The 60948-nt window shown below is 42.6% G+C and overlaps 3 protein-coding genes across 4 annotated transcripts; 2 read left to right on the top strand and 1 right to left on the bottom strand.

Moving 5' to 3' along the window:
• Positions 1 to 7175: 7175 nt before the first annotated feature.
• On the top strand, positions 7176 to 14915 carry LOC101841676 (granzyme A). The gene is made up of 5 exons (XM_005065473.4): positions 7176 to 7322; positions 9864 to 10008; positions 11846 to 11987; positions 12658 to 12927; positions 14683 to 14915. Exons 1-5 carry the CDS (start codon positions 7253 to 7255, stop codon positions 14842 to 14844), a joined length of 789 nt encoding a protein of 262 aa, XP_005065530.1. The 5' UTR covers positions 7176 to 7252; the 3' UTR covers positions 14845 to 14915.
• Positions 14916 to 18674: 3759 nt separating this feature from the next.
• Positions 18675 to 25539, bottom strand: Cdc20b (cell division cycle 20B). Its single transcript, XM_013125505.1, is given in 7 exon segments — positions 18675 to 18797; positions 21112 to 21183; positions 21185 to 21335; positions 23536 to 23612; positions 23615 to 23698; positions 23701 to 23768; positions 25521 to 25539. Coding segments are annotated over 7 exon segments (594 nt in total).
• A 21695-nt stretch (positions 25540 to 47234) lies between these two features.
• On the top strand, positions 47235 to 51040 carry Gpx8 (glutathione peroxidase 8 (putative)). Of its 2 annotated transcripts, XM_005065529.4 has the most exons (3): positions 47252 to 47666; positions 48128 to 48389; positions 50441 to 51040. In XM_005065529.4, the coding sequence occupies exons 1-3, from the start codon at positions 47463 to 47465 to the stop codon at positions 50602 to 50604; spliced, it is 630 nt and encodes a 209-aa protein (XP_005065586.1). In that variant the 5' UTR covers positions 47252 to 47462; the 3' UTR covers positions 50605 to 51040. The 2 variants fall into 2 exon arrangements, with proteins under 2 accessions (XP_012980902.1, XP_005065586.1); XM_013125448.3 differs by lacking the exon at positions 48128 to 48389 and having other exon boundaries at positions 47235 to 47666.
• The last annotated feature ends 9908 nt before the right edge of the window (positions 51041 to 60948 follow it).

Below are 60948 nucleotides of genomic sequence, written 5' to 3' on the forward strand. Positions count from 1 at the left end.
AAGTTTTTGTAAAGTTCATGTGACACATTCCAGAAAGATGGGTTCGATAGATTGACTGAAAACAACAAGCTTATGATAAGGATCTCAGGGAGAGTCCAGTGTGGTCTCTGGCCACACAGCACAATAGGACAAAGGTCACCAGGCTAGAATGCTTGTCTGCTCCCAGCCTTCCTGGCAGATAACAGATATATCATTCCTTCCCTTGAAGGAACAATCCTGCATGCTAACATTCCACATTCCCCTGGTGTATGTCTGTGAGCACAAGGACCTCCATGCCTTCCAGTTTCATATATTTCAAATAAGTCTTTTAATGATATAGAACCAATAAAATGTTCATAGCATTGTTGAATAAAGAAGTTAAATTGAAATGAAAATAGCTATCGATTGAAAATAGATGAAATGCAGCGGGAACATGGAAACGTATTTTGTAACTGCCTGACTCAAATTCAGTGTGGAAGGCAACATGGGACCACTTTGCTCAGCCTCTCAACAAAGGACAGATCCAGGATCTGATCTGGAAATGTTGGGCACAGTATCTCTTCACACTGAAGAGTGTCTCTTCACTGTCTGGAGGACAGAGCAATCTTTACTCATTGAAACATGCAAATTTGTACAGGCCATGCCAAAAAGATGCCAGGTAGTCAAATGGCGACTTGAGAACCTCCTCAGAAAGCCTGGTTGGTAGTTTAGTTCTATCCCTAAAAGAGGAATTCCAAAGTGTCATTTACTTCAGAAGTCTCGATTAATCTGAAAATAACCCCCTTCCTCGATAGCACTTATGTCGTCTTATTTCTCAGTCAAAAGTCAAACTGTAAATGATAGAGGAGGAAAAGCCCTGTAACCAATCCAACAATACCTCATTTGCTGAGTATGTGTGCCAGCCGTTGTGAAGGTTATGTGCACTTGCTATCTGTGTAACCCTGTAAGATACAGGTTATCCAAGACCAGTTTCCCCCTCGGGATTTTGGAAAAGATGGAGAGGTAGCAATAACAGCTCTTTTCTAGGGTTCTCTGAAGTTCTGTAAGAGATAATCCCTAGTAAATGCCACTTTCCTTCTCGGGCAAAATTCCTGCTTAAGTAAACAGAGCATAGACAGCCCTGTGAACATCTAATGAGATAATGTCAAAAGAAGGCATGTCATATGCACAACCCTTTGGCCTGAGTGCTAGTTCCTGCTAAGCAGGAAGGGTGGAGTGTGAGGTTATCTGTACTTTACCTAACAGAAACTAGCTAAAGACACACCTTGTCTCTGAGGCCTGGGATGGACGAGTGAGAAACCACAAACTTGACCCAGGAGTCCCGACTGCCTCCCTCCCTGAATCTCCTCAGAGCTCGGGAGAGGCCATCCGCATTCCCTGGGCCCATTTCCCTCAAGCTGTCAGTGAGAACATGGCCAGGAGTGTTTTCCAATCTTTATCATCCCCAAAATAGGCCAGGCAGTCACTCTTCTCACCTCACGCACACCAGGCTCCGCCCCAATGTGGGCTTTTGAACTCCCACACACATCCCCCATGCACCCATGCATTCTCGGCCCCACAGACATACACCCACCACAGGCGAGGGGCTTCTTTACCTCCTGCAGGCAATTGCTCAGCAAATCCTGCCCCAGGCACCCTTTCCCACACACACCCTCTCCTCTTGGTCTCCATTCTAGCGCTCAGCTGTTTTATGATAGTTAACTTAAAATCCTCACACATATATAAAACTTCTTCCTTACTAGGAGCTGGGATCTATAATGGCAATGCTCAGTTTATCACTTTGACTTCTTGTCCTTGACATCTGACATCCTATCTGATACATACACACATTCAGTCAATACTTGTGTGACTATTCAATCAACGTGATTTCAATCACTTTCCCCAATGGTCAATTCACTACTCTGCTACATGGGAGCAGATCTGCCCGTTCCAACTCAAACTCATGTAGAAATATGCACAGACATTTTGGAAAATATTGATCCACTGAGCTCTACATACTTTCCAAAGGTTTCCCTACATGAAATAAAAGGTCCTGTTTATTAATACCTCTACCGTTCCATCGGGGTCTTTGGGTTACAAAGATGATAAGCCCTGTATCACAGATGTGAGTTTTCCAAACAGTCTTTCACATGAGAGTTCTAGTTTTATCATTGATCACAAAATGGTCAGAACGTCTGTCTTTAAAGAGGCAGGCTACTTCACTCATGCTGTGCAATGTCCCCCTTGCATATAGTACTAAACAGGCATTCGCTGCAGAGTTATCCCGAAGCTAAAATAGCTTAGTGTTTCTACTGCTGAAGCGAGGACATTCTTGAGTGAACTTGGTTTTTTTGGTCGTTTGTGTTTCCTGGGAGTTCCTGACAATGAAGAAGGTCATAATGCTAGAGCAGTTTGGTGTAACTGCACTGGTATGTTCTAAAGCCCTGGGATACTGAACCATCAATGCTTTTGTACAATCAGTACAAATCTCAGTGTAAGAGCCAAAGGCCAGCATCTTAGCATTATTATGGAAATAGTTATGAAGATGGAGAGATGTAGTCCAAACATGAGAACCTAAGGTCCCAGAAATTCCCATAAATGCCAGGTGGGTGACACAGCCCACTTGTAAGTCCAGCTTCAAAAGACAGAGACAGGGGCTCCCTAGAACAAACTGGTTAGCAAGACTAACCGTATCAGAGACTTCTGGATTTCACTAAAAGACCCTGTCTCAATGACTAAAATAGAAGGGCAGTAAAAGATGATTCCTAGTATCGACCTCAGACCTCCACATGCTAGAGTAAGTGTTCTCTCTCTCTCTCTCTCTCTCTCTCTCTCTCTCTCTCTCTCTCTCTCTCTCTCTCACACACACACACACACACACACACACACACACACACACACACACACACTGGAAAAATAAGAAAATAGTTTGATGTCACAGACCCCTGAAAAGATCTCAAGATACCTTACAAGTTCACAAATCGCACAATGAGGTCTACTGGTTTGTGATATTGCAGTAGGCTCATTCACAGTAGAATATATCTGAACATTCATAAGACTGGAAAGAAAAGTTAAGCACAAAAGTTTTGAAATTTATATCCCATTGTTAAAACCATCTAGGAAAGGACTATTAGAACAAAGTTAATAAACTCACATTTTTCTATTTCAGATGAGATCAGTGTGTTTAGGGTGATATGGACATAGACAACACTTTTCTTTATTATTATCATTTTTTCTTTTTTATTTATTTATTTTTCAGTTTAAATTTAGATAAGAAACAAGGTTGCTTCACAAGTCAGTTCCAGGTCCCTCTCCCTTTCCCTCCCCTCCTCCCGTGCCCTCCCCCAACCCTCCCCATTATCCCCTCATTTCCCCAGGGAGGGTGAGGCCCTCCATGGGGGTGTCCATAGTCTGTCATTTCATATAGGGCAGGGCCTAGACCCTTCCCCAAGAGTTCAGGGTGAGAGTGCACCTCACATTGTTGGATGGGAGTCCAAAGTCCGTGTGTATACTCGGGATGGGTACTGATCTGCTGCCCAAGGCTCAATAGATTACCTAGGCCTCCTCACTGACACCCAGATTCAGGGGGTCTTGATCAGTCCCATGCTGGATTCCCAGGCTGATGCCTGGGATTCAAGAGTTAACCTTTGTCTGGTCAGCTGTTTCTGGGGGTTAAACCAGCCCAGTCTTAATCCCTTTGGTCATCAGTCCTCCCTCTCTGTTACTGGCTTTCTTGAGTTCAGCTCAGTACTTAACCGAGGGAGTCTGCCTCTTCTTCGATCAGCCACTAAATGAAGTTTCTGTTTCCCAGACTCTCTGGCCATTGGATTGTAGGCTGGCACTCCCCAGATCTATGTCTAAAATCCATATATGAGAGAGTACATGCCATTAGACAACACTTTTCAATTTCAAAAGTTTTTACAAAGCTATAGTAATCAAGACAAGTGGAACTCACATAAGAACAGACCTACATATACATTTTTGTAGAACTGAGAACTTAGAAATAAACCTAATCTTTATTGTCAAATATTTAACAAGAAGTAAAAACAACTCTTTCAGGGAAAAATAATCTCTTGAACAAACAAATGCTGGGATAGCCAAATACTCACATACAAAAGACGAAAATGACCCCTACCTCAATCACACAAAATGTCACTCAAACTAGGGACTGAAAAAGTGACACAGTAGTTAGCAGCACACACTGCTCTTACAGAGGACCTGAGTTCAGGGCTTAGCATCTCACAACCACTTCCAGTTCCAGAAGACCCAATGTCCTCTCTTAGATATGCAGACATACACCTATACACAAAATTACAAAGGGACTTGTCTTTGGAATATTTAAAGAATGCTTATTCTTTGTTAGTAAAAAGACAGTAATTTTAAAATAGGCAAAGGATGCAAATAGATGTTTCAGCAAAGACATATGAATGACACATGAGAAGCTCAACATCACTAGTCATTGGGGAAATGCAGATCAAAACCACAATGAGATGCTATTTCACACCCTCTAAAGAAGGGATTATCAACGTAGTGGCAATATTGGCAGTGACACACATAAATCAGAGCCCTTGTAGATTACTAAGGAAAGTCTGCTATGGTATCTCCACTTTAGAAAAACAGTTTTAAAGTCCCTAAAAAAGTTAAACACGCAGCTACTGTGCAATTACCCAACTACCCAGTAATGTACTAGTAGGTACGGACCCCCAAAATTTATGAAAACAGCAATTCACATTTAAAAAGTATACATAAATGTTCACACTCAAGAGTCAACTAATGAATGAATAAATAAAATGTGGTTTACATATATAGTGAAATGTTACTGGTAATAAAAAGAAATAAAATATTGACAGGAACTCTCCAAGGTGTTATTCTAAATGAAAATAATGAGCTGAAAAACAGAAAGGACTCCTTTTTATTTTATTATTGTACTTATCTGAAATGCCCAGGGCAGACAATTCTGTGGAGACAAAGAGTAGATTTGAGAGGCGCTGATGGGGTAACAGCTAACTGATCAAAGATTCTTGGGGAAAATCAAAAAGTCTTACAGTTAGATTATAATAGTGACTATACAACCATGGAAGCATGCCCTAAATGAGGGGAGTAACAGTACATGAGTTACACCTTGCCAAGCAATTGGAAGCCAGAATGAATGGAGAAACCATGCCTACAGTTACTTAGAAACAAAACTGACAGTCTCTGTTATCACTTGGTGCAAGTGTGACTTTGAAGGGGAAAAAAAAGTGAGAAGAGAACTATTCACCAAAACCAGAAGCGGGGTATCTCACTGCTATTACTGAAAATGATAAAGCCCTGATCACTGTGAGATCTGGGAAAAAGAACCACGGGTGTTTCAGCATTGGTCCTTTCCAAGGTCACATGGCTTCTAAAGAAGAACACGCTGGCTCTGAAGTCATGAGGGTGTTAACCATGGGGCTGTGTGGTTTAACACCAGATATCCTGGGGGAACATACAGCCATGGGCCTCACTATGAGACCACTTCCTCGGCTCAGACAGCTCAAGACTTCATTCTAGAAATCAAGCCAGCACTGTCCTCCCAAGACGGGCCATGTGTTCTGTCTGTTTTAGGGAAGCAACATATCCCAAAGCTAGGACAAAATAACCTAACTTCTGCTTTCCTTCAAAACTGAGGCAGGAATGTCTGTCCATAAATCTTCCTCTGGATCTTCTCCTGTGTCTTCCTTATCAATTCTTATAACACAAGAAAATAGTGCAAAAGAAATGTGTCTGGTGACCATATTTAGAATATTTTTTTAAAACTCCGTGTGTGTGTGTGTGTGTGTGTGTGTGTGTGCACGTGTGCACACACGTGTGTATGCATACGTATGAAGAGACCAGAGGTTGACACTGGGTACCGTCCTCAAGCACCTCCCGTTATTCTTTGAGACAGAGTCTCTCACTAAACCTGGAGCTTGCCATTACAGATACATCTCCCTATCTTGGCTTTCCAGCTCTGTGATTACAGACACACACTGTTGCACCCAGATTGTTGTGTACATTCTTGGGGTCCATACTCAGAGTTCTCCTGTTTATGTGGCAAGCACTTGGCCAACTGATACACCTCCCTGGCATCTAAAACTCTGATTATTTTTTTACATTCTGGCTGCATCCCCTCCCTCATCCTCCTCTTCCAGTCCCTCCCCCTATTTCCTTCCTCCCATCCCCAATCCCCTCCTCTTCCATCTGTATCCAGGAAAGGGCAGGTCTCCTATGAATATCAATAAAACATGTTATATATCAAGTTGCAGTAAGACTAAGCACCTCCCCATGTATTAAAGCTAGATGAAGAGACCCAGTATAAGAAGTAGGGTCCCAAAAGGCAGTAAAAGAGTCCTAGACAGGCCCTGTTCCCACTGTTAGGAGTCCCACAAGATGAACAAGCTACACAACTGTACCATATATGCAGAGTGCCTAGGTCAGTCCCATGCAGGTTCCCTGGTTGTCCGTTTAGTCTCTGTGAGCCCCTGTGATTCCAGGTTAGTTGACTGTGTGAGCTTTCCTGGGATGTCCTTGAACCCTCCTCCTCCTACACTCCTTCCTCCTCCTCCTCCTCCTTCTATACTCCCTCCTCCTCCTCCTCCTCCTACACTCCTTTCTCTTTCTCCTCCTCCTCCTTCTCCTCTTCCTCCTCTTCCACAAGATTCCTGAACTCCACCTAATGTTTGACTGTGGCTCTCTGTACCTGCCTCCATCAGTTGCTGGATAACTCTTCTCTGATGACAATCTGGTCACAGAGACGGCCAGTTCAGGCTACTTATCCACCATTGCTAGGAGTCTGAACTGGGGTCCTCCCCATAGACTCCTAGGAGATCCCTTGCACCAAGCTTCCACCTGACCTCAGAATTGCCTGGCCCCAGCAGTCCCCCTCAGCTCTCTTTCCCCACCCCCACCTGATTGATCATCTGAAGCTCTGATTAAGTTTCCAAGGAGCTTCTGCTAATGGATGCATTGTTGGTGACGAAAATATTCCAATCGAGTCGTGTCTAGTTCCTTCTTATGAAGTATATCCTGATAGAACAAGATCCCCCTCAACTATCAGATAGGAGGCCTTGGCCCTCTCCACCCTGCAGCACTAACACAGTCAAACATGTGCACACTCGGCTCCCACCCTGTGATGAGGGATCACGTCTGCTTTCCTCTTTTTTAGTTTCGTTTTCCAAGTCTACACCTAGAAATTTGAAAGCGAAGAAATGAGACCACATCCTTTGTAGGCTCATATATAGGCGGAAAGGAACAAAGACAGAGTTCCCTGCTGATTGATGTGGGGTGAGCCACAATGAAGAGCGTCTGTGCTCCATGGGTGTCTTCTCTTGCCACTGTCGTTTTTCTTCTGCTAATTCCTGAAGGTAAGACAGACTCGTGCCATTTCCATCGCAACCATAATGGAGCAGATTTTTGTGATGCTTTCACAATGATGCCTTTTTATAACTGATTGAATACCCAAAGGCTGTGAGTGTTTAGCATTCGTTTTTTTAACTGTGTTTATTTTAGAAGAAAAAATATTTATTTGTAGTTTCCAAAGATTAGCAAAACCAGTTGGTGATTTCTACCAATTTATAGATTGAATTTTGCTTTAAAAGATAATGTGAAAATGAGCAAACGAATGAGTGAAATGCTCTTGAGCTGGGGAACCAAGATCTATCTTTTGAGAAAGGAAGTCATGGTGAGGCTTCAAATACTGAGTTCTTTCTCCAAATACTGCACAAACAGCTTTGAAGAGCTCAGCTGAGTCTGAGCTAGACAGCAGATGCCATGAGGGCTGGTAGGTGCTTCTCGATATTTCTCTTGGTCAGTGATTCCCTGGCAAGTCTTCCAGACTCTGGGGAAGACCTGTCACTGACTCCTCAGGAGAGCTGTGGTATTTTCTCTTTGGCTGCTCCTTTCACGTAGTTAAGTAGTAACCAATAGTCCTGTCTGAGAAAACGCACCATGTTCCTGTGGGAACACCATCGCTTCTCTTGCCCTAACTCTGGGAGAACAACAGCTTCTGAGTGGTTCTCCATGTTCCTTGAAGACCCTCCTAGGAAGCTTGGTGTGGGGGTAAAATGGTTGATAAATATGGAGGCAGTCATGATTTCTCCTAGGACCCATATGCTTTTAGAGATAGAAGCGGTGGGCAGAAATTCCAAAAGATGTCCTAGAGTTAACCTTTATTCCCAACAGTGAAAATGAATTTTAAAACAAGGTTGAAAGATGTTTGGGCCCAAAAGTGGACACATGCCCAGCAGAGCATAGCACACAGGCACTCAGTCGTGTCAAATCCCCCCCAAACCTAGAGACTAGAGCAGATTTTCTTTTTCTTTATAGTTGAATTTTGCTTTTAAAAAAATCCAGTTGTACGTATTCTTCAAAGGAAACCACAAAAGCAGGTTTTTTTTATATTACACTTTGTTTTCTGTGTTTAGAAGGAAAGAAACAACAAGCAGTGCCTCATATTCATGACTAGTCAGAATACTGTGGAGGACTTTTTAAACATATAGCCTGAACAACACAGAGCCTCTGCCTCAGAAATTCTACTAACTTAATTATTAATTTCAGGGTGGGGGGAGAGGCTTGCAAGTTTTTAAACGCTTCCCACTTGCTCTAATCCTTACCACAAACCTTCAGAAGTCCTGCTAGTGGCAGACCTGGCCTTATGCTCGGGCTAGCCTGTGCTCAGGTACAGAGCTCTACAAAAGAGAATGTTCTCGAATTCATGATCCCTGGCATCCACAGATTCTCCTTTGTAGTCCAGCTCTGGAAGAGTCAACCCAGGGAAACTTGGGATGTGGCCAAAATTCTTTTGGTTCTATACAAGTCTATTTCCGAAGCCTAAAATTCTGTCTTCCCTATTCCCTTATGGAAGGAGACCATGTGCCCTCTTCCTGGCCTCTCACCCTCCTCAATCTGATGAGAAGTCCCTGGCCTACCACTGATACTTGTGAATGTGGCAGTTAGTTTGACTTATTTGTGGAATAAGAAGTGTTGATCCCTACTCAAGACACCATAACTCTTGGTCAACAGTGAGAAGTATTTTAGGAGACTCCAAGAATATCTTATGTAGAAGTTGAAGAACTGCAGCCCTTCCACAAGCATACGAGGTCCTCTCCACTGGTGTGCACACTCTCCTTGTGCCTGTGTGCCTCTCTATTCTCCAACAGTGTCTGTCATCCTGGTCCAGCTCATGCAAGTTTTAATAATGTGGATTATCTACTTATAGCACCTCTATTCCTTTTCTCTCTGCTCCTTAAAGCTCATTGGGAAAGGGTTTAAACCCAACCATGTTTGGCCTGAGGACTGAAGCAGAACCTCAGGCGTGACCAATGTTATTCTCTCTGCTTGTGAATGAGAGTGGTGCTCCTCACACGCAAAAATCTCGCAATGACCAAAGTCTTCATGGAGGGTCACAAATACAAGTTGCTAACATCAATTTGTATATTGTTTTTGCAAGGCCTCTAAGTGCCAGGGGAAAGCGACAGCCTTTTACAATCCATTCCTACCCTGCTTCTCTGGTTAACTAATACTTATCCAGAAGGGAGTAGGGACACTTAGAGCTGCATCAGCACCACCGTCTCCTCTAGCAACTGCTTGCTGATGGTATCAACCACTGCACAGCTCTCTACCCTTTGCAAAGCTTGAGCTCGGAAGCTAAGGTTGTGACACATCTCCAGAATAATGGTTCCTGGAACACCAATGATGGGCTTCTGTGAATGTGACAGTAGGGGTTTCTCAGGAGCCCCAAAGGGCCAAGACGTAGGGTCAGACATTGGAAGGTCTATATAGAGGAAAAGAGGAGGGTGAACACAGGTGATCCAAATTCAAAAGGCATGCCTTGTCCCAGAAATAGGGTGTTTTGAGGAGCTATTTGGAGTGGGAACTGACCAGAGTTGCCTTTTTCTATTGACCAGGTGGCTGTGTAAGAATCATTGGAGGAGATACAGTGGTTCCTCATTCAAGACCTTATATGGTCCTACTTAAACTTGGTCGGAAAAACATCTGTGCTGGCACTTTGATTGCAAAAGACTGGGTGTTGACTGCTGCCCATTGCAACCCGTAAGTTTTTGAGATTAAAGTTTTGTAGAAATATTCTAATGAGGAGAAATAATAAAAAGTCTATACCTCACTAACACATTGGAAATTCACTAATATTTTCATATGCACATAAAGTCCTTGACAAGTTACACTGATCTGAAAGGAAGTTAAGTCCAGAATTGTCACAAGGAGCCAGTCAATGAGGAATACAGTATCTGCAAGCTCTGTCTGGAGGTCCCCACAAAGAAAATAGAGGCTTGGAGGGCAGAGGGAGGTGGAGGTAGATCTGGGAGGAAATGGGGGAGAAACGGGAGTGACTATGATCAAAATACATTGTATCCAAGATTTTTTAAGAAAAGAAAGATAATAAGTGGGTTTGTTAAGGAGAAATAAAATCGCTTTTGGCTATTTTATAAAGTGAGCCGCACTCCTGAGAATTAATAAACTAATGAACTGGGACAGAGCAAAAGTACCAGTGGGCCGCTAGACTCTCCCAACCCTGTATAAGTCATTACACAGCGCCTACCTCTTCCATCTCTCTAGAGCATAATCTGTTTGTCAGGTGAAGCCCATGTGGATGGAGAAGGGATTCCTGTCCTTCTCTGCCAAATGGCGTCTTTTGTCTATCATCATAATGGCATTTTCCACAGTGCCTGTGCTCCTGCCACAATACTACATGGACAGCATAAGTTCCATCTCACTGAAGCTAACTAAAATTGCAAATTTACTCTTTTGGTCATGCACCAAAGTCCTAGTAGCTACCTGTGGCTCTTGGTTTTGGGACCATGAAATTTATAGAACATAGTATTATCAAAGCATGTTCGGGAATGTACAGCTATGATGTCTTATGTGAGACCAACCTCAGCTGGAACAATGGAGAAAAGGCAATGTGAGTATTGCTCAGTTTGGTGTATAACGTGTTGTGAATGACAAGAGCCGTAAGTATGAACACATCAGGAAACATCTGCACCCTGTGTGGCATGCGCATAGGATCCCTTGCTAAGCTTTCTGTTTCTGGAAGCTTTCCCACCTGAGTTTGATCTCTTACAAAGAGATCTTCCAGGAACTGCTTTCTAGCTACCAGCTGCCTTTGTTTCCTGCCTCTGGATCTCCTGGGAGCTTTGCTTTTCAGGGATTTGCAGCCTAGTCCTCTGCCACAGCTAATCAGGGAAAGAGTGGAAACAAACCCACGATTTGGATTTGCTGCCATCAACTTCTCTCATTTGGTTTTTCCATAAACTTCAGTTATCTTGTTATAAATACACTGTTGGAGATACGTGTGATGGCTCAAATGTCATTTGTCCTCTCAAAAATTTGTTTGCAAGAAGTTTGGTCCCTAGAGTGACAAAACTGAGAAGTAGTTGGGACCTTTAAGAGATAGATCTTTCTGTAACAGGGTCAACGTAGGCTTTGGAATTGGACAGCTACTGTGAAGGGTATCTTGTTATAAATCAAGATCAGTTTCTCGTCACTCTCTTGCTTTCTCTGTCACCCAGCTGATCCTTTTCATGAATCCTCACCCCTCCCACTTTGCTGTCATGAGCTGACATGTCACAAGTCCCCCATGAGAGGCCCAGCAGATGCTGACGCAGTGCTTTGAATTCCAAAACTGTGAGCCAAAGGAAACCTCTATTCTTTGTAATGCACCCAGCCCTGGATAGCTTGCTAAAACCACATAAATCTAAGGCGATAATGAGAACAGATTCATATACACCAGACCCTTCAAGACAGGCATATTCTTTCAAGCTACGTAATTTCTCCAAAAGCAGCATTTACATAAATGGCATAATGAAATTGTTCAGCACGTATTGGGACCAGTTCCTGATTTAACCAACAACTAGTATTGTATCTATTACAGGGAAAAGGGTTCTCAAGTCATCCTTGGAGCTCACACAATAGACGAGGATGAACCAGAAAAACAGACATTATCCATTAAGAAAGCATTTCCCTACCCATGCTTTGACCAGTATACACATGAAGGTGATCTGCAACTTTTACAGGTATGTAACTTTGATTTGTCTCTTTCAGTCACAGAATTTCTAAAGTCTCACCACTTACATGAAAGTATGTTCCTAGTACCCCATCTGGTACAGATAAGGGAGCCCCACAGGGATAGGTAAGAAGTTCAAACATTAATATTCAATGCAGTCGGCATTTTCATTGGGCCAGGAACCAGCTCCCAAATAAAGACACGGAGATTTGTTATTCATTATGAATGCTCTGTCTTAACTTGGCTCTCCCACTAGCTCTTCTAGCTTAATTTAACTTGTTTCTCTTCATCTAGGATTTGCCTCAGGGCTTTTCCCTTTCTTTCATTCTGTTTGTCCTACTTTGCTGCTTCCTCTCTGTCTGTCTGTCTGGCCCCTGGCATCTCCCTGGTGTCTCTTTTTCTTTCTTTTCCCAAGCCTAAATTCCTCCTCCTACCTACTGTCCTATCTATACCTCCTCCCTCACTATTGGCCATTCAGCTTTTTGTTAGACCACTCAGGTGCCTTGGGGCAGGCAAGGTGAAACAACAATACATCTTTATATAGCTAAACAAATGCAGCACACCTTTGTATAGCTAAACAAATATTCCACAACATAAACAAATACAGCACACCTTTATATAGTTAAACAGATTACCAAAAAATCTCATACTCTTAACTATTTATGTTTGTTTTCCTACAGTTAAACAAAAAAGCAACCATTAACAAAAATGTGGCTATCCTAAACCTACCTAAAAAGGAGCTTGATGTAAAACCAGGAACCAGATGCCATGTTGCAGGATGGGGGAAATTTCAGAATAACTCACCTGTCTCTCCTACTCTGAGAGAAGTCAACATTACTGTCATAGACAGAAAAATCTGCAATGATGAAAAACACTATAATTTTAATCCTGTAATTGGACTAAATATGATTTGTGCAGGAAACCTCCGTGGTGGAAAGGACTCATGCAAAGTAAGTGAAATGAGATGGAGTGTGTTAGCTATCAGAGCTAGGCACATGGGTGAGATGGAGTGTGTTAGCCATCAGAGCTAGGCACATGGGTGAGATGGAGTGTGTTAGCTATCAGAGCTAGGCACATGGGTGAGATGGTGTGACGTTGTGCTTGGTCTTCTAGGGGCATTGACTTCTACAGTTTCCTACTGCACTTGTTTGTTTGTCTGTTTGCCTCTTTGTTGAGAAAGGGAGTCTCAAGTATGTAGCTCTGACTGCCCCGGAACTCATTATTTAGATGAGGCTAGACTGGAACTCACAGAGACTTGCCTGCCTCTGCCTCCCTAGTGCTGAGATTAAAGGCCTGTACCACCCACACCCAGTATTCTACCGTACTTTTTGAAAATTGGTAAGATCTAGGTGAATAAAATATCACACTCAGCTCCAAAGAGTCAGTAAAAGTAAGAATCCACTGCTTGGAAAGGATTGTGGGTGACCTACTACATTCATTTTGTTTCATATATCGAAAAAGAAAACAAACAAAGAAACAAAACACTTAGAAGAAATGGTGGGGTGTTTCTCAGTTTTTGTGTTACTCTGTGTAGATCCAATCAAGCTACATAAAATTACAAAGAGTTCCTAGACAGCCTTACATCTTTTCCACTTCATCACAACCCAAAAATCTCATCTGACTTTGCTGTGGACATTTGCCAGCCATTCCCAAGTCTGGCCAGGGACCTGGGACTAGACCCCAAAGCTTCCTAACATTGAGCAGAGTAAACCATTTGAGTCATAACCCTCTCACCTGAGAATGTATAAGCCTCCCTCCCAGTGTCCCCAAAAACATGAGTAAAGGGCCTGATTAAAGACAAGAATTAAAAAGAATACTTTGCAAATTTTTAAATCCTCAGTTCCAGCTTGTTAGTTCTTGCCTTTCCCCAAGACTCCACAGAATCTCCAGAGGTTAGGGCAGTGGGTCTATCTATCATTAGGGAAGAAGTCAGAGGAACTATGCCTTGTCTCCAGGACCAATGCTGGCTAAATACCAAGAAGAAATGGCTTCTGTCCTTATCTTTCTTCTTTTTACTTGACCCTCCCCGACTCATTGCCTCCCACATCCTCCACCTAAGGCACCCAGGAACCTGACTTTCCCTCTTAGGGGATCATATGCAACACCCTGGGCCACAGCAGCATCCCGGGATGTCCCTCCCCAGCACCAGGCCCTGTACCCTTGGAGGTTCAGAGTTATTTCCATGTTCCATGTTCTTTCAGTGCCCTAGGCTGGCTGCTGAGGAATCCAGCCTATGGGCTGAATTTGCACATTCCCAAGGAGGGAATGTACCTTAGCAAGGATGGCCACAAGTTCTTGCATGATCCATTACTTCATACGGATACAAAACCAACTTTTCCCTGGAAGGGGGACTTCGATTTTCTTTCTTTGGGCATATAGTTATCTGCAAGAGAAACCAAAAAACACCACAGTTACTCTTTTCCTAAATTTATCATCTGTGTTTGCCTGTTTCACTCCATATTGAAAAGATGATCAAGAGGGATGACTTTCTAGAAAAAGGCAACCAATCTTAAAATCAGTGACTGAAATACATAATATAGCTTTCATTTTGGTTTTCATTAATCTATAAATATTAAAATATTGCTAAGCATCTTGATGTTTTAAGCAGTAATTTTCAGTGAATTCTGGGCTGATCTTCACACTAGATGCTACAGAACTTCTTCATATATTAATTTCACCTCATCCCACCCCTCTTCTTTCACCAGGGAGATTCTGGAGGCCCTCTGGTATGTGATGGTGTTTTCCGAGGCATCACAGCTTTCGGAATGAATGAGAAGTGTGGAGATCCCCGAGGGCCTGGCGTCTATACTTCTCTCTCAAAGAAGCATCTCAAGTGGATAATTGAAACCATGAAGGGCACATTTTAGATGTGTGAATTTCATTTTACCTGCTGTTGCTTCTACATCTAATCCCAAATAAAATCAATTGAATGACCACACATGCTTCTCTCTTGTAATGTTCTTGGGCCAATCTCCATGAGCAAAATGAAGAGTCAGAAGGCAATGGCATAGATAATGCAGGAGGGAGATTAGAAAACCAGGGCCACGAGTGTCCTCCATGTGTCCCAGGACAGGGGAATTTCTCCCTGAAGAACGCACTTCACCCTCAGCAGAGCTGTCTGACAGCAAGCATACTGAAGGACTCAGGCATTCTGAACTGCTCTGGAGTGTAGGAGTGAACAGGAAAAAAAAAACTAGCTCCCACTGTTACACCTCCATACCACTATTCTTATTTATATGCAAGAACTGAAGGGACAGATTTTACCAGAAATGACTCAAGGGTAGTTGCCCTAAGCAGCTGTGCATTGCCTCTTGGCCTTCAGACTAAGATGAAACATAACATCAAAGGCTGAAGTAGAACAGGAGTTTGAGGTCTAGGTGATATAAATGAAGTGCCTGACCAGCCAAGAAAAGGATGCTACAGAAAGTCAGCCCGTTCCTTGGTAGTTTTCATTTTAGCCTTGGATTGTCTAGGTGATCTTGGTTCCCCTTGTCTGTGAGTCTGGGTTGATGTCACCAACATGATGGTCACAGTGATTGTCATGCCTTCATAGGGACAGAGTAATAAATTGTGATCAAAACATTTTCTTGAAAAAAAATGCCTCGTTTGCTCAACACTTTTAATTTAGTGGACAGCCATCATCCCAATGGCCATTTTGAGATGGGATCATGGGAGCAAATTCCACCAATTTCCATTAGAAATATTTATATGTGTATATATAATTATGCATGTATGTATATAGACAAGCATAAACAATTCCTGTCCAATCCAAAAACATACACTAAGAGTCAACTCTTGAAGCCAACAAAGAAGGAAAAATCAGACTGATTAACACTAGTCACAGGCTTCAGAAACGGTTGCCCACAGGACTCACAGACCTATGTACAATCACCACTGCCCAGGACACACCTACAGAGTTAGTTAATATAGTGGAACCCAGAACATGGGATTCCTCACTTTAGTACCCTAATATGGTTGATAACACCCAAGAATCAGACTCCCTGCTCTACAAAATGAAGTTTCTATTAGAGAAATTCTGGGCTGATATTTTTGACATGTCATAGTCTTTAATATGGATTTAGGATTTTAATTAAAATAAATAGACTAATCTCTACTGAATTCCATTTTTTGAAGCCAGAACATTTATTTTATGACTGACTGAAATCCTCTAGATGAGCCGGATGCTCACAAGTTGGATGGTTATGTGCCAGAAACTGACTCTCCCACAGTTTAAGGTGAAGTGTGAAGTCTAGGAATGGGTGGGATGGCATACCCTAAGATTCTCAGCCTTGCCACTTCTGGTTCCTGACAGCTGAAGCCATTCTTCGATTTATGCCCACACCATCCAGCCTGCTTCTGTGAGCACACTGATTCCTCTGTGTCTGGTCTCTGGTTTTCTTACAAGTCACAGGACACTTGACATTGGATGTAGACCTGCTGGCATAACCCAGGCCAGCTCCCCCCAAGAACCTGAAACTCATCACATCAGGACAAACCCTTTGTCACATCCACAGCCTACAGAGATTTCACACCAGTATCTTAGAGGAAACTATGCCTCAGCCTACACCACCACGCTTGCTCCACTGTCATTAGCTTTATCTTCTGCACTCTCAGATAGCCAGGAAATGCCATTGCAGTACTCGCCCAAGGCCAACCCTTTGGGATGGGTTCCAAGAGATGGATCACATAAACTGATGCAGTTTAAGGCTAAAGGGTCCAAAAACTCTTCCATAATGCAAATACGAGACTTGTTCACCGGATTCTGGAGATTGTGGCTTCCCTTTTTTTTTTTTAGAATACAATTTGTGAAGTGTATTTATGAATAAAATAAAGGACAAATCTCATGTGGCTTCCCTTCTGCTCGTTTATACATTATTCCCAAAGAACACTCTCAGTTATAATTACTTTACACAAGGTTAATAGATATTAAAAATGAAAACAGCATTCAACGGTCACATTAGCTGGGGAACTCTGAGTTAATATTAAAGTCAACTCTTTACTTCAGAACTCATCTTATTTTAGAGTTGTTGTATGCACTGGAGCTGTTTGGAGGATGAGGCTATAGTGGGTAGCATTTCTCAAGCTTACCTGACTGCACAGTCCTTTTGACTTTGGCATGACCTGGAAAACACTTTGAAAAACCTAGCCTAACCCAATAGTGACCTTTATAATCAAAATGTTGAGCCAAAAATAAATAAAGGTAATTTGATGAAGAGGCTAGGGATAAGAGGATATGAAAGATAACAAGGCAAGATAAGAATTGAGTGGGGAGGTATTTGATGATATAACTGAAATCAAACTTGGGAGGAGGACACCTTTCACAGAAGTGAGATTTCTTTGTTCGTTTGTTTGTTTGGTTGGTTGGTTTGGGTTTTTTTGTTTTGGGGTTTTTTTCCCTCGGTTTTTCGAGACAGGGTTTCTCTGTGGCTTTGGAGGCTGTCCTAGAACTAGCACTTGTAGACCAGGCTGGTCTTGAACTCACAGAGATCTGCCTGCCTCTGCCTCCCAAGTGCTGGGATTAAAGGCCAGAAGCAAGATTTCTCACAAGTAAACTGAGACATCATCTTGTCCTATGGTACAAGATCTTCAGCAAAAAGAAGAAATCTGAACACATAATCAACTCACAATTTAATTTTAAAAGGTCACTTTAAGGTAAAGAAGCAAAGTAAAATGGCCCCTCTCTCTGGGCTAGATAGATAGATGGTTCAGCAGTTAAATCTATGCACTAGTCCTATACCGCCGAGCACTCCCTGTTGGGTAGTTTACAAACACCTGTTACTCCAGCTCCAGGAGCAACCACTGCCTCTACCCCACCCCCAGGGCGCCTTCACTCACAAGTGCACACACCCACAGACACTCAAAATTCAAGCTTTTTAAGTGATTTGCTATTTAAAAAATGAAATAAAATAGCCTCGTTCTCACACTTCTTCAAGCATTTTTGCTACTATCCTTCTTCATCTCCTGGTCAGAAAATTCTCATAAAAAGAAACATTAAATGGCTGCCGCGTTTGTTCTTACAGAAAGTTGTCACTTAAAGAACTCTCTTGTCACAAAGTTAAACACTCCCCTTGATTTCTGCCACAAAGTCCAGGCACAAGAATCTTTAAATGTGCAATTCTAACTTAAAATAATGCTTTTTTTAAATCCACACTCAGGATAACGTCTTTATCCTGTATCAATAGATACAATGAGCACTTAAAAATGTCTTTTTACCCACTATGTGTTAAAAATAAAAAGGAACGAAGAAAAAAAGAATGGAATAGCAAAGATGGAAAAACCCAGATATTTTCAAAAGCAAGGTTTGAAAGCTAGCTTGATTTAAATTGAATAGATACTTCTGGAAACATGACACTTGACACGAAAGCAACAGTGTTCTTGAAGTCCTTTCCCAACACATCAGTGCCAATTTTAACTTACTAGGTAGAGGGAAATGGCACCTTTACCTCAGAGGTTGCGGCTTCAAATTCTAAGAATACTGTTGCTGGGGGTGTTGTAAGTTTGTTTTCTTCGTGCAAGTGTCATCAATGACACTACATACTGATCTTTGCTATGAACCAAAAAAAGCCATGTCTCATCTGAAAACTAGAAAGTTTTTAATGTAACAAACTAATTTTTGAGAATGTATACAGTGTGTTTTGGTTACATTCACCCCTCCACTAACTCCTCCCAGATCCCCTCTCACCTTCCCAACTTTCTTTCATTTTTTAAATATCCCTCCCCCTCCGCGACATGAGCAGGTCCACAAGGCCATATCATTCTTGGAAGCACCTTGACCTGTTGCAATCTACTTTGTCTTAGGCACTCAGATGAGAGAACAAACCTATGAGGACCACAAAATACCGAATGCTAGCAACTTCTAATGCGTGGCAAATGAGCCTAAACTGATTCTAGACTTTGTGTTATGTTCTGTTCACTCTTCCTCCAACCACAGTGAGGATTGGGTATTTTTAAAAATTATATCCATCCCAAGTCATCCAAGGACCAAGAAAACAAATGGGCTCTAGTACAATGAACCAGGGAATTTAAGACAAAGCTTGCCTATGAGTGTGTGCACGCGGAGTCTGAACACTCTTCCCAGTATTTATAAGCAAAACACGTAGGTGTCCATCCTTCATTCCTCTTCCAAGGACAAAGACCTCAGATTGCTGGGGACACCACTCCATGACCCATAAAGTTCCTAAGGAGAACGCAGGCAGGTGAACCTGGAGAAAGCAAGCTCGCCAGGGAGATGTACAAGGAAGTCAGCAGCTGTAGCGGCCTCCTAGCTGAGGGCAGGTACAACCCTCAGAAATTATTCCCCACGGATGAGAAGCCACTGCTAAAAGAGAAAATGGCCAGTAGAAGACTTCCCTAAATTAGGCAAACAATTGTCAGTCAGTATTTTTTAACACAGAAACAAACAAAAAATAAATAAACCTGCAAAATCATATAATGGAAAAACTGCACCAACACACCCATGGGGCTGAACTCTGCGGCTGGAGAAGGCCCTGGCTCTTCTGGGTTCTGTGCTGAAATGCAGCCTCGTTTTATGACCTGAGTCCTTGTCCTCCAGATAACAGTACGTTAAAGAAAGCTGCAAGTGACTACCTGTAAATTCAGATCGCAGGTGTCTCAAATCCTAATACACTTCAGAAGATCAATATGTGCAAATAACTCTATCATCAACTGAAGATCAGAATCAATATCTCATATCTGTACTGATAACTGGAATGGCTAGTAACTTCAAAGAGTGTTTTAACAACTATTTCTGTCGCACTCATCTCCAAATCTTGTCCATCAACCTCACTTTTGCATATTATCTTCTGTGAGTCAAAACATTTTACAGAGTAACAAACATTGGGTTCATATGGATTTGTTCTCCTGTTATTATTATATAAAATCTTCTCATGTTTCAACGCACTTTACATCATCCTCATTTTTTAATGTTTTTTACTTTTATCTACGTGCGTGTGCGTGTGTATGTTTGCGCACACATGTGTGCGGGTACCTGGGGAGGCTGGGACTGAAATTGCAGGAGTTGTGGGCTGTGCTGGAGGTCCCTTGCAGTAGCAGGTGCCCTTAACTGCAGCATCTCCCCAGGCCCCTAGGTAGCGTTTTCACTAATCTCTTTATATTCCATCAGGCTTTGCTGCCCTGGTGCTGGATTTACCCCTTTTGTTTTGTCTTGGTTTGGATTGTACAGAGTTAGTTGACATTTTTAAAGAGATGTGGATTGTTTTCTTTGTTTTGTGTTTCATTTAGTGTTTGCTCTCATATGAAAAAAATGTATGTTTTGTTTCTGACAAAAAAAATTCAGATAAATTCCAAATTTCAGAACTGTGGACATAACAGCTTTCCAAACAATTATAAATTTTTGTTTTGTTTTGGTTTGGATTTTGGTCTTTCAATACAGGGTTTCTCTGTGCAGCCCTGGCTGTCCTGGAGCTCACTCTGTAGACCAGGCTGGTCTGGAACTCACAGAGATCCGCCTGCCTCTGCCTCCTGAGTGCTGAGATTAAAGGCGTGCACCACCACTGCCCGGTTCATTTCTTTATTTTTTAGAATGTATTTATTTTATGTGCATGAGTGTCATGCCTGCATGTGTAATACATGTGTCTGGTACCTGTGGGGGTCAGAGGAAAGCACTGGGTACTTGGGTACTTGGGAAGGAGACTTACAGATGATTCTGAGACACCCCATGGGTGCTGGAATCTGAACCCAGGTCCTTTGGAAGAGCAGCAAATGCTCTAAACCCCATGTGACCTCTGCAACTTTGCCTGCTCCCTCCATCATAAGGGGATCCCTCACTTTGTGTTTTGTCCGTGTCCGTGTGTGTGTGTGTGTGTGTGTGTGTGTGTGTGTGTGTGTGTGTGTGAACCTGGGGCATTGCATATATTAGACAAATATGCCGCCATGAAGCTATAGCCCTGTCCCTCTTTTTACTTTTTGTTTTGAGACAGGGTCTCACTAAGGTGCCCCTGTTGACCTTGAATCCACTCTATGGCCTGGACTTGAATTTTCAATCCTCCTGTCTCAGTCTCCCAAATGAGTGGTGTTACAGGTCTGTACCACCAGGCCTGGCTGTTTTTCTGTTTTATCTGAGATGCCCAGCGATCTCTGACAAAAGCAAACCTAGTGGCTACTGGATCTTTTACCTTAACTGCTGTAAACTGAGGTATGACTTTCAGTGCTGGGCCCTACACACTGGCCCCTGGATCGTGGAGCCAATATTGCCAGTAGTCCGTCCTTACACCCACCGGGAAGTAGTCTGCCATCGCGTGACCATTTCAGAGCACACACAGCCTCCTTTTGGTGAAGTGTTTCAACATAATGCTGGGCCATCCAAACATCATAATGGTGAACAACACCCAATCTGGACCTGCTGAATTAGAGGTGAAGAGGCAGGTTCATGTGTCAAAGGGAGGGGAAAAAGCCTCCCTATCTCAAAAGCATAAGAAAGCATAGAGGAAACTTCAGTTCGAAATAAAACTGAACCAGGCAGTGGTAGCACATGCCTTTAATCCCAGCACTCGGGAGGCAGAAGCAGGTGAATCTCTGTGAGTTCAAGGCCAGTCTGGTGAACAAAGTGAATTCCAAGATAGCCAGGAATGATACACAGAGAAACCCTATCTCAAAGTTAATTAATTAATTAATTAGCTAATTAATTAATTAGTGAAACTATGGAAAGACCCATTAGGACAGTTCCAAACACAGATAAAAATCCCTTTGGTTAGAAAGGTGGGATCTTTCCACGAGTAACCTAGGTTCAAACAGGTATGGTGGCACATACAGCTAATCCCAGCACTGGGGAGGCAGGGACAGGCTGCTTTGAAAGTTTGAGGCCAGTCAGGACTATATAGTGAGGCCCTGTCTTTAAAAGAAAAAAAAAGTAAAATGGATTTGTCTATCAAGATTTTAAATTTGAAAACAAAATAGATGCTCCTAACAGCTTTAACATTACGCTAATAGTCATGGAAAAGACAAAATTAGACAATTACAAGATTCCCCCCAGGAAACTTACATATAATATCTAGGAAATGATATTTCTCTTTTTTGAGATTTCATATTAGTTCAGCAGCATGGTTTTACTACTAACTTAATTTGCTATAACACATTAAGCAGGATTTTTATTTGCCTTTTCTGACAGGTGTGTCCCTGTGTTAAGCTTCACGTCAATTCTTAGTGTTCTCAGTGCTACTAATACATAAAAAAGGACTCAGCACTAGCTGAATAGCTCAGAAAAATGAAGTGTGTTTCAGAGCCATAGAGCAGATCCTACATCTTCCCACAGACTGTGATCTCAGGGCTGGTCTGGTGTTCTGTAAGGAGTCAGGAAATGAACTTCTTCAACTGTGGGTGCAATTTCTCAACATCTGATGTCTTACTTTTTAAGTATTCAGGCACAACCCTAAATAACACCTTAACCGACAATATGGGCTCTGGGGCCAGGCTGCCTGGGTTTAAATCATGACTCCGTCACTTGTTAATCACGTGACTTCCTTCTAGTGCCTCAGTTTGTTCATCTGAAAAGAACATTGAGATAAGAATCCACTATTATGGAAATTAAAACAAGATTTTGCCCATCAAGTATAGAGCACAGATCCTGGCACAGAGCCTGGTCAAAGCAGCCCAAAGCAGTTGCTATGAAACATGCTGGTGTTCCTGTGGATATCAAAGTCAATCCTTACTGATGCCAGCTGCAAAAACAGCATTTGCACAGAACTGACCTGACAACACCAACCAAGGGATTTGAAGTTTGGCCTGAAAAATCAAAAGTTATAAATTTTCCAATCTGCTTCCCAGCTACTTAGCTGGTCTGTAAGAAGCTTTGGAACCTTACTGATTTAAATCTACCTCAAGAAATACACAGGGATGGAGGCTAGTACTAAAACCAATACATATTGAGACCAATTATATAGCATCATAGGAAAAATTTAGGCAGCTTCTCTGGTTTAAAAAAAGCTGTTAAATCACATCTGTACTCTTGGTGCCCTGAATTGTTAGCCTCACTGGGGAAGTTTGAAGCATAAATTATATCCCCCCATGCCCTAATATGAGGAAATGCAGGAGGGGACAGAGATCTATGTTTCTGAGTCCTGCAGGGGTGTCTAGTGAACACTCAAGTCTGAGTGTGGTACCTCCCAACTCTAATGTCATAAGTCTGTAAGTTAGGAAGCCCCAAAAAGTTTAACATATTCCATATATACCAATAAGCACTGGTTTCTGAAAAAAAAAGTCCCTTTTGAAGGTAATAATGGATACAAAGAAACTTTTGGCTTGAAGGGAGTTTCTCAAATTATCTGAATAATATATTGAGCTTCATGCTGAAGGCATGGTCACCACATATGTGTGCCCTCTAGAACACATATCAGAAGATCTGAACACCTACTGGAGTAGAAGAAAATTAAGAGTTACCAAGATGACAGAAAGATTGTGAGGGAAATGAAGCCAGTTACCCTGAAGTCTTCAAGAAATGCCATTCAGAAGAAAACAGTTCTGTGTCCCCTTGCTTCCTGTAGCTCCAGGTACCTCCCTTAATCTAGTTTCTCTACATTAATACGCTCTAGAAGTTGCTGCACAGGAACATGGTGAGGAGATGTCCCAGGACTTGCGCTTCTCCATCGCTGATGCCAACAGCCAGGCACGATCCCTCCCTCTGACCCAGGGCACAGACGATGCATAAATAGAGAAGAGGCTTAAGTCTATATTTTCATTCCTGCTGTGGTTTTGACCATTCCAGATGAGATGTGTATGGAGGATCTGTGGGTGATAGCAACAAGATTTTGAGAATTCCAATCCAGGATATTGAGGTCTATAAGAAAACAAACCCAAATGAGCATGACTGTATAAAAATCTAGCATATGATTCAATTGCTGGACATCCATAAAGAGAAAACACAATCAATAAAAGAAGACCCAAGATTATCTAGATATAAGAAGTGTCAAATAAAGGAAGGATAAATGCCTAAGTATTAAAATGGATAAAATAGAAACTACAAAGCAGAAGATAGAGTTAGGGGAAGAACAGAGGAGAGCAAGAAAAGAGATATCTTAATAGAGGGAGCCATTATAGGTTTAAAGGGAAATCTGGCACTAGGGAAATGTCCAGAGATCTACAAGATTGACCTCAAGTAGCAATCTAAGCAATAGTGGAGAGGCTACCTTAAATGCCCTTCTCTGATAATGAGATTGATGACTACCTTATATGCCATCTTAGAGACTTCATCCAGTGACTGATGGAAGCAGAAGCAGACACCCACAGCTAAACACTGAGCTGAACTCTGGTGTGATAAAAAGGGATAATCACCAAGCTGGAGAAACCTACAGAAACAGCTGACCTGAACAAGGGGAGCTCATGGACCCCAAACTGATAGCTGGGAAACCAGCATAGGACCGTTCCAGACCCCCTGAACATGGGTGTCAGTTTGGAGGTCTGGTTAATCTATGGGGCCTCTGGTAGTGGATCAGTATTTATCCCTAGTACATGAATGGACTTTGGGAGCTCACTTCACATAGAGGGATACTCTGCTCCAAATGATATGACAGACTTTGAAGATCCCCCATGGAAGGCCTCACCCTCCATGGGGAACAGAAAAGGGATGGGATAGGGGATTGGTGGGGAGCAGGGGAGGAGGGGAAGAAGAGGGAATTGGGATTGACTTGTGAAACAAGCTTGTTTGCAGGACAAAGCGTTTCATCTACTAAGTCATCTTCTCAGCCCAAAATTTCATTTTATATATTTATAAAAAGTTTCCATTCGGGAGGCAGAGGAAGGTGGATCTCTGTGAGTTCGAGGCCAACCTGGTCTACAGAGTCAGTTCCAGGACAGCCTCCAAAACAATACAGAGAAATCCTGTCTCGAAAAACAAACAAAAAAAAAGTTTTAACAATGTCAGGGTTTTCAGTAGATGTCATGTGAAATATATGAGAAATACGGTAACCTGGGAACATGTAGATTACAATGTAACACCTACAGCCATAGGTGTAAACACGCAATGATGCAATAAATTATGGTAGGACAAAGATAAGCAAGAAGTGATCCCTGGGCACACCAATATTTAGAGCATAGAGCGATAGAAGAGAACCGGGGACCAGCCAAAGGGCCAGAACTAAGTGGTTATAAGGCAGGAGGCCTGAATGTCCATTTTGAACAGACACACATAGCAGGCAACCCAAAAGAGCCCAGCAGGGATGGCCACTGCCTCAGGTGGAAGAGTGGTTTTGGTGAACAGGATAATGAGGTTTAGAGTCCTACTGCAGTGGGCTCAAGACAGCCTGCAAAGAAACAGAGGCTGCCAATATAAACATCTTTTGACAAGTTTTATTATTGAGGGGAGGAAAGAAAAGAGCTATGGCTTGAAGAAAAACGTGGGCATGAAAGTTGCCTTTTGGTATGAGTGTTTTGAATTTTTAGTATTTCTTGAGACTTTGTATCCCCTAATCAGTCATGGCAATACATTCTCTGGGAGAAAGAGTTCAGAGAGAGTGATGATGGGGGAGAGCTGCTTCCCTCTGCTTACTCCTCCTGTGGATGCTCTTCTTCCCTCCCCTGCTCCCTCCCTCACCAGGAGAGTTCACCACCATCCTGGCTAATCATTCTTTTTTTCAGCCACTAACTTCACTGTCAGTGACCTGCCAAAGTGACTCCATGTCACACCACCCCCTTCAATGAAGGGTTTGAAGCAGTTTTCTCTCCCCAGACTGACTTCCCAATGGTTCTGCTCTCCTGCTTCAAGACTTGTAGTAACACTAAATTCAATCTTGATTCTTTGGTGGCTCTCTCCTCCAAATATGTGTTCCGTATTTTATGCATATAATATCACACACACACAAATGTGTGCGCGCACACACACATGCACACACGCACGCGTATGCACGCACATTGTAAACTGTCTTCATTCTTTTGATATTTGTCTTGGTCAACAAATCCCATGTTAAATTTCTACAACCTGCTCTTGAATTTCCCCATGATCTGCATCTACCTACCAGTGGCTCAGCCTCAATATTCATTCTGTCCTTTGAGATTTTTTAAAAAGAAAGTGAAGTTTGCATGTCCATCCCAGCCATACTTACCTAGCAGACTTAACCCCTACTCTTTGTTCATAAATAGTTGTTAATTTATTGATTTTAACTTTTTATATTAGTCTTATACTACTAGAACCCAGCTACTAATTTTTGGCTAATTTTACCCTTGGCTATTTGGATTCATTATTCTATCATTTTTTCTGTTCTAAGTTTTCATTAAAAGACCCCACTAAGTCCAAACCACTAACCACTATCTTTCCATCTCTAGCCCTCAACTCATGATAAAAAAATGATACATATATCAACGGAAGCAAGATAACGCAAGCGACTTGTGGTCTCTGTGACTAAATGGTTTCTGATAAAAGTCTAAAAGTTTCAGAGCCTTGTGTCAAGAAAGCCAATTGTTACTCATAAATGCTTATCTTGAGATTCACTCTGAATACTTGCAACTGTTAGAACTACAAAGTTACTGTAAACACTCAGGGATACTAATAAAAGGTCATAAAATTATTTTTTAACAAATTCAATATCCAAAGCATTACAACAGAGATAAGGATGTAGTTTTATATAGAGTGCTTGTTTAGCATGTATAATGACTTGAACTCAAGCTCCAACACCACACATACACATACACACACGCATGCACACACGTATGCACACACACACAATCAATCAACAAGAAGAACAACAAAAAATATAAGATCTTATAACTAATGAGGTTGCAGAATATAAAGTTAACATATGAAAGTCAATTGTATTCTTATATGCCATCAATACACAACTGGAATTTTAAATTCAAAACAAATAGTATTTATATTATTATCCAAAAATTTTAATGTTTAAGTATGTCTCAAAAAAAAGCATGTGAAATATTTATGTAAGAATACACTAAAACTGTTTGGTGAAAGAAAAAGACTGTGTAAGGAAGGTTTTTGCACATACAAGAGTAAGAAGACTCTTATTATACCCACATACAATTCCCCCAAGCTGATCAACAGATTCAATGCAATCACAATCAAACTCTCAGCAGGTTATTTTATAGATATTGATAAGGTAATTCTAACAGCTATATAGAGACACAAAGAGCAAAAATAGTCAACACATATTGAAGGATAAGAACAAAGTGAAAAGACTACCATTATCCAACTTCAAGACTTATAAACAAACTGCAGTTATCAGGACAGTACAGCAGTGACAGAAGAATCAGCAGGTTCAGTGGAACTGGATGGAGAGCCCAGAAATAGACCCACACTAATGCCTTTGTCTGGTTGTTGAGAAAGGAACAAAGACAGCACAATGGAGAAAGAGAACTCTTCCACTGCTTCTGCAACAGCTAGATTCCATATATGAATAACTGTATCTTCACACAGACCTACATTCTTCACAAACATTAACTCAGAATGGATCAGACCTGAACTATTTCTCTCCTAGAAAACAGCATTGGAGAAAACCTGGATGATTTGTGATTATTTTGTAAATAGAACACCAAGGACAAAACTTATGAGTGATTTGTGAACTGGACTTCGATAAAATTTAAAACTTCCATCCTGTAAGACACTACCAAAAGAACAAGAAGCAATCCATTTTCTACATGTGATAAAAGATTGTTTTCCAAAATGTACAAAGAGACTTTTAAGCGGGAACAAGATGGTTCAGAGGGTAAGGATGCTTGCTACCATCCAGAACCCATATGGTGGAAAGAGAAAATCAATTCCCATAAATTACATTTGATAAGTGTATGCATGTGTATACTTTATACCTTATAAAAATTTTATATAAGGTGGGGGTCTGGAGAGATGGCTTAGCACTTAAGAACACTGGCTGTTCTTCCGAAGGTCCTGAGTTCAATTCCCAGAAACCGCACGGTGGCTCACAACCATCCATAATAGGATCTGATGCCTTCTTCTTGGCATGCAAGCATGCATGCAGACAGAGTACTCTTACACACACACATACTAAAGGATGCTACATATGTATACAAGCTATAGTATGATTTATATATTATCTAAAGTATCAGAATAATAACGATACATTCTCCCAGTCTTCAAACGATATTTTTCATTCTATCAAATAGTGTCTTATAAGAATACAGTTACTAGCCGGGCGGTGGTGGCTCATGCCTTTAATCCCAGCACACAGAGACAGAGGCAGGTGGATCTCTGTGAGTTTCAGGACAGCCAGGACTGCACAGAGAAGACCTGTCAAGAAAAACAAAGGGAGAGGAGGAGGAGGAGGAGGAGGAGGAGGAGGAGGAGGAGGAGGAGGAGGAGGAGAAACTTCTTGTGCTCATTCTTACATATCTAACTGCATCCCCCACCTCCCATTTTACTGCCAAGAAATAAAGGCTTGAAAACTAAGTATGTACAAAGGTCTAGAAAATGAAGCTGTGCTTCTGTGTGTTTTTTATACAACACCTAAAGCTTTCATTTTTTTGTGAAAAACTGAGAACACAGAAGCAGAAAAGCTCTTGAGAATTGAGTGTCTCTCTGTGTGTGTCTCTCTCTGTCTCTGTGTGTGTGTGTGTCTCTCTCCACATTTGTATATGGAGTCCAATCCATATTTAAAAGATTTTATTACAAAAGGAGAAACACCAAGAGTGTTTCTTGACATTCACTAGTTATCTCAACCGCTTCCTCATACAGAGCTCAGGTCTGCAACCCTCGCTAACCGTGATGACACAACACATCCAAAGGAGAGTAAGAGTAGGGAGGAGAATGCCGTGGGGCTCGGAGACGGCATTTTATGTGTTCTAAATGTGGGCTACCCCGAGAAGCTTCTGGAAAATACCTCTAGTAATTACCCCACAGAGCTGCGGGGCCATCCAGAGACACTTCCAACCCCTCCCCCTCAGTCTGCGTCCAGCTGGGCACAGCTGCTACACTTAAAAGTTGTAGGAGCAGGGCTGGAAAGATGGCTCAGAGGTTAAGAGCACAGAGTGCTCTTCCAAAGGTCCTGAGTTCAATTCCCAGCAACCACATGGTGGCTCACAACCATCTGTAATGAGATCTGGTGCCCTCTTCTGTCCTATAGACATACATGCAGGCAGAGTACTGTATGCATAATAAATAAATCTTTTTTTTTTTAAAGTTGCAGGAGCTGCCTCCTGTGAAGCTTTGCCTTTAATCCCTGAACACGGAGGCAGAGGCAGGTGCATCTCTGTGAGTTTCAGGACAGCTGGGACTACACAGAGAAGACCTGTCAAGAAAAACAAAGGAAGAGAAGGAGGAGGAGGAGGAGGAGGGGGCATGAACTCAGCCCCAGGCAACAGGCCACAACATTTTTCTGGAAGGCAGATGAAGGACTAATAGCCCAAAAAGAACATAAGAGAAAGAATGCTGAAAAAAAAAAACCCTGTAAGTATTAAAGCTAGGGCATCCTTAGTGGTGAGCATGACCTGTACCCCCAGTACTCAGGCAAAGGCAGGAAGATTGTGAGTTGTAAGCCAGCCTGAGCTACATAGAGAGTTTGACACTGACCTCAACTACATAGTGAAACCTTCTCTCAAGAAAAAAATTTTTAACTGAGATAGCCAAAATTTAAATTTTAGTAACAAGGCTGGTAAGTAATTCACCAGAGGAGAAAAAGGGAAAGCAATAAGATGAAAAAATAGAACAGAGAAGACAGGAAAATCAGAAGTATCAATAATTAGCTTAAAATAGAAAAAAGTGGCAAAATCATGAAAGCCTAATTAGAGAATTCTAGTGTATGAAAAGGCCCACCAAATGGTGCTTTTTAACATCCAATGAGGTGGAGGTGGGTATTAACACCAAGGTTTATCATCCTGGAATTCTAAAACGGTGGTGGTAGGAGAGACTGTTAACAGTGGCTGGGGTTCAGGGATGGGCTTGGGGTGGGGGTTACATACAGAATACAGGATCGCAGAATACAATGAGACGTGTCAACAATGTGAGCTAGAAAAGGCTATCTGTCTCCACATTGCTGGGTGAAACTGGAATTTACAGCCAGTCAAACTATGACTCAAATTTGAGTATCATAGGCATTTCCAGAAATAGTGGATCTGGTGTCAGAGAGAGAGGAGTCCCAGGATTATAGCTCTGCGGCTGGCCAACTCAACAGTCTTCAGACTGGCTGAGGGACACCAGGGAAGAGCAAAGTGGAGTGAGCAAGTGTGTGGTCGGGTTGTCAGTCCTGAGAAACAGAACATGGATGCCAGTGGGAAACAACAGCTTCACAGAAATGTGAAATGAAAACAGAAAGTCAAGCAGGGAAACAGGCAGACTAGAGAAGGCTGCTCATAGTAAATATAGTTATAACAGGATATGGACACTGACTAATGAGTCTGCTCTGGTTTTGCAAAATACAGCATATATACCTCAAGAGACTGGAGAAACGGTAAGACAAGAGGGGACCTGAGTGTTTGTTCTTACTTTGTGCCAAAGTCCCCACGAAACCTAAAATCACAAGGAACAGCCAGCGACACAGAGAAAGGCCTAAGAGCTGAAGTGAGAACTGAGAACGATAACCTCTAGAAAATGGGACTAGGGAGTGAAGGTGGCCAGAGCAGAGAATTATGGGAGTTATGCAAATCGTATAATGATGATGGTTTACTCTGATGCATATACATACCATTTTAAAGTACAGAAGGGATGAGAGAGGCAGGGAGAAAAGAGGGCTGGAACAAGGATAATGCAAGTCTCTGCCCCATACCTGTCCGGACACAAAGATGCTTTCTCCCATTCCCTTACTGAACTTCCTTCTGGGTTGAAAACCCAGCTGGTTTAGGCATTTCTGGAAACAAATGCACACAAAGAGAGCGCTTCTCTAGGAGCACACGTGTGCATCTCAGGTGTGAGGAACACACTGCCACTGAGAGTTCACTAGAGAGGTCAAGGGTTTCACAGCATGATGACTAGTGGTGAGAATCGCACTCTCACATAGACTATTTCAGCCTCAGCAACTCCACAACTCAGTAGGGATAACCCAGCTAAAGTAAAAGCCTTTCTTCATTCTTCCAGCCCCAAAACTGACTTAGCATATAGTTCAATCACAAGTCACTGGCACCTTTACTCATGAGGAATAAGCAACATCAAAGAGCTTAAGGTAATATTCTAACTTTCCATGAACACACAAAAATAATATAATTGTATTGGGGCAGTACATTTAATGTTTTCTGACATCCTTTTGCCCAACTTTGATTAAAACCAACTAGGAAAATTAGAAATAAATACAAAAAAGCATGCATCCGAATTTTCAAAAGATAAAATGGTGACTAAGAAAAGCAGAGTGGAGAAGATTCTCTTTTGGCCTCCACAGCCCAGACGTCACTGTCTTTCTCAGAAGCATCTTAATATTTGGGCTTCCTCCTTTGTCACAACGTATTGTGATGAAAATCTCCATTACAGTCTAAGAGATGGGAACTTCTGCTGGACCTCAGTCATAGTTACTAATGCACCTTGCAGTCAGTTCAGACTTAAGGCTGCTATCCTACTGTGTGTTCAGCCTGTTTGTTCAACCTGCCTTTAAGAGAGCAATGTAACTTCTAACCTTACTTGCCTTTGGACTTCCCATGTAATCAGCTTTTACAGTATAAGCTAAGATTCCATAGCTGTGGCCTTAAGTGATGTGTTCTACCTTGCCCCTGACATAATAGGTACGCATGTATGTTATGATAATTATTTTCTGGAAACAGCAAATAGAGGCTGAAAGCAGCCTTATAAAATGAACATCCACCATAAATATTGACTGTGACATAAAGATACTGTTAGATAAACAATGAAGGTTGTAGTGCTGTTTGTCATCTGGAGCAGCTGGATTCAGTAACTCAGTCCCTTATAAAACTCTGCTAAAGACTTTTGTTCAGCATCTATCTTCATTCCTTCCCCATGTGATATTTCTGCGCTGATCAATAGGGAAAGAGGAAAGCTTGTATTAGGGACACACACTCGGATATTCACAAAGACAGACAGACACAGATACAGGGACAGGAAGAGCTTCACAAGACAGCATCCAGACAGACCGGATTCAGAGTCATACTATAAAAGACAGACAAGGAGGATGGAAGACACAGGGAGAGTGAAGTCGAGAATTCAAACCTGGGCTCACTGTTGGTTAAATAATGCCAAGAGGAAGAGTTGTAATAGCTTTCCTTAACGTGAAATGACATTACTGAAGACTAGAGCGTCAAATCCTCACACTCCTCAATTTATCAAAAGTAACCATTGCCAGCCAAAGAATCGTGACTCTTGTGTATTCAAGACAGAACATGTGACTGCCAAGAAGTCTCCCGATCTCAGTGCTATTGGCATGTCAAGGCATGTAGCGATACCTTGTTGTAGGGACTGTCCTGTGCTTCACAGTGTGTTTAGCAGCATAGCTGACCTGCACCCAGTATGGTGCCTTCCTCAGAGTCATGACAATGGAAAACACTACCATATGTGCAGTGAGGCACAAAATCGTCCTCGGCTGAGAACTTCTGATCTACAGCATCATGTCTAACATAGTCTGCTGGTCAATAGCTCAGTGCAGCATCACAGATGCATTTCTTCAAAAGCACACATAATCCCACAGAGCTGACAAAGGCATTGTCCTGTATGTGCTTCTCTTTGGGTACCCATGGGTTCCCTTTCTTATGTGAGATCTATATTATACTTTTGTAGGGGAAAGCTCACATACTCAAGATACTGTCCACGCCCCCCCCCAGTATCTTGAGTATGTGAGCTTTCCCTTACATACTTTAATTAGCAACTTGGGACTAGCCCAATTAATATGAGCTCTGGGAGTTCCAACAACTACTCAGGCTCTCATTGTGCCAACACCCTCCAGAACATCAGTGAGGACCACTAGAAGACTACAGGTTTCCTGCAAAGCTGTCTTCACTCTGAATGCTGTCTGACTTCTGTATAATCATGGCAACAGATGCTCACAGATGGACAGTAACGCCATTTTCATGACCCTATGCCCAGGTTCTTCAATGACTTTTGTTTAACAATTGCTCCAAGAGATGTCAAGTTCTTTGTGTGTCCACAGATCCAGCAACATTTCTGTGAACAGTTATTAGTCATGGTACGAGAACAGAATAGTCCCAAGGGACTGGGCAGTGACACACTAATCATCACTAGAAGGTGAGAAAACAGTAACAGTGACAAGCTTGCCCAGGCATGGGGCCCAGCAGCACCCCTAATTATTTCATAGAATTTTCATACTTTGACCATCACCCATCCCTAAGCTCATACTCAACAAGAAAATTGAATGAAAGGACTGTTCTGTGTATTTATTTTCAGTTTCATATGAGTTCAAATAATTAGAATTTACAGTCAATATATTCTTTCCTCTTGCACAATATGCATACTAAACTCAGAGACATACACTCGATGAATGGTCTTGACTAAAGTGTGATTTTGTGGCTTCTCTAGTTTAAACCCTTTGATAAAATATTGCCTCCTGGGCGGGGCGGTGGTGGCTCACGCCTTTAATCCCAGCACTTGGGAGGCAGAGGCAGGCGGATCTCTGTGAGTTCGAGGCCAGGCTGGTCTACAACAGCTAGTACCAGGATAGCTTCCAAAGCCACAGAGAAACCCTGTCTCAAAAACAAAAACAAAAAAAAAAAACCTGTGATAGATGAAGAATCAAATTGATGCTGAGATATTTTTTAGGTGGCCCCTTTAGGTCAAGCCAAGGGTGTGACCGAGAAGAAGCAGACTAGGTAAATATAGTCTTGCTGTATTAATCTTCCCTGCTTTGGTGGTTATTCCCTTCTGAGTGGTCTTCAACACTTCTCTTGTACTATGGGGAGTGTTGTCTTTAGTGCGGTGTCCTACCCACGTCCTTCACTTGCCCATCATTTTCGTGCTGGCTCCCAGGGCGCATAGGCAGTCCCTTCCTCATATTCAGAACTCAGCATTTAGCTTTGAATCTAGTTTTTAAAACACACAGTCACTCAGATTACTGGTCTGACTAGGTATGGCATGTTCTCAGGAGATGAGACTGTGAAAGTCTGAGTTCTCACTCCAAATTCTAGGGGAAAAGCAAAGAGGAATGGACAGGGCCTTCACTACATCTCTAGGCTCATACATGAGCAGTCACAAGAAACTGCCTCAGTGTCCTCTAGAGCCCAGAGGAAATGCCAGCGTTAAAGTCCTGACTCTACCTTCAGCAGCAGTAGCCGTGAAAACGCTTCATGGAAAAAACAGGTTTTCAGAATAGGTGAAAATAGTTCAGCAGCTTAAAGGATGCTGCAAGGAGCGTCTTATCAAGCTATGATCATCCTGCTCTGACATCACTGTAAGATGCTTGTGTTACCAGTCATTGGTCTTCCTTACATTATCCCTACGTATCGCTTTGTCTCTCCTCCCTCCTGTTACAGAAAGATGTTGTAAATGTAGGTTGGCAATAGCAACAGTGAAATTCTATCTAAGAAACAGAGGTCAATTTTATTCACACCAGTATTTTTCATAAGTTTTCTGTGATGGTTGACTTTAATTGTCAACTTGTCACAATCTAGAATCACCTGGGAAGAGAATTTCAATGACGGATTGTCTGTGGGTTGGTCTGTGGTGTACCCACAGAAGACTGCCTTAATTAAGTTAATTGATGTGGGAATACCCAGCCCACTATGGGTGGCACCATTTCCTAGGCAGGGGATTCTGAACTGTGTATGAGTAGAGAAATTGAGCCAAGCACAAGAAAACAAGCAAGTAGGCATGCATGTGTGCATTTATCCCTCTCTGCTTCTAGATGTGATGTGACTAGACGCCTCAAGTCCCTGCCTTGATTTACCCAAAATGACAGAGCTGTAACCCAAATAAACTCCTCTTCCCCTAAGTTGTTTTCTGTAAGAATATTTTCAAACAACATATATGAAACTAGAACATAGTCTCTTATCAAGACTTTACCAGACATTTTGCTTTAGTGGGGTACCTGTCAAACTGCTCAAATACTAGATATCTACCATGTATATCATATGTATATATACATATATATATGTCACATCACATGGGTCAAGGGATCTCCAGAAAATCTTGACCTTTTGACATGTAACAATACTTTGTGCTTTTGGACAACTATGAGCTTGATAGATTGTCACTCATATTCTTAGAGCCTGGCACCCTAGTTCCCAGGACTCAAAATGCAAGAGATGAACACTAGTTTAAGGAAGAAGAGAGGGAATAAACATTAAATGTCCCTCAAAGTTCCAGATTTGGCTCTTTGTTTTGAAACACTTAATTACTGGGCTATCTTTTAGAAGACTGTAGAGAAAGGCTAGGCCTCAGAACCTCAAATGACAGAGGAAAAGTGTGGCAGTTTGAGTGAAAACGGCTCCCATAGGCCCATAAGGAGCAGCACTGTTAGGTGCAGCCTTGTTAGAGTAGGTGGCTTTTCTGGAAGAAGCGTGTCACTAGAGTGGACTTTGAGGTCTCAGATGCTCAAGTCAGGATGAGTGTCATTCTCTCTTCCTGCTGTCTGATGATCCAGATGTAGAACTCTCTGCTCTCTCTCAGGCACCATGCCTGCCTGCATGCCACAATGCTTCCCGCTATGACGACAATGGACTAAACCTCTGAACTGCAAGCCAGTCCCAATTAAATGTTTCCCTTTATTAGGGTTGCAGTGGCCATAGCGTCTCTTCACAACAATAGAAACCCAAGACAAAAGGCCATGCTCAAAGCAAAATGGCTCTGTGGGTATAGAGAAAGCCTGACACCTGAACTCAATCTCTAGACCCAGAAAAGGTGCAATGGGAGAAGACACTCCACAAAGTTGTCCTCTGGCTTCATATGCATACCATGACATGACATGTGGTCACACAGAGAGAGAGAGAGAGAGAGAGAGAGAGAGAGAGAGAGAGAGAGAGAGAGAGAGAGAGAGAGAGAGAGAGAGACAGAGACAGAGAGAGAGAGAGAGAGAGAGAGAGAGAGAGAGAGAGAGAGAGAGAGAGAGAGAGAGAAATACTAAACAAAAAAAAACAGAGGCGGTGCTTGGAAGCTGTCAGTGTCTCAGAAAGCAGGAGATGACAATTTTTGCGCAGAGCAAATGAACTTCTCTGAAGGTAGAGCAGGTAGAAAGCTCTGCAGACAGGATGGAAGCTCCTTCCAAATTTGCTCCTCTGAAATAAAATGAAATCCCTCCAGAAAGTATCTAGAATCCAGATGCATGCTTATATCCCGGTACTAACTGAAGTAGAAAGTGGAATGGGCTCTCTTGTAAACTCCTTTTGACTGTTGCTTGGGGTTTCCAATTTTTCACACACTGCTTTATTAAGAAACAAATGGTAAGTTCATTTCAAGTTCTGAAAGAGCCAGGAAGCCCCTAATTTTAGCAAGAAATTCCCCTAAAACAATGAATATCCAAACTTCCTCAACTACAGGGAAATACAAAAGATTTCCTACACTCCTAAGTCTCCCCCTGCCCCCATCAGGTAAATTCTGCTGTTGCTACTTGTCATTATGTGGGAAACCGCTCCACTTATGAAGATTTGGGTCCCTTTGCAATCTTCAGAACCATAGTCTTTCAGGAAGATGCTGGTGCCACTGCCAACATCAGTCTTACAAGTACAGTGGCTTACGCCTGCCATCTCAGCCCTTGGAAGGCTGAGGCAAGGAAATTGTTTGAGGCTTGCCTGAACTACACAGTGAGTTCCATGCCCGCCAGAGCTACATGTAAGAAAGAAAGAGAGACAGAGGAGGGAGGGAGGGAGGGAAGGAGGAGGGAGGGAGGCAGGGAGGAAGGGAGGGAGGGAGGGAGGGAAAAAACAGGAAAGATGCTAAGTCATAATTATGACCGTGTTGCATGGGACCTTTAAAGAACAGAACAGGAACTAAACCATTAGGTGACACATTTGCTCCTGAAGAATGGAAATTATAATATATTTTTTCAAACTTTCATGTACCAGGAACCTTACCAAAGTCATTAATATTCTAGAGCAGCATTTCTCAACATGTGGGTCACAACCCCTTTGGTGTTGCATATCAGATATTTACATTATGATTTATAGTAGTACCAAACTACAGCAGTAGTAAGAAGTAGCAATAAAACAGTTTTACAGTTGGGAGTCACCACAACATGAGGAACCGTATTAGGGGTCTCAGCATTAGGAAGGTTGAGAACCACTCACTGTTATAGAGTCTTCAAAGAAAAGGCATTTTCATATAGTGCAGAAATACACACATATATGCATATATGTGCATATATATATATATATATATATTCCTTGAGCATATTTAAAGCACAATATATTTGAAGATGACAACCACTACACTATAGAAAGGGCAGCATGGTCTATTGTAGCCTTTGCACTTGGACAATTCACATAAGAAACTGCAACTTATCTGAGCTTACAAACTAACTGCAAGCCTAAAATTGGACTCATGTAGAGTTTGGGTGTCCACTGCTGGGGTTATCTTCAGCACTGATGGAGATTCAGGGATGTTGGAGGAATAGCCTTCCTTTGCAGAGGAACAGGCTTCCAGGTCCCTGGCTTGGTTTGGCTGCCATCTAGTGGTGATGGGGCTGCTGGACACTGCCATCTGGTGGTGATGGGGCTGCTGGACACTGCCATCTGGTGGTGATGGGGTTGCTGGATACTGCCATCTGGTGGTGATGAGGCTGCTAGACACTACCATCTTGTGGTAATGGGACTGCTAGACACTGCCATCTTGTGGTAATGGGACTGCTAGACACTACCATCTTGTGATGGCACTGCTGGCCGCAGGAATCTCCCCAGACAGCCTCTTCACAAAGTTGCTCTTAAAGCTGGAGTATGTGGTGACCGAGCCAAAAGCCTGGTGAACAATGAAAACTGAAAGTTCTAGTGGTCTCGAAGAGGCAAAGGTAAAAGTTCTTTCCAATGAAATTGCATGGTATTACATGCATGAGATTTAACTTTTGTGAGCCTGAAGAATTTTTTTCTATTTTTTAAACACCAGAAAATCATTTCATAATCGCAGCTTCCATCCACAGTTTTTAGATAGACCGAAACAGTTAGAGTGATCCTGTGTGACTTATCGTCACCACACATCAGTGTGAAACAGGATATGAAGTGGCGCTGTACTGAGCACCGTCAACGTCCTCTCTCTCCAATTTCCTTGCCACTAGAAGTCCAATGTGTTAGCCATTGCGCCACAGTGATACATTTCAGTTTTCTTGCTGGATCTAAAGTTTAGAACTTTGGGGACTAAGCAAGTCATGTTGGTGGGGCATATCCAGACAATGTCTGCACTCCCAACAATGCCATCTAAGACTGGCAGAGACTAAGAAAGGGAAGAGCCGCCATATTGGAAGGAAGACAGACCTCTCTTACAAAATTCCTTGGTGTTCTAGAATTTAAATATGCATGTCAAGGCAAAATGATTTTGAACTTAAAATAGGAGAGAGAAGAAATTTGATGGTATATCAGATGAAAAAATTGATCAATAAACTTCACACTGGTAATCACACTGCCTTGACATGTCTGTGTTCCTCCAACTTGGCAACTGTCACTCTGTCCATCTTAAATGATTCCTACTTGAAATCTTGTCCAGAACTCTCTTCCAAGGTAACAACTGGCTCACATTCACAGCTGGGTTCACCAACAACTCCTTCAGGGACACATCTAGGACATGGCCTCACTCTGTGCCACACTGGGTTGACAGCCTATTGAGGCCAAGTAATGATCCCCCAGGATTCCAGATCCTAATCCCTGATCAACATCATCTTCTGCAGCCAAGGGGCTTTGCACATGAGGTACCCACATACAGCACTAAGCTGTGGATTAATTTGCATAAGTCGGGGAATCTACCCTTTCATCCTATCTGAATACCATCATTTGTCCTGATAAGAAGGTAGAGGGAGACTGAACCAGACTAAGAGGAGAGGGCACTATGCCCACAAAGCAGAGAGGCAGCAGTAACACGCACAAGCCAGAAAATACCAACAGCCACCAGAACCAAGAAAGACAAGACACCTCTGCTCCAGGCGCTCTGGAGAAAGCAAAGCCTGCTGATACTTCCCTCTGTGTCAAGAGACTGGCCTCCAACCTCCAAATTTGCAAGACACGGAGGAGTTTTGGGTGATTTCTTTCAGCAACTGCAGGAAGCTGATGCACAGCTCCCAGTGGCCTTCCACAGCTCCAACAGCGTGCCAGCACCCCGAGTTACTAAGAACACTTAGAGCACACCAGCAGTCAGGTACGCGCATCTCATCACTGCCGCCTCAAGTGGGCACTAGTGGAAGCTAATGGAGTTAAGTCATTTACGCAGAGAATTAAGTGAATGCATCATTGCTCCTAAAAGCCAATCACGCTCAGGAGGCAGAGGGGCCCGAAGAAAGAGTCCAGAGGGTCGGAAGTGAGCATCCTTGTCTTGTCTGATATGAACAAGCTTCAAGTTGGATAAGATAAAACAAAGGTTTTTCGCATAAAGAGGAGCATTATGCAAATGACACAGTAAGGGTGCTAGTCTGTCAGACAAACAAGGAATACTGATGACACATCCCGACTCATCAGTGATCTTTAAACACACAAGAAAATGCTCCGCCCAGAAAACTGTTCTTCTATACTTCCCAATAACAAGAACAAGTGCCCTCCTCCAGGGTAGTAAGATGGAAGACACACACACACACACACACACACACACACACACATCACATCACATCATGAGAGTGAGGGCTAGAGCTGGAGAGAAAAGTCAAGGATAAACACAGGTGCCTGAAGTGGGGCCTAGAGATTGTCAGAGTTCAGACCCTGGCAGGCAGGGTCGCTCTAGCTGGTTGTGAGGGATGTGCCCTGTGGAGTCCAGAGTTGCCACTCATATAGACACCCAAGGGTAAGAGCATCAGTGGCGTTAAAGTGTGATGCAATCCGAAAAGCAGTACAGTCTTAGGTCCCCTTAGAGTGTCACTGCTTTAGCAGAAGACCAGCACCCTCGTTGGGAGGTTCACAACCACCTGTGACTTCAGCTCCAAAGGATCTGGTGCCCCCTTCTGGTCTTCAAGGGCACCTTCACATATGCTGTGTGTGTGTGTGTGTATGTGTGTGTATACATAAAATTTTAAGTATTTTTTAAAAGAGAAATCAAAATCGCACTGTCAGAAGTTGGCTGAAGATCTCTGTCCAGGCTCAGAACTGTGCTTTAAGAGGGAGCTGGTCAACAGGAGAATGGGTACGCTGATACATCTATAAAATGGAATACTGTAAAGTAAGCGTGAACTGCACAAGGCTTATGAAACAGCTAGAAAAGCCAGGAAACATAGTATAATTCCATTTAAGTAAAGTGCAAGGACAGGAGAAACAAAAGCATGTTTCAGGGCGTACACGGGTGCTGTACAGGACACCCTGTATCAGAAGCCCAAGGTGGGGTAGGTATATTCTAGTTCTGGGACTGGAAGGCGTACCCAACCTTTTGACACTGTGACATGACATTGCCATCTACAATATGCATCTGGCACTTGGCCAGAATGTCTTCTCCGAATTATTGTTGTCAAGCCGTCTCCATTGTATGTACTTTTCAGACTGTTTTAATATTTCAAAATAAAAAACTACAGGCTGAGAAGGAAGAGGAGAAGAGGGAAGAAGAAAGGGAGGAGGAGAAGACACAAGTGTAAGTCAGGATTCAAAAGCCAAGTCTGGGGTCCGGGAAGACAGCGCCCACGATGAGAGAAGCTAAGATGAACATCTACAGCGCCCCAGCACGTGCAGCAAGGGAAGCCAGGGTGTGACCCAAAGAAAGAAGACACAAAAAGACCTGTCTGCAATTATTTGAAGAAACGCAAGTTATGAAAAGAAAACTTATTTTATATTGTCACCATGACAAAACCTGACAACAAAAGGCAGAGACGAATTTTTATTGACTTCAATGATCTTAAGTACACTGAATATAAAGTTCACGTCTCAGTCAGCCCTTGCATTGGGAATAGAGTGAGGTGTTTCAATCTTTTAACGGTCTTAGCCTTTCCGTATCAACATAAATTTTACCCATACAAAAATTAATCCAAGGTAGGTGAATATACTTAGGTTAAACTATGAAGGCAATAGCAAAGGATCTGCAAATACAGAAAACGCAGAGGTGGCACGTAGACAACCCTGGCTCTAGGCTGCACTATCTCATCTTTGATGTTTTTAAGCTTTTGTTCTAGGATCTATCTCCTGCTAAGGAAATGCCTGTCGCATAGTTTTAAATGACTCAAGCATTTATTAATAGAGAGGAAGAGGAAGATAAGAAAAGCAAGACAAAGGAGGGAAAGGGATGAAGGCCACCAGCTCAGCTTGTCCACCTTGAGTGGTCACATCGTGGTGACACTATACAGAGAGGAATCCGGAGCCCAAGATAAATAAAAAGGAACCTAGAAAGGTTAAAAATAAGGTCAGGAAGTCACAGGATGAAGCGACCAAGAAAACAGAAACAAACAGGTCTGGTGATAAATGATCCGACACACAAATATTCAGTGGGTGGGGAAAGCCTGTGAGGTCCAGAAAGGGCATGTTGGGAATGGAGTTTTGCAAGAATCTTGTGACTCAGCAGATGAGATGACCCAGCGGGTAAAAGTGCTCAGTACCACACCTGAGAAACTGAGTTCGATCCCCAGGACCCACCTAGTAGGAGAGGACTGATTCCTACAAGGTATCCTCCAGTCTCCACAGTGCGCCAAGGCATGCACCCACACACATACATACACAAGTAAATAAATGAACAGATAAATACATAAATGCAATTTTTAAAAGAAAGGAAAAGAGAAGGAAGGGAGGGAGGGGGGATCTCAAGACAAAGACAGAAATAACAAAAATGGTCCCATGGCTCTGGGGCATGTCCCACCACACCCTAACACAGTCCTGACACACACCCAGCCCCACCCAATGAACTGGCATTCTGACCAAAGGACACTTGAAAATCAGAGTCTCAATAATATTTCAAAATAGATTTAAATACCAAAATTTGAGCCAGTGGGTAAAGGGCTTGCTATGCAAGCCTGCTGACCTGAGTTCGATCCCCAGAACCTCGTGAAAGTGGAAGGAGAGAAACAGTTCCACAGAGTCGCTCTCTGACCTCCACACACAACATGCCACGGCACAAATTTTCACAAACATACATATGAACACGCTTATTTTTCAAAAGACAAAAGATTTTAAAACTCCTGATGCCTTCATATTCTAGTGGAAAATATAGCCAAACTGAAGCTGTCAGTGTTCTATTGATAAAATATTTTTAAAAGTATTTCAGATTTTTTCCACAAATGATATTTAGGAGATAAACATGTATAACATGAATTAAACATTATACAATGTATTCATTTATTAAAACATCACTTGGTACCCTATAAATATGTACAATTTAAAATTTGGGAGTTCTTTGTTTGTTTGGTTGGTTGGTTGGTTGGGCTTTTCAAGACAGGGTTTTTCTGTGTAACAGCTCTGGCTGTCCTGGAACTCACTTTGTAGACCAGGCTGGACTCGAACTCACTGAGATACACCTGCCTCTGCCTCCCAAGTGCTGGAATTAAGTGTGTCAATTTTTTAAATGTTTAAGTCAAAAGTATCTGTTCATTTTCCAATAGGAATTATGCGGTTCTCAATCCCCCAGGTCTGCTCCTGGGGGAGCCAAGCATCCTCAGCCCCCATCCATCACCCAAGGCCCTTCTTTTTTTTAAGATTTATTTATTTATTATGTATACAGTATTCTGTCTGCATGTATCCCTACAGGCCAGAAAAGGGCATCAGATCTCATTATGGATGGTTGTGAGCCACCATGTGGTTGCTGGGAATTGAACTCAGGACCTCTGGAAGAGCAGTCAGTGCTCTTAACCTCTGAGCCATCTCTCCAGCCCCCCCACCCGAGGCCCTTCTATCACTTTTGGAAATGCTGCTTTCATGAAGACTGCCTTATCTAGACTTTCTGCTCTGCAGACTCCCCCGTGACTCCTTCCAGGTGACTTCAAGGCACATGGATGTGCTTTCTTGTTTTTCTGTACTCCCAGACTCTTTCAGCCTCTATATTAACTTCTTATAAAAACTAAAGGTCTCCTGATGAGTAGAACTCCTTCACCAGACTGCTGGAGCGATCTTGGTTCCATATTGACTTCAAAACAAATGTGTTTTAGCTGTTACAAAGAAATGGTGCCATACAGATGAAATAATTCTGGTTATGAAGCTGAAAGTGCTAAATCCTGTTCTGTTGCTGCATTCACTAGTTCTTTGATCTTAAGCACCTTCCGTGTGTGTGTGTGTGTGTGTGTGTGTGTGTGTGTGTGTGTGGTATGTGTGGTGTGTGTGCATGTGTGTGCTATGTGTGTATGTGTGGCATGTGTGTGCATATTTTCTCTATAAAATGTGGCATGACACAGGTGACTTATTTAGAGCTAAGCTCCTTGCTGCCTTCAGTTTCCATTTCCTGTGTGCCCCATGACTGTGTAATTGATTTCCGTTTGTCCACAGCTGGCCCATTTGCTTACACTTTGTTCACACCCTTGGCAAAGACTGAGGTGGCCAATTAACTGCATCAGTTACTTTATCCCATGTTGACTTGGCTTCCCTGGCTGATAATCATTTCAGCAACCATTCCCACTTAGAAAACCCTCCATAACCCACTGAAAGAACGCTGGTGGGTTTTCTAGACTATCCCTCTGCAAAGAAATGTATAGCGTGATACATGTGCTGTCTGAGAACAGTCTAGAATAGTCAGAATGTGTATACAGTAGGGACAAATCCCCAGTCACTGAGAAATGATATCAGATTATGCACAGAGAAAACCTGCCAAATCTTCCTTCATCCCACACTGTCCATGGCAAGGGTTTCCTGAACTGTTGTGGATGTTTTATTAGTGGGTCTTCCAAGAAATGTATGTGACATGCTTTCAGTGTCTGCCTCTCCTGAGCCTTAAGGACCATTAAATTAATGCACTGACTCCAAGTTTGTCCTTGAGAAGAAATATGCACTTGCTGTAATAATGCATTCTAGTTGGGTGTGGTGATAGCCACCTGCAGTCCAGCTCTGTGGAGGCTGAACTGGGAGGATTGGAAGAACCTGCAGTCTCAGCACCAGTCTGGACACAGGCAAGGTCCCATTTCAGACAAAACAAACAAGGGCCAGTGAGATGGCCCAGGGGTTAAACGCACTCATCGCCAAATCTGACAACCTGAGTTCAACTCCCAGGAACCATCTCTCACAAGTTGTCACTTGGTCTAAACATATGTGCAGTGGTACTCGGGCACACACACACAGAGAGAGAGAGAGAGAGAGAGAGAGAGAGAGAGAGAGAGAGATGGTGGATGGATTTGGATGGATGGATAGATAGATAGATAGATAGATAGATAGATAGATAGATAGATATAGATAAAAGATAGACATACAGATAGATGTAGGAGTGAACCCCACAAAGCTATCCACCCATGAGGGCATAGACAAGTAAATTAGCACAGATAGAGATAAAAGGAAACAAAAGGAAAAAGGACCTCCTCTTTTTTGGAAGCCGGCCACACTTCTCCTAGCTTGTGTGACTCTCTCTCTCTGGTAAATAAATATATTGTATCCCCTATAGCATTGGCTATCATCATTATCTGGTGTCAGGAGTGGGATTGGAAGCCCACGCCTCTGTGGCCGGTGGCCACCTGCCTTGGGCCCCTGAGGTGAGTTCTACCCTCCTGGGGTTCACTCCTACAGATAGATGCAATATTTAACTAAATAAAAATTTTAAAGTGTTCATCTACAGCAAGTTTTCAGATCAGACAAGCATGTGTCTCAGACATAAATGAGTGCCTACTTATCTAATATGCTGGTTTGTACAGCAACTGTTTCCAAGTTTAAACAGCTTGGTCTAACCTTTTCAAACCTCTTCCATTCTGGATCACTTGGTCTTTGTAGAAGAAATTAGACCAACTATTTTCTCAAAATAATATCACACTATATAAAAAAAGACCCTTCTGAGGAGCAGCCCACCAACAGCCCTCAGAGGTAACCACTCTGGATCCCTGTCTCAAAGGGATGACCCTCGTGGTTCAAATGTTCCAAGTTTAGCAGTTCCTCTATGGATAATCTTTAAGTTTCAAGTTTCCCAGTCGTTTACTTGCACTGGCTGATGAACTAGATAAAGCGTCAATCAAGGGTATCCATGGAGACACGACACACATCCTTCCCGGGACCAGAGAAGATTCCAATCTAAAGACTCTGGAGCTTTGGTGTGTGTGCGTCATGAAGACATATGCCAAGAATGAAAAATCTAAGCCGGGAGGTCTTGGATGGGCTACATGAAAGCCATGAAATAGATTCACAGGTCGCACCTGGAAAGCAGGGCCAGAAAGGCAGAGGACATAGGAATGTGGGAACATAATGAAAGGCGGAGCTTTGAACAACTCAATCGGACAACATCAGAGCAAAACTATCACACGTAGAGACTGGTGGCTTCCTGGGCAATTTTGTTCTTTACTGGAAATAACTTTCAAAGGGAATATTTTCTGCACGATCTTTTTTTCCTATTTTAGGTCCATTCTTGCTTGTTTGGGGGTCGGCGGAGGTGACCACAGTGGCAGTGGTGGCGGCAGTGGTGGCGGCAGCGGTGGCAGCAGTGGTGGTGGTGGGTGGTTGGCTTTTAACTTTTTGCTTTCCTTGTTTGTATTTTTTCTTTTCTTTCTTTCTTTGTTTTGTTTTGTTTTTTTGAGACAGGGTTTCTCTGTATTGTTTTGGAGGCTGTCCTGGAACTCACTCTTGTAGGCCAGGCTGGCCTTGAACTCACAGAGATCCGCCTGCCTCTGCCTCCCGAGTGCTGGGATTAAAGGCGTGTGCTGCCTACACTCGGCCCTTGTTTTTATTTTTGAGACAGCTTTTCTGTGCAATCCAGACAGGAGGCAAAACAGTGATCCTCTTACCTCAGGTCCACAGCGCTGGGATTCCCATCATGCACCACTATGCCCAGCCCTGCTGAATCTGTTCTTATCCCCCAGGGAGCAGGAGGAAAGTGGTTTCTCTGGCTGGTTAGACCTAAGGTTAAGCCTAAACTGCAGGCTTTGCTCAACTACTCCCAAATGTGTGCATGTGCACGTGTACACACACACACACATGCACACACAAGCGCTCACGCGTGCACACACACACACACACACACACACACCAGAAGCTGGAGACAGGCCCTCTAAGGCACCAGGAGTGACAGAAAGCCAGCGTCTCAGCTCACTAGACTTCCGGGAAACACACAGTGGCACCAAGTGGACCATTCAGAATTTCCTGTACAGCAAACGAGCTCTAAGGTGGCTGAGGGATACGCAGCCCTTTGCTGCCTTCGGCTTCCATCCCTAATAACTGTGACCATCAGAACAAAACTGGGCCTCGGATAGCAAGGTATAGCCAAAGAGAAAAGCAAAGGTGAAGCTACGGCATCAGTGACTGTGTCTGCAGAGGTGTGGGTTTGCAGGGATGGTTTTCGGTTTCTGACTGAATTCTGCTCTTTTCCTGTAAAAATGCTGGGTTTTATCTACAGGTTGGAATCCATTGGTAAGTAATAAAATTGTAGGTCAGAACCATGCTGTCTCAAAAGTGCCATGGACAGGATTACAAAGTAGTTCAAAGAATTATTTCCTGAAACTTCTCAGCAGTGTGTGTGTGCATGTATGTGTGTGTATGTGTGGGGTCATATGTGTATGTGTGTGTATGTGGGGGAATATTTGTGTGTACATAGGGAGATTGTTGTGTAGGGTGTGTTTATGTGTGTGCCTGGGTGTTCATATGTGTGTGTATCTGTGTATGTGTGTGCCTGTATATGTGTACCTGTGTGTGCATGACTGTGTGTGTGTGTGTGTGGTTATGTTATAAAGTATATATCTTTCCAGCTGTGATGACAAAACTATGAAGAAAAAAAGCTGCTATAGCTCTGATAGAGAAAGGATGTTAGTTTTGCCTTTATGAGTTTCTATAGCTCTGATAGAGAAAGGATGTTAGTTTTGCCTTTATGAGGTTCTATAGCTCTGATAGAGAAAGGATGTTAGTTTTGCCTTTATGAGTTTCTATAGCTCTGATAGAGAAAGGATGTTAGTTTTGCCTTTATGAGTTTCTATTTTTGCTGTATTCTGGCATCCGGTTGCCTTCACTAGATGAAGCCTTTACAGATTTTCATTGATCTATTGCATGTTCCTCATATTCATATAACACAGTTAATAAATACACAAATTTTAAGTTCTTTATGGTCACACGTCATATTAACAGACCACATTAATCTGCACTCCATTGCTCCATGAACACATAGGATGCTAAGCTGGGCATTAAGCACTCATTTCCAAGTTACAAGAGCACCACCTGCTGGTGAAATGTTTACTTAGACAGGGGCGTGTTAAGAATCCACGAATTCTATACCAATTTTTTTAGCCAAAAATGGTTACCCTGCAACCACATTACAAATATATTGAAATTTTGCCGCGTTTCTGACTTCATCTGATTGTTCTGGGAAGGGTCTTCAGTTATTTAGCATCCAAAGGGACTGTGAGCCCTTCCGGTTCTCCTGTAAGCTGCTCGGGTTTCAAGTTTCAGCCCCTCCTTGAATTCCAGCCTGCTGAGACTCCAAGAACCATCCAAAATGGAGCCCTTCGCTGCCTACCCACTGAAATGTTCCGGCTCCAAAGCAAAGATATTTGCCGTGTTGCTGTCTATGGTTCTGTGCACCGTGATGCTTTTCCTCCTACAATTAAAATTCCTGAAACCGAGAATCAACAGCTTCTACTCCTTTGAAGTGAAAGATGCCAAAGGAAAGATCGTGTCTCTGGAAAAGTTCAAAGGCAAAGTAAGTCTTGGGATTTTTATTTCTGTTGTTCCTCGGCCTTATTGTCACGGCAGGGTAGGGTGCGTTACAGTCGTAAATTGGAATGTAGTTTTCAAAGCAATGTCGTTAGCTGTCCTTTTAGTTATCAGAGTTCTAAGAGCTTTTAACGCCCAACACATAAAGCAACTGTTTTTCTCGAAAGTTGCTTTCATTTTTGTGCGGACCTGATGCTGTGATCTAGAAGATGCTGTGTGGCTATGGCGAGATCCGCTAATAAAAGTGTTTGTTACGTGATCTACGTAATCTAACTGTAGTGTTTTAGTCCATTCATCTGAGCTATGGTTTTTAATAGAGTTGGATCTGTTTAAAAATACGGAATCAGAGGTTGTATTCTTCCTAAATGGTTTAGGATTTTAACTGTCTGGAGGATTTTTTTAATCTTTGCTTCTCTTTCCGGTGGGTTTTTTTTCTTTTTCCGGGAGGCTTCCCTAGTTGTAAACGTGGCTAGTGACTGCCGGTACACCGACAAAAGCTACTTGACCCTCAAGGAGCTGCACAAGGAGTTTGGGCCCTATCACTTCAACGTCCTGGCTTTCCCATGCAATCAGTTTGGAGAATCGGAGCCCAGGTCCAGCATGGAGGTAGAATCTTTTGCAAGAAAAAACTACGGAGTCACATTCCCCATCTTCCACAAGATTAAGATTTTAGGGCCCGAAGCAGAACCTGCGTTTAGATTTCTTGTTGGTAAATATCTACCCCTGCCTCAATGTTGTTCATTCCTTTTCATTTCATATACTACACATACATATGATAAAAAAAGATACATAGATCAGGACCATAGTTCCTATTTCTTTTAAAATATTTTACTGGGAAAACTTCATAAAACTGTCAAAGATTCAGAACCTCATTCTTGCAGCTTTCTAGAAGTTGTACATTCCTGGAATCAGCGTTTTGATTTCTTAGATGGTAAAGACATCTACGCTGATATGCTTTTATTCCTTGTGACATTCGTGTTGAAGACTTATGTGAGGTGTGGTCGTGACTGCTTCCCATCATCTACTTACTTACTTAGCCTTTGGGGCAGTAGCCCCACCCCTGGCTAAAGCTTCTCGAATATCTGTGACTGAGCATCATTAACTGAGTGTATCTTTATGTTTAGTTTCATGGTGCTCTTTTTATCTGAGACATTATCCTCAAGGTTGACCTGTTGTTTTACCGGGGTTTTGCTGAAATTCAAAGCAAAATAACATGCTTATTTTCAGAAGTCAGTTGTGTGAGCCTTCCTCTATAATTAAGCTAGCTGTAGTCATCTGTTTAAAGCACTAGTGACAAAGGGAACAGGAAGCCGTGGCTTTCTTTTCTGGGGTCTAGAAGGAAAGGTTGAGCAGGATCTCTTGAGCTAAGCATCCCAATATAATCTAACCAGGGCTCTACCAAAAACAGACAAGCAAGCAAACCTGGAAACCCAACCCACAGAACCAAAAAGGCAACAGTGTGTAAGGTTGCACTGAACTTAGGCAGGGGAGGAGAACCCAGAGGTCAAGTCCACTGACTCTGGAAGGGGGTACAGAAAGCAACTCTGCCTCTACCACTCACTGCTTACTCAGTCTCAAGTTCAAGCCCTCCATTTTTCTCATATGCAAAATGTGGGAGATAGTAATGACCCTCTCGTGGGCTTGCCAGGACCACTGAACTTAGTGAATCCAAATAAACACTGAACTAGGCAAAGTATGGGCTGATTTTAGTTTTAGTTACTGTACCTTTTCTATGAGAGATATTCACATTTATGTATATGAATGTTTTCCCTGCATGTATGTATTTGTACATGTGTGTCTGGTGCCCAAAGAGTCCAGAAGAGAGCATCAAATCACCTAAAACTAGAATCACACAGTAGTGAGTCACCTGTAGTTGCTGGGAATCCAACACAGGTCCTCTGCAAGACTAGTACTTACTCTTAACCAATGAACCGTCTCTCCAATCCCTACTTACTGTATCTTTTTCTCATATGCATCAATATTAGGGACACATATCCAAAATGACATAAATGAAAAAGTCCACATTTATTACATAAAGATTTAGCAAAAGAATGTCATAATTTCTCAAAGTGACCATTTCAAATCCCTTGCCATTTTCAGCTGTATAATCAATAATATTTAAACATTATTTCATTAAGTGCAAAAAATCAATTTGGACCTTCCTATTACCAAAGAACTTTATATTTTGTATTTTAAAATGTTAAAAACAAACCTGATATGGACCACAAACCCCCTAATCCCAGTACTGGGAAGGTGGAGGCTTGGAGGATTTAGAGTTCAAGGTTAGCTTTGGCTTCATAGTGAGTTCAAGGTTAGTCTAGGCTGTATAGTGAATTTCAGGCCAGCCTGGGCTATGCAAACATTGAGAACTAAATATTAAACTTGTTATGTTTTGCTGGGTTTGGTAGCATTCACCCACCTGTTAATCCCAGGATCCAAGAGGCTGAGTCAGAAGGGTCACAAGTTCAAGTCCAGCTTAGGCTACAAAGCAAAAAAAAAAAGTGTTTAGATCAACAAATCTAAACTATATAACTTTGTTTCATGTCCTGACTCTTATCAGTACATCCATCTATAAAGCCAAGAAGAGTGAAGTCTGGTTATTGAAGCCTTGAGCTCTGCTTTGTGTGAATGTTGTATTTTGTTCTTCATAGTATGACAGTCCTAGAACCTGATTCTAATATTGTCACATGTGCAGATGTAATAAAACTGAAAATCTTGACAAAGAACAAAAATAATGAAAACATATTCTGAAAATTTTAGATTCTTCCAAGAAGGAACCAATGTGGAACTTTTGGAAGTATCTGGTCAACCCTGAGGGACAAGTTGTGAAGTTCTGGAGGCCAGAAGAGCCCCTTGAAGCCATCAGACCTCACGTATCACAAATGGTTGGGCAAATGATTCTTAAAAAGAAAGAGGACCTATGAAAACGTCACAGCCAGTCCAGCACAACTGGACGGAAGAATGACCCTGGAGGATTCCGCCTCCTTTTAGGTTTTGACAAATACGGTACTAAAGACTTTTTTAAGGCCATCTCACTACTCAGTTGCAATGGATATCCACAAAATAGAAATGTTACCCAAAGAGTGCAAAAAAAAAAGAAAGAAAGGAGGGGGAAGCCAAAGAATCATGATGAAGTGTATTACTTCATCTGACCTGAAGGAACAATTTAGAAAGTTCAGTCACCAATATGCTTCAGTTTCCTGTTGTGACTTTCTCTAGGGTTGACCCTTATGGGAAAACTAATACCCAAGGTCACTATGTGAAATGAAGATCACTGTGTGGGTGACATTTTTGAAGTAACTAACTCTGAGTGGCTACACAGATGTAATAAAAGATAAATAAATGTTGCAAAATATAAAATGTTTTTTTTTCCTTCAAGACAAGGTTTCTCTGTGTGGCTCCTGGAACTCACTCTGTAGACCAGTCCTAGAATTCAGAGATCCACCTGTTTTTGCCTCCTAAGTGTTAGGAATAAAGATGTGAGCCACCGCACCCTCCAAAATGAAGACTTTCAAATCATTAACGTGGTGTGTTTGTTTCACACACAGGTTTTTATTTAGTGATTTTAATATAGGTTTAAATGTTTATTGAATCTGGCCAAATTGTCGCTTCTAAATGATTTGAAAACAGCATCATTTTCAGAACTTCCATGTGATTCTTCTAGGATCAATTAAATAATTAGTATGTTAGAATTGAGGTTAGCCTTTAGTTTTGAGTAAAACCTGCCAAGTATAGGAAAAAGGACACAAGTATATGATCATTTCACCTGATTTCTTACAGGGTTGATTTTGACTGCTAGTAAATTAGCCATTTGAGACTTCAATTCTGATACTTAAAACCATAAATACCACCTTCAGGGAGTCAAAACTCCTTTGCATAGGTGATTGCAATCATGTAAGTCCTCAAATTCTAAAACCCATACCTGTTGCAGAGATATTTGTACATTTTCTCCCATAGCCAGGATCTTTGTGTTGTCAGCCTTGTAAGGAGCAAAGTGACCTGCCCAGTTGGCAAAGGTGAATTCCTACCCTGTGAAATGCTTTGTCATTGCATAAAAGAATTACATTGAAGACTGATATTTGTGTGTGGGAATGCAGCCATTTACAATTGGCAGAGGAGAACAGCTGACTCTGTTTAGACCCTATGAAGGCAAGAGAAAGTGTCTTTGTGGTGAGTTCCATAATGCCACCACACTATACTAACAGTCTCAGAGAAACAAAACACATTCCCTGTGGCACTGCCTTCTGCTTCAAAGTGTATTTCCAGCCACGTGACTACTTATGTCTTTAGTGAGCTCCCTGGACCAGGTAGAAGTGTGGTGCCCACTAGAGGTGGCAAGTCTTGCAGAGAATGCCAGATTTGTGTGCCAGCAAATCTGGACACATCTCACCAGCTGCATGACCTCTGGCAGGTCCCTAACTGCTGTTAGCATCAGTCCCCTTACCTGTGAAGTGCAGGTCAAATGGAACAAAAGACCCTCCTAATTCTGTCAAATGACATATTCACTAGGGAAGCATCTAGAATTAACCTGGACTGTTGTCACTGAAAGAGAAGCCATTGAAGTATACCTGTCTTTGTCATTTATCCCTACAGCCTGTTAACAATCTAAATTCTGGGTCTCTAGGACAATTTGGCCAGGGTTTCCCCTCCAAGTGTTGCTTCCCAAGCACTATTGCTAGGTACTCCACCTCATGTCTTCCTGGAACACCAGAGCACAAGGCATCTGCACATGCTCTCATCAGGCGTGTAGACAGTACTGATCGGGCCAGCAGCACACAGGTACCACAGACCCCACACTGCCAGGTGGATGGCCAGAGTTGAACAGACAGTGACCTTGACTGTCCCAGTGGGTGTGATTTGATGTCCTCAAGTCACCACTTCTCTCCAAAATAAAAGCTTCCTCCCTCGAGTGTCTCCAGGTCTGATTGCCTAATCCAACCCATGATCTTGACAATAGCCAGTCTCCCCTTGCACTATGGAAGGCTTGACAGCAGGTAAAGCTATGAAAGCCTGTTCTGCGGATGGCCTGGATGGGAACTCAAGGGTCCATTCAGAGTTCCCTAACATTCAGCTGATAAGCCCTAGAGATAGACGAGAGCTGTTTGCCTGTGTACTCACACTCACAACTCAGTGGTCACACTTACCCTTAACTGAGCACTGCTTCCCAAGTGCAGACTGCTGCAGGATTTGGAGTTGTGTAAAAAGGTAGCTTGCTGTCGTCTTCAGTGTAAAACGAAGGGATGTGACTGTGGGTACCTTCGCTGAGTTGAATAATTCATTGACTAAAGTTTGCTTTGGTTTTGTTTGAAGGGTACAAAGGAATACTCCATACAGACTCATCACCTATTCATGACACGCACAACAGTAGAGAACATTGAGACTGAAATTAATATAAATTTTCCCTGAAAGCTGCGCCTCTTAATGCATAACAATTATAGTGCATCTATAACATGTGTATATATAATATTTTGTAAGAAATATATAAACTGAATAATTTTACTATATATAGCTTGACATATATATGTATGTATACTTTATATATGTGTGTGTGTATATATATATAACTACAGGCTCTCTGGAAAAGGAATCCTGACTTGCAGATACATAATTTCATAGCCTAAATGTTCCCATGTGGCCAATGTCAATCTACCAATGGCTTAGTGCTTACCTTGCATATCTTTGAAATTTTAATCATTGCATCAACGGGAGAAGGCTCCAGTAAACCAAAGTCATTAAAAACAGACTTGATAAAGGTGTCATAAGGTGGACTAGAGAGATGGTTCAGAGGTTAAGAACACATGGTGGCTCAAAACCATCTATAATGAGATCTGGTGGCCTCTTTTGGCATGCAGGCAGAACATTGTATACCTAATAAATAATCTTTCAAAAAAGTATCATAAGGCTCCCCAAGGAGAAAAGTCTGCATTTCAAATGTATAAAAATGCTTTTCTCCTTATTATAAATACACTCTGTTGAGAGGTTACATAGATGCATGGGCATGTGTGCAGTTTCTGATTCATGAAATGCTGTGTAATCACAGGGAAGTCTGTTGGCCTAACAACACGGTCTATAGATAACCTCAAGTAGGAAAATGTGCAAGTAAAGGAATAGAAGGAAGGAAGGAAGAGGTAGAGTAGGAGAGGAAGAGAGAAGGAAGAGGTGAGGCAGAAGGGAGGAGGAGGGAAGGAAAGGAGGAGAGAGAGAGGGCGAGGGAGCCCAAGAAGGAAACCAAATACAGTATTCTATGCTTTATTTTTAAATATTAACTGCGATTTAAAAGTCTGCCTTGTGCGAGTGGAAGCGCTGAGTGATCCCAGTACAAAATATGCTAACACTGTTTCTTCGAAAGAAAAATGACCTGCCTGGATAGAGTTGGTAAAGGAACACTGTCCATATTTAGTCCTCACTGGCTTGAAATAATTTTGCCTACAAATTAATTCAGCCAGCACTTCCCTTCCTCCTCACAGACACTGCCAGGGCATTATCCCTGGGGGTGGGGTAAAGAGAAGCCAGAAGCCAGGAATTGGGAAAGCTGCCCGGTGCCCGGGCTAGCAGTGGGACACAGCTGCACCCCCAGCGGTGTGAGTAGCAGGGTAGCTTTCCCACGGGCACTCGCTTCCGTCACTCCGTGTGATCCCTCCCTTTCACAGGGCTCCTCCTTCCTTCTGTACCCTCTTGACGCACACCCCCGGAAACGTCACATTCGGCAGTTCACCTTTCCCCTGGCACCTTTTCTTTGCATTTGGTTTGGTTTGGTTGGGGGAGGGGGATTGTTTGTTGCCTTTTGTCTGTCTGTCTGTCTATTTAAATGGGAGTCTCATAAAACCCAGACAGCAGACTGGCTCAAACCATCTGTTATGTTGCCAAGGCTGCCCTTAAACTCCTGTACCTCCTGTCTCCACCTCCTGTGTTAGGATTACAGGTGTAATCTGCCATGCCTGGACTTTTGTCTTTTTTTTTCTTTGTATTCATTTTTCTCCTTATTTGCAGATCTCATTTCCTTACATTGATTTCACTCCGGTCCTTTCCTCCTTTCTCATCATCTCAGTAAAACAAACTAAAGAACAGCTTTAAATACATGTGCTTGTAAGTGCCCTATGTTTCACCCCAGCACTCCAAATATAGGCATGATTATTGAGTACAGATGTGGGTGGTTTCAACACTTGCTCTTCAATTGAAAAAATAAAACACAAAGAAAAGCCTTCTAAATGTAGATTTTATTGTTATTGGCAGGTCAGTAACTAAAGAAAAAAATGCTCAAATTTAATTTTTTTAAAAGAGAAAACATGATCGATCAAAGTACTGAGAAGTGATTGCTGAGTACTCAGCTCTAAGGGGGACATTTATATGACATTACACACATACGTGTGTATGACATGTATAGCACGTAAGCCCACACATATGTCAACCCCTACACAACTCAGGGAACATCATAGAAAGGGGCGGAAGGAATGCAAGCCAGAGGCTAACGAAGAGGACTGAGAGACTATCTTCTGCTCCACAGGTCAAATGGCCTCCCGCAGAACTCACCAGTATTTTAAATAGCATCTGTGGTCAGGTCTTCCCTCTTCATGAACCACATCTCATCTTCTGCCATTTATTGTAAACCAATATGCAGTATTTTACACAAAATAGGAGAACTGAGTCTTCCAAATAATTCAGCTCATCCTCCACTCATGCACAAAATATCCCAAATTTTCTAGAAACTTCAAGTAAAATGTTATTGTCCGTGGCTCATTTTGAAAATTAACTCAATCCTCCCTTCACTTGGTGTACAAATAAGGTCACAGAGACCCACTGCACTGCCATATTATGAAACTGACAGCCCCAAAAGGATGTCAGAGATTTAGTTGAAAACCTGGGCAAAACACATGAGGCTTTCCATTATATTCTAAATCTTGTGTTCAAAAGACAAACGCATAACTTTATAAATGCTTTAATCAAGCCAGGACTCCAAAAATAATGAATTTTTAAAGTAATTATAATGCTTTCATGCTAGAAATCTATTGTACTATAAGTGACCCAAGAATAAAAGCTGTTATCGTAATCATTGCCCTTATTCACAGCAAAGCATGCACATGGATTGCAAATGTAGCAGCATCCTCATGTTGACTGTATGTGCAATAGGATAGCAGTTGCATGTTAGCTGGTGCCATTCACATATCCAACCAGCTAACAATACACTGCCAACCCGTCACACACAGTGGACCAGTGCGCTTCACTAACACGAAGAATCTACCCAGAAGCAAATGGCAGGGTGGCTGTGGCTGCTGACTCTGCCCAAAGCAGCCAGCTAACAGCACACTGCCTATCTGATTCTGGCGAGCGCTGATTTTCACGGAGGGAGTCACTGAGGCTAAGTCTGTAACATGAAACATGGCTGCAGAACTGCTGGGGTGTGGTGGCAGGAATACACAGAAAGGAAAATTCCAGGGAGTCGATTCTCTCCTCCACCGTGTGAATTCTGGGGATCAAACTCAGGTGGGTAGGAGTAGCAGCCAGTGCCTTTACTGCCTGAGCCTTCTTGTCAACCCCGAACTCTAATCTTAATAGCTACACTGAAGAGAAACCTGCTTCTTTTCTCCTAAACTATAAGAAATAAAGTTTATATTTCCAAGCTACAAGCATGTAAAAAAAAAACCTTTAAGAACCCTTAATTTTTTTTTCGAGACAGGGTTTTTTCTATTGAATTAGGCAGTAAAGTATCTAGAATATAAAAATAATTTGGACAGGGAATCTAACTGAAGAAATGTGCATGGTAGATCAATAGTAAAGTGCTTAAATAAATAGGAGCTTTTAAATGTAATTTCTTTCCCATTATGGGTGACATTAGTCACTGCATTGTTAAAGTTCAACTGTGTATTCAAAATTGAGTGTCACTGCTTGAATATAGAAAATGTATAAATTGTCTAGAAAAATCTATTCAAATGGTGAAATTAGAATACATATGTTTAAAAGAAAGTGAGTTACTTGGCAGAAAGTGAAGCATGGCAAATGGTAATAAAGATGAGAGTCATACGAACCTTTAACTTTTCATCTATTAAAGAGAGTACGGGGAGGGTCTGAGAGATGGCTAGACGGTTAAAAGCACTGACTGTTCTTCCAGAGGACCCAGTTTGGATTCTCAGCCTACAACCATCTGAAACTCCAGCTCCAGGTGATCGGAAGCCCTCTTCTGGACTCCACGGGAACCAGGCACGAACTGGTGCTCAGATATTCTTGCATGGAAATATACATAATAAAAATAATTCTCAAAAGAACTTTCAAAAGAGAGAAGCTACAAGTTTTGGATTGGGCTTTACAGGGCAGAACATTGGATCCCGCATTTAGCGGCTGCCGTGAGTACACCTCCTGGTCCACCAGATGGCACCATTTCCACGTCTTTGCATGCTTCTGAGTGTAGCAGAGGGTAGTGCAGCTAGCGACTGTCGGATTGAAAGTCTCACAGCCAGCTAGCAATACACTGCCTGCCTGACGCACCCGTGCTTCATCATCCTCTGTGGAGACAGAAACTAGGAAACGCCCGTCAACCCGGTACAAATGGCTACCATCAGTTGTGAGAATCTGCTTCTTAATAAGTCTTAAATAGATTCTGTAGTTAAAGGGTTTTGGCTCTATTTTCAGACCACACCAACTTCCCGCAAATACTTCTTTAGCAAGAATTAGTTTGCTCAAGGTCGGGATGAAGACACCAGAAGGGTCAGCCCCGAACACTCACCTTAGGGGAACTTTGACCTCGCTGCTGCTTCCTGTCGTTGGCATGGCATTCTCCTTGGAAAACAGATTAATATGAAGGGAGAAAATCATAAGGGGTGGGGGGGAATATTTTTCTGGATCCTGAGCTTGCCAGGCTACATTCACTCACTCTTTCTAAAGCAACCAGGCACCTCCAGAGTATAAATTTCACACAGCTCAAAATCTAAAGTAGGCTGTAGAATTTCATGGCATTTCTTGGTCCTAAGCGGGTCTAACAAACTGTACCTTCCTCAAGAAGCCCCTTCAGAGGCTTTCTTGGGTCAAGAAAGAAAAGGATGGTACTCACCCACAGCATCCCTTCCTCGGTGCAGATCCTCCTCAGGGTGGTGCGCTGCAGTTTCCACTCCATCTCCAGGTGAGTGCGCTGTTCTGGAGTCTGTCTTCCCAAACTGCCAGAGACTTACCCCCACCCCTTCTCCACCCCCAAGCCCACGGAACTTCCCCCTCCTACCTCTGCATCCCCACTCCTGGAGCATATTCCCCCAGGGTACCCTTTAAAAAGCCCGCGGGGCGGCAATCAAAGCGGGAACCCCCACCTCCGCCCTGCCATAGGCCAGCGCTTCGATGACGTCAAGTCTAGGAGGGCTTCCCCCGCGTGGGAAGTCGGGGAGCCCCTCCTACCGGGGGGTCCCGCACTGAGCCTCCTAGTGGCGCGCGCAGCAGCGCCAAGCTTTGCCGGGAGCAGTGGCGGGCCTGAGCGCCTGCGGGGCGGGCGAGCCAGCGCAGTCTCCACCGCAGGAGGCGCAGGTCGGCGGGTAGAGTAGCGGGTGTTTGGAGTTTCCCTTCAATCGGTTGTCAGAAACAAAAACGTTTGGTTCTAACGGACTCTAATCCCTATCAGCCCCTCTCTCTTCAAACGCATGAAAATGTAGACGGGTGTCTAGGCTGCTGAGAAGGGGAAAACGTTCACATATCCATTCAATAAAGTATTATCTGCACTGTCCGCTTTGGGAACTGGCCAAGTTCTCTGGCTGGATCTGTGAGCTGCTGCTTCCTCGTGAGAGGAGAAAGAGTAAAGAACCTCCTCATAAGTGAAAAGCCGGCAAGACAGACTGATCAGGCCCAGGACTGAATTGATGGTGGGATTGCTGGAGGGGCCTGGGAGAGTCTGGAGAGGACTGACAAGGAGCCAGATGGGCTGTGCGGACTTGGCTGCCCATCTGAGCTGCCAAAGAAGCAAGCTGTGCCGTATGGCAGCAGGCAAAACTGTCTGAGAAACCTATGAGGTCTAGCAGCCAGCTTCTCGCCTCTCATAACCCCATCTCAAATTGACATCAGATTGCATTTTATTCTGATACTTTCGTCTGTGCATTTTGGGGGTTTTGATTGACAGGCATCAGACAGATGTTTAAACATGTCGATGATTTAAACAAAAGCCACTAAATCCACTCTAGTACTTTTGAAAATTCACTCGAATGCTTTTAAAACAAGAAATACTGGCTTCGCAGCAACCCAGTCCCCCCAGCCCCCAAAGGTTGAAAATGTGCAGGTAACCGAACCCTCAAATAAGATTTACCGAAATGCTTGTATTAAAATCTCTCTCTTACCCACAAGAATTCTACTTCTCTTGCAGTGTATTCAAATGCTTAGTCATTCCAAGCCCCAGTAAATCCTTTCCGCAAACATTGAGACTAAAAGACCATCATTGCATGAATCAGGGAGACTGTTAATTCAAATGATCGGGTTTGAAAAAGTCAACCAAAATTAGCAATATATTGAAAACGTTATTTTTATCTGCTCTATTCTGTTTTTAATATTTTTACATTTACCCATTTTGTAACAACGAGGGAGTCATTTAAAAACAAGGAACCCATAGATCCGTGTAAGTTGTTTTTTTTTCCTTAGAATCCAACGTCTTATAAGGACTAACATTGAATTATTTGCTTACAGTCCAGCTTTCTGTCACACAGTCTAAACGTACATTTAGATACTCATTCCACCCAAGTGCCCTTTCCTTTCTTGTGTGAAGCAGGAAAATATTATCCGAGTGTCTTCTTTAAAATGTTATTGTGCATTTTGGGGCTGGGGATTATAACCCTAATGGTAGAATGTTAAACCAACCCTTAAGGTTCAGTTCCCAGTACCACTGCCTCCCCAAATACCATGCAATTGAATATTCAGACTAAAATTCAACATCAGAAAGATGGAAATAAGTTTATCAGTTAGTACCACAGTAATAACTGTTACACTCAGAGGTCCAGAGTTTTATTGTGCCTATGAGGATATGTACCCTCCAAAAAGAACACAAATTTTCATTGAATAAATCTGTCAGACAACACTTGAATCACATAATCTAAAATCACTGTAAGAAGATCTACTGGTATGATGTAAGTGCTGGGGTGTAACCTCGATTCTGAAGTATTCCTGCTCAAAAGGTAAAATCTCAATTTAATGAGGATAGGCAAAGCCACATTGAAAGTCTACCAAGTAATTGGCCGGCAGAACATCTGCCTCGAGAGTGCTAGGACTAAAGGGTGGAACCTCACACTAAGCTTCTAAATTTTTTTTCTTAAGTTTAATCATGTGGTCATTCTGATTTTTTTTAAAGAAAAGCTCTATGGTACTCTGTTTTTAGAGAGAAATGGGGAGAAATCTTTAGAGAAAAGTTTAAACGTTTAATTGGCAATAAGTGATCCAAACGTTTGTATGCCTGTATTTTCCCAGAATGGGAATTTTAGGATGTGTGTGATACAAAAGCTATGAAAAAGAGGCCACTTGGAAGGATTCAGAGTAAGGGGTTGACAGGAGACATCAGTGGGGAAATTTGGCTTTGTTGGGACAGAGTCTTGGTATTACAGTCCAGGCTGGCCTCTAACTCTCCGCAATCCTCCTGTCTCAGCCTCCCCGTGCTGCTGGGACTACAGGTTTGAGCAGCAACTTCCAATATAAATATCCACGTTTTAGTAGAGGTAGAGGTTGTATAAGTAAAGTGCATCATTTACTAAGAAAAAAAAATAACCGTTTTACTTGACTCTCAAATCTGCCGTTGCTGAGTCAGCCAAAGGATACCCAAGCTTCCCAAATGCACATCTTTTCTCTACCACGTGATTTCACGTTGGTTCCGCATAACATAAACATCTGTAAATCCCTTCCTCTGGCTCCCAAACCCTTCCTTCCCACAAAGCTTGGCCAAGAGTTCCCCAAAGCATTTTCCACACTCAAGGGTGCACACGGGTGCTTGGGTCCCATGCAACTCCCTTCATCAAATAAGATATCGTTATCAATTTTGCTTTTTTTCTGTGTTAAACTGCTTTCCCAGAAACACAAACCAGAGAGTTCCCCATCCCCAACTCCAACTGCCGCCAACCCTGCCAACTCTGCCAACTCCGGCCGCAGTTCCTCCCGCCAAGCTGGTCCCGCGCCGGCGGGCTCGCCTCCCGGGCCTCCCGCTTGACACCCGGCAGCTCCCGCCCCCAGCTCCCGCCAGCCTGGCCCGTGCCTACTGGACAAAAGGGACGGTTGAACGGTCTGTTTGGCACGCGCCCCTCCAGACGGGTTGGGAGAGCTGAGCT

The sequence above is a fragment of the Mesocricetus auratus genome, unplaced genomic scaffold (assembly GCF_017639785.1).
Source record: "Mesocricetus auratus isolate SY011 unplaced genomic scaffold, BCM_Maur_2.0 Super-Scaffold_100020, whole genome shotgun sequence".
NCBI classification, from domain to species: Eukaryota; Metazoa; Chordata; class Mammalia; order Rodentia; family Cricetidae; genus Mesocricetus; species Mesocricetus auratus.

What these genes read in the sequence shown, in the direction of transcription:
- LOC101841676 (XM_005065473.4), top strand. Translation starts at nt 7,253, where the DNA reads ATGAAGAGCGTCTGTGCTCCATGGGTGTCTTCTCTTGCCACTGTCGTT. An exon ending in GTGATCTGCAACTTTTACAG is followed by an intron (nt 11,988 to 12,657) that starts GTATGTAACTTT and finishes GTTTTCCTACAG; the next exon opens with TTAAACAAAAAAGCAACCAT. An exon ending in GTGGAAAGGACTCATGCAAA is followed by an intron (nt 12,928 to 14,682) that starts GTAAGTGAAATG and finishes TTCTTTCACCAG; the next exon opens with GGAGATTCTGGAGGCCCTCT.
- Gpx8 (XM_005065529.4), top strand. Translation starts at nt 47,463, where the DNA reads ATGGAGCCCTTCGCTGCCTACCCACTGAAATGTTCCGGCTCCAAAGCA. An exon ending in TGGAAAAGTTCAAAGGCAAA is followed by an intron (nt 47,667 to 48,127) that starts GTAAGTCTTGGG and finishes TTTTTCCGGGAG; the next exon opens with GCTTCCCTAGTTGTAAACGT. An exon ending in TGCGTTTAGATTTCTTGTTG is followed by an intron (nt 48,390 to 50,440) that starts GTAAATATCTAC and finishes TGAAAATTTTAG; the next exon opens with ATTCTTCCAAGAAGGAACCA.